This window comes from Nuphar pumila, chromosome 10 (genome assembly GCF_984573655.1).
Source record: "Nuphar pumila chromosome 10, dmNupPumi1.hap1.1, whole genome shotgun sequence".
NCBI classification, from domain to species: Eukaryota; Viridiplantae; Streptophyta; class Magnoliopsida; order Nymphaeales; family Nymphaeaceae; genus Nuphar; species Nuphar pumila.
In genome coordinates this window covers 101534827-101605894 of record NC_143258.1, presented here as the reverse complement: position 1 = coordinate 101605894, position 71068 = coordinate 101534827, and the positions used below count along the sequence as shown (strand labels likewise).

General features: G+C 39.4%; 5 protein-coding genes and 2 pseudogenes across 6 annotated transcripts; 4 read left to right on the top strand and 3 right to left on the bottom strand.

Annotated features, from left to right (window-relative positions):
* Positions 1-17505: 17505 nt before the first annotated feature.
* LOC149827639 (antitermination NusB domain-containing protein) lies at positions 17506-22459 on the bottom strand. Its single transcript, XM_090018195.1, has 7 exons — positions 22139-22459; positions 21974-22050; positions 19599-19733; positions 19106-19160; positions 18724-18811; positions 18288-18386; positions 17506-18103 (listed from the first exon to the last, which is right to left on the bottom strand). Exons 1-7 carry the CDS (start codon positions 22450-22452, stop codon positions 17981-17983), a joined length of 891 nt encoding a protein of 296 aa, XP_089874321.1. The 5' UTR covers positions 22453-22459; the 3' UTR covers positions 17506-17980.
* Positions 22460-23132: 673 nt separating this feature from the next.
* On the top strand, positions 23133-29344 carry LOC149827638 (PHD finger protein ING2-like). The gene is made up of 7 exons (XM_090018196.1): positions 23133-23225; positions 23397-23468; positions 23592-23779; positions 26002-26065; positions 28185-28435; positions 28524-28562; positions 28877-29344. The coding sequence occupies exons 1-7, from the start codon at positions 23180-23182 to the stop codon at positions 28979-28981; spliced, it is 765 nt and encodes a 254-aa protein (XP_089874322.1). The 5' UTR covers positions 23133-23179; the 3' UTR covers positions 28982-29344.
* Positions 29345-34689: 5345 nt separating this feature from the next.
* On the top strand, positions 34690-37127 carry LOC149827637 (protein SINE1 pseudogene; annotated as a pseudogene).
* A 1559-nt stretch (positions 37128-38686) lies between these two features.
* PNSB2 (NDH-dependent cyclic electron flow 1) lies at positions 38687-41517 on the bottom strand. The gene is made up of 3 exons (XM_090019537.1): positions 41104-41517; positions 39501-39959; positions 38687-39003 (listed from the first exon to the last, which is right to left on the bottom strand). Exons 1-3 carry the CDS (start codon positions 41473-41475, stop codon positions 38809-38811), a joined length of 1026 nt encoding a protein of 341 aa, XP_089875663.1. The 5' UTR covers positions 41476-41517; the 3' UTR covers positions 38687-38808.
* Positions 41518-43858: 2341 nt separating this feature from the next.
* LOC149827635 (large ribosomal subunit protein eL43z-like) lies at positions 43859-47277 on the top strand. The gene is made up of 5 exons (XM_090019536.1): positions 43859-43957; positions 45981-46020; positions 46417-46505; positions 46642-46724; positions 46993-47277. Exons 1-5 carry the CDS (start codon positions 43955-43957, stop codon positions 47054-47056), a joined length of 279 nt encoding a protein of 92 aa, XP_089875662.1. The 5' UTR covers positions 43859-43954; the 3' UTR covers positions 47057-47277.
* A 2298-nt stretch (positions 47278-49575) lies between these two features.
* LOC149827634 (glucan endo-1,3-beta-glucosidase 8-like) lies at positions 49576-58077 on the bottom strand (annotated as a pseudogene).
* On the top strand, positions 57922-69246 carry LOC149827633 (protein EMSY-LIKE 3-like). 2 transcript variants are annotated; one of them, XM_090019535.1, is made up of 8 exons: positions 57922-58128; positions 60641-60846; positions 61023-61132; positions 61221-61470; positions 61725-61952; positions 66538-66606; positions 66723-66780; positions 68490-69246. In XM_090019535.1, the coding sequence occupies exons 1-8, from the start codon at positions 58101-58103 to the stop codon at positions 68495-68497; spliced, it is 957 nt and encodes a 318-aa protein (XP_089875661.1). In that variant the 5' UTR covers positions 57922-58100; the 3' UTR covers positions 68498-69246. The 2 variants fall into 2 exon arrangements, with proteins under 2 accessions (XP_089875661.1, XP_089875660.1); XM_090019534.1 differs by lacking the exon at positions 66538-66606 and having other exon boundaries at positions 68741-69246.
* The last annotated feature ends 1822 nt before the right edge of the window (positions 69247-71068 follow it).

Here is a 71068-nt window from a genome sequence, read left to right as displayed (position 1 = left end):
GGTCTGGCCCGGATCCAGATAACCCCAGGTCCGACCCGGATCCAGCCTGTACCGGATCCGACCCGGATCTGACTTGTACCGGGTCCGACCCGGATCCGGATAATCCTGGGTCTGACCTGGATCCAGTTTGTAGTCGGGTCTGACCCGGATCTAGGAGGGTCCAGGCACTATTTGGCCTGAACTAGATCAGGGACTGACTCAGCCTCTTTCCAACACCGGTTCGAAGCCATTTTTGGCCGGTTCCTTCCAGTTTCTCACCGGTTTCGAGATGCTAAGACCCTGTTTTCTTAAATATAAGAAAATATAGGGATTTTGGCATGCGGTTATAGGGTTTTTATGAACTTTTGTTCATACTTAACCCGGTTCATACTGTTCAGAACCGGTTCAGATCCTTGAATGACCGATTCAGTGTTGTTTTAGACTGGTTCAGAGTGTTTTAAGACCGGTTCGTGATACATATGACAAGTTTATTCAGTTTTTGAACCATTTTGAGGGTCATACGTCTAGTCCATTCGGTTTACAGACCATTTTAAGATATTATTTTACATATTGACATTAATGATAGTTAGATAACTTAGTGTATTCATGTCACCAAAGTGACTGAATGCACGTACGTATGTTGTCAAAATGTTTTACTATCATATGGTTTTAGTCAATATTGTTGTTGTACTTATATTCATAAAACAATAAACGACCCAAAGGTAGTTTTATCGTGTTTAGAATTTAAGTAGGGTAGAATAAGGTAAATGTGTCGAGATACATCATACATGAGTATCCAAAGGTATCTTGTGTTGATGGTCTAACTTCACAAGAACCTTAGTTTTACCGAATATGGTCGGTAGGCGAAGTGGTTTCGCGTGTCAGAGTTCTTACCAAAGTAGGACTCTGATGACCCCCTTCACTCGCCTGGAAAGAATCATATCAAGGGCCTTTTATTATTTTGCTTTTTCCACTAAAGTTTTAGTCTCGTATGAATGCTTCCTGATACGTGTCTTTTGTCATGCAGTTTCTAGTTCTGTGATTTTAGATGGCTCTAGATCTATACCTTTTCTAGATGGATCTAATTTTAGTGATTGGAAAGAAACTGTTTTATTTGCATTAGGGTATATGGATCTAGATCTGACCCTAAGGATAGATGAACCCGCTGCCCTCACTGATCAGAGCACTGTTGATCAAAAGATTGCTTTTGAGAAGTGGGAGCGCCCGAACAGGCTTAGCTTGTTGCTTTTGCAATCTAAAGTAGCTAAGAACATTCGAAGTGCTATCCCACAATGCAGAACAGTGAGGGAATTCATGAATGCCATTGAGGCACGGTTTGTGAGTTCAAACAAGGCCAGAGCCAATACCCTGATGTCAAAACTCATATCTATGAAATATATTGGAGGGGGAAACATTCGCCAGCATATTTTGGAGATGAGAAACATAGTGTCTCAGCTGAATGACATGAAGCTCACCATCTCTTATTCTTTCCTAGTGCATTTAGTCCTAACATCCTTACCCTTGGAATACGGACATTTCAAAATCTCGTACAACACACATAATGATGAATGGACATTTAATGAACTCATGTCCAAGTGTATTGAAGAAGAAGAGAGGATGAAAGGTGAGGTGCAGAGTGCACATATGGCTTCTCATACGTCTAAGGTAGGACCAAGGAATAATGCATTTAAGAGAAATGCTAGGAAGAAACCAACTGGGGATAAGTCATCCCAAGACAAGCAATCCAACTCTACTCCCATAAAGTGCTTCTTTTGCAAGAAGAAGGGACACATAAAGGCAGATTGCATAAAGTACAAGAAGTGGTTGGAAAAGAGAGGTAATTTGTCATTTATTTCTCACGAATGTAATTTTTTACAAATTCTTGAAAATAGCTGGTGGATTGATTTTGGTGCTACTGTTCATATTTTCAACTGTCTATAGTTGTTCCTGAGCAGAAGGGAACCAACAATGCATGAGAAAAGCATCTATTCGGGAAACAAGATGCGTTCACATGTGAAGGGTGTTGGAACCTGCAAGATTACTCTGGATACAGGCGTAGTTTTAAATCTTCATGATGTCTTTTATATTCCATCGTATAGTAGAAACTTAATTTCAATTTCAAAGTTGGATAAATTTGAATATTGTTTTAAGTTTGAAAATTCTAAATTATTCATATTAAGAAATTCAATTGAAATTGGTTCTGCATCAGTTTATGATGGTTTATATAGATTGAATGTGAAGATCCAAACTCAGGAGTCTTTGACTTCTGAATATGCATTAGTTGGAAATAAACGTAGCATGACGAATGATAAATCTTACATGCTTTGGCATCGAAGGTTGGGTCATATCTCTGAAAAGAGAATAAAGAGACTGGTAAATGAAGGGATCTTGCAATTTCTAGATTTTACTGACAATGACTCATGTGTTGATTGCATAAAGGTTAAGCATACAAACACATATAAAGAGGGTGTCAAACGCAGTAGTGCGATATTAGAAATAGTCCATACGGATGTATGTGGACCGTTTTCTCCCTGTTACACAGGCCAAAAATATTTCGTCACCTTTATTGATAACTATTCTCGGTATATGTATCTCTACTTGATTTTCGAAAAATCTGATATTTTTCAGATGTTTAAGGAATTTAAGAAAGAAGTAGAGAAACAAACAGATAAGGTTATTAAAATTGTCAGGTCTGATAGAGGTGGCGAATATTATGGTAGGTTTACTGAAATGGGGCAAAGAGAAGGACCATTAGCGCGATTTCTTAAAGAGGAAGGCATTGTGCCTCAATATACCATGCCTGGTAGTGCCTATCAGAATGGTGTAGCTGAAAGAAGAAATCGTACGCTTAAAGAAATGGTCAGGGCTATGTTGAATTATTCAACACTTCCCATAAAGTTGTGGGGTGAAGCCTTAAGGACTGTTGTGCATATTTTGAATAAGGTTCCTACGAAATCTGTGCCTAAAACTCCTTACGAGCTGTGGACAGGTAGAAAACCATCACTATCTTATATGCACATATGGGGATGTCCTGTAGAGGCTAAACTATATAACCCCCACATTAAAGCCTTTGATCCAAGAACAACCAGTGGATATTTCATTGGTTATCCAGAAAGATCAAAAGAGTACAGGTTTTATTGCCCATCTCACTCACCACAGATTGTTGAAACGAATAAGGCTAAATTCCTAGAAGATGGTTCAGTAGGATTAAGTGCACTTCAAAGCATTGGTTTTGAGGAAATACAGGATTCAGTTTCATCACCTATTAAGGAAAACATCGAAAGATACCACATTGTTATTCCTAATGATGGTGTGGTTGATCATTCGATTGTTAATGCACAAATCCAAAGTGAACCTATTATGGACAATACGGAAGAGCATAAACAGGATGATCAAGTTCAATCTGAGCCTGAGGAACGACCTGTTTGGAGACCCACAAGGATTAGGAGATCTGCCATACATCCTGATTATGTGGTGTACCTTCAGGAGCCTGGTGATTTCATAGATATGGATGATGACCCGTTGACTTTCATGAAAGTTGTTGAAAGCAAACAATCTTCGCACTGGATTGAAGCCATGAAAGAATAGTTAGACTCTGTGGCTAAAAATCAAGTGTGGGATCTTGTCACGTTACCTAAAGGAGTAAAGCCCGTAGGGTGTAAATGGGTCTTTAAGACCAAGAAGGACTCCAAAGGTAACATAGAGAGACATAAAGCAAGATTGGTTGCTAAAAAATTCACCCAAATGGAGGGCATTGACTATAATGAGACATTTTCTCCTGTCTCAACTAAGGAGTCAATGAGGATTATTCTGGCCCTCGTAGCTCATTATGACTTAGAGCTACATCAAATGGATGTGAAAACAGCGTTCCTCAACGGGGATCTGAATGAAGAGGTATACATGGAACAACCTCTTGGTTTCTCTGAAAATGATTGTTTGGTTTGCAAGCTTAACAAATCAATATATGGACTTAAACAAGCCTCCCGACAGTGGTATATTAAATTTTCCCAAGTCATTGTGACTTTCGGGTTTACAGAAAACATTATTGATCAATGTATATACCTTAAGGAAAGTGAAAGTAAGTTCATTATATTGATGTTGTATGTGGATGACATCTTACTTGCAACCAACGATATAAAGTTACTTTCAGAGACAAAACAGTTTCTTGCATCATATTTTGATATGAAAGATATGGGTGAGGCTGCTTATGTTCTTGGCATTGAGATTCGTCGAGACAGAGCAAAAGATGTTCTAGGCCTCTCTCAAAGATCCTATATAGAAAAGGTGTTAAAGCGATATGGGATGGAGAATTGTTCTCCTACTTCTACACCCATATCAAAAGGTGACAAGCTGAGCCTAAAGGATTGTCCACAGAACGATATTGACAAAGCACATATGAGTGTTTATCCATATGCATCAGTTGTTGGCAGCTTGCAGTATGCGCAGACATGTTCCCGACCAGATATTTCTTTTGCAGTAGGGGTACTTGGCAGATTTCAGTCTAACCCAGGTTTACCCCATTGGAAGGCTGCCAAGAAAGTCTTGTGGTACTTGCAAGGGACAAAAGACTATATGTTAACGTATCATAAAGTTGACCACCTCAAGGTCATTGGCTACTCAGATGCGGATTTAAGAGGATGCCTTGATAGTAGAAAGTCTACTACTGGGTACGTCTTCTTACTTGCTGGGGGAGCAATCTCTTGGAGGAGTGGAAAGCAGACGACCATTGTTGCCCACACCATGGAGGCAGAATTCATTGCATTATACGAGACTACTTCGCAGGCTATATGGTTAAAGAACTTCATATCACAGTTAAAGGTGGTTGATTCCATTGGGAAGCCACTGAAGGTCTACTGTGATAATGAAGCTGCGATGTCCTTTTTGAACAACAACAAAAGTACTACGTCATGCAAGCATATGGAATTGAAGTATTTTGTTGTTAAAGAAAGGATGGAGAATCATTTAGTGCATATAGTCAATATTGGTACAAAAAAAAGATGATTGTTGATCCTCTTACTAAAGGGCTAGCACCGGGATTATATTCCGAACATGTAATGAAGATGGGATTGTTAAACTCTTTTTTGACATATGCATATAAATAAAGTGATCACTTTCAGTTTTTGATTCTCATTATGGTTGTTATCAATCACCTAAGGATTAGAGATTCAACTAAGGACCTTTAGAATAGATTATAAAGGTCAATCTATTCATCAAGTTATTTCCATAAGGTTTTCTGGTTAAAAAGATTTATCATCGGATCAAGTGGGAGAATGTTGGATTAACCACCACGATTAACATGGTGGTTATCCACAATGTGGATACATCCTCGATAAGGGATGATCCTGCCAATAAATCAGCATAAGATGAAGGGGAACGGTTACGCAAACTGTTCTCACCTTATGCATATAAGAACAGGATATCATGAGCGACCCTGTGTGAAGGAAATTTTAAGGTCTACTCATCGACTGCATCTGGTAGCCTGGGCTCGTGGAGGGCAGCAGTCCGGCTGAGCAGAGAAACTACCAGCGACCATCTCCGGCAAGCACAACAGCTCCATCAATGGCGGCATCAGGTACGCTCCCTGCTCTGCTTTTCTGTTTTTATGCAGGGCCACCAACACACAGGGGAGCCAATTGAGGCCTCGCCGGAAAACCCCCAGCCGGACCCAACACCATTTTCTATTTGGATCTCTATGGAGGGTTTAGGGACAAACTTAAGTGGGACCTCAATACGAATTCTTGCGAAGTACATTGCCAAGCATATTTTATTAGTTAAAACGAACTCTTTACCAGCTGAGCATGAGCCGAACCATGAGTAGCATCTTATTTCTCAACTCTACGTGCAAAGGTGGACCTCTGTGTGCTACCTTTTACCTTGTATAGCTGAAAAGAACAGAATTAGGGTTTTCTTTTTTACCCTATAAATATTCATTATGGAGATTGTTATGGGCCATTTGAAGAATGCTTGTTTACTTAACATTTTTCTTGATTTTTCTGAAATTCAGTGCTATTTTTCATTGTTTCTTGCTTTGTTTGCTTCGTTAAATGTGAGTAGACGCAGTTTAGCAATCTTCTTATATCTTTGAGATTGAGGGTACATTAAAGTGGTATCAAAGCCACACTTCAGTTGTATTTGCGATGTCTCACAGTTCAAGGAATGAGTGGAGAGAAGCCATGGAAACATGCATGGATCATGTGGAGACAGACATACTCTATATAAAACATGAGACATAATGGTGGGATGGAGCAACGCATGATGCAAAGCATGGTAGAGCTTTTAAACTTATCTCAACAGATCACAACTCTCGAATATTGGTACGTCACAACCCCTAAACGATTCTAATATATAAAATGGGTTGTTTGTGGATGCGTGTGGGATGGTGATGCAAACTGATGGGGACAGAATCGACGAGCACAAAGATAGGAGAGCGCGTTGTTGAGTCAGGCAAGTCCAACTCAGTCCAAGTGTGTGAACGGGCACCCATACCATGCCCACCATGGGTTTTCCCCAGCCGCAGACTTTCATTGGCAGCCCGCAGCCGAGCCATCACAGGTGAAGTCCCACCGGTGATTGTGCGCCAGGGAGGACCCCTGGTGGCTAAGGGAGTCGACAGCAGTCTTCCCACCATTGTCGGTCCCCTCTTCCCTTGGGTTTACCCCTTTTGGGGTTGTTCTCAGGTGGTAGCATAACCACCGCCGGCCAGGTCAGGTCCGACGACCCTCCACCGGTGCAGATCAGTCTGTGGAGTGGCCCGTCGGGGTGCCCATGCTGTAATCAGGGATCAGGCTTTCGCCCCCATACCCTAACTCAGGTGGGGTTCCACTAGAGCCGTCGTGTGTGGCAACGACTGGTTCACACGTGAACCAGTTCTGCCCCATACCGGCTCAATAGACTGATACAGTGCTTTAAAACTGGTTTTATGGGGTTTTGGACTCAGTTCAGCTCGTTACTGGAATCCAGAACCCGGTTATTGAAACCAATTCTACCTCAAGACCTCATATGACTGGCTCAGATTGATCCATTTTTTTATCCCAAACCCATAGGGTCGGATCCAAAATTCATATTTTAACATGTTTCCCATGACCTAAACCCAAGTTAGACCTTATTGAGCCCAGACGGAGCCCCGGTTTGCATTTGGACATGGTTCGACACTGTCGTGAGTTTCAGAACCCAGTTTGTGGGGTCTTGGTTTAGGTCAGCCCCAAATGCAGTCAAACTTAACCCGTATTGACCTGTTTTTCATCCCAAACCTGAATTTGACCCAAGTTCCAAACTCAAATAAAAACCTTAGTTTTTTTACCCAATTTTAACCCTCTCAAACTAGACTTAGAGTCCATACCCCTACCACCTTTAGATCCTCAAGACCTATGCCAAATAAATTCATATAAGCAAAGAGGCTACATCATTTCTACAGTTTTCAACAGTTGTGCATTATTGGATGGAGCCCAAGCGAAATCCAAATTCGAGGACGGGTCATCTCTAACTTGGAAAGAATGATGCAAGAATAGGCTCACATGAAATTTCGGTTCCAAAGATCTATTTAGAAAAATACGATTATGGTTTTCTTTTCTTAACTATAAATGGAATTTAAGGTAGATGGATGATTAAACCTTTATAATTTTTTTAAAAACTTTTGCATTGATTTATTTTATATTTTTATTATTTTTCTGTTTGCTTTTATTCCCACACGTAAGAATAGAATAGCTTAGATTTTTCCCTACATTCTCAGGATCGAGAGTGCGCGACAGCCCTAAAAAAAGTATTACAGGATGGCGTATTTTTTTTAAGTTTTTTATACATATAAAAATGTATATTTGCAAGTTGCATGTCATAACGTGTCACATGGCATGTCTGCGTGGCTTATTCTATGCCCTAGAAGAAGAAAAAAGTATTACAGGTGTATGTTTTTTAAGTTTTTGATATATAAAAAAGTATATATTTGTTAGTTGCATGTCATAACGAGTCACGTGGCATGTTCGCGTGTCTTGTCGTATGCCCTAGAAAAGAAACTTGTCCCTGTCCACCGATTATGCAAGTACCGTAACAATCTGGTGAGTCACCTTGTCAATGTGATTGTCCCCGCATTTGACTCCAACCTGATCATCAGAAACTTATAGGCAAAAATATATATTAATTGCTTTCACAAGATGAATATCGTCATTGCTTTTGTCATTATAGGCATCTATCTCAGAAATCCACAAATTCGTTATCTAATGCTTATCACTTGTATCATCATTCAGCTTTTTAAATATAGTTTATTGTGCTGCCTCCCGGAATATGCCCAATTGGCCAGGGCGTTGTCTTGCTCAGCCTGAGAACGACGGTGGTACTGGTGGCGGTCGTAGTTAGAGAGTACGGGTAGAGGGTGATAGCCGTTGTAGTGGAAGTATTGATGGTGAAGAGATTATGATGTTGGAGTTGGAGATTAATATAGGGGGGGTTGCTGCGGCAAAAAAAGGCTTCATTGTATCATTTTTCATAGTTCTCTCTCTTTCTCATTTTTTTTCATGTTTTCTATTTCATTTCTCTCATGCTACACAAATAAGTAAAAAAAAAAAATCATTTATAAAAGTTATCATATCTGCAAAATTTTCTTTAGTGAAGATCAACACTTTAATCGCAAAGTGCATTTATTCCAGGTAGAAGACCAGAAAATTATTTTGCCATCTCAAAGTGCATTTATTCCGAGCAGAAGACTCCACGATGCAGGTATCATGGCATAATTTTCTTGACTGGTGCGGATAAATGAAAAGCATGGATAGAGGTGATGTTGTCAGCTACATTAATCATGGTTTGTATTAATGGTGAAAAGAGGAACTTCTTTAGTCCGAGGCCAGGGCTGTGGCAAGGTGATCTTTTATCTTCTCTTTTATTTATTGTAGCTATGGAGCTACTCTTGGTAATGATCACTAGTATCGAGAGAGAAGGCAAGTTCATTGGTTGCAAGGTATCGAATTCGGTCTCAGTCACTCACTCTTTGTTTGCATATGATTTATTGTTTTTTTTTTTTTTTGAGAAACTTTGGAGGCAAACTTGTGGATTTTATGGGTTATTCTAAAATGCTTTGCTGAGATTTCATGTCTTCGCATAAAAATGAGGGGAAATCTCAAGTTATGGTAATTAATGAACCATTCGGTCAATACCAAGGTTTAGCTTCTACCATCTTTAACTGTGAAGTGGGATGCCTACCAAAGAAATACTTGGGACTATCATTACACTTTGGGGGTCTCTCGAGGATCTCATTAGACTGTGGTGGATGACCGTATTTGTAGAAAAATCCAATCATGTGCTTCACATTTTCTCTCAAAGACGGGTAGGATAAACCTTGTTCGTCACAATATATCTTGCTTTGTAATTCACTTCAAATTTTTAAATTCTAAAAAGGATAGAGAAGAGAATTAATTCTTTGTTTCAAAAGTTCATTTGGAATGGGTCGATGGAAGGAAGATCTAAAGTAGTTGTTAATAGGGATACTATATCTCAATCACTGCATCTAGGTGCTTGGGAATTCATAATTTAAGGAGGTTCAATGATGCTCTTTTGGCTAAATGGTTGTGGCGAATATGTCATGGAGAAGATGATATATATTAGCCGTGTATTCTTGGATAAATATGGTTTGGAGGGGTAGCCTTGGCGTTGTCCTATAAACCAAAGATGGTTTCGAAGATCCAATATTTGGAAGGGATTCATCTCGGTATTGGGCTCTTTTAACAAGGCAATTAGAGTGAAAGTGAGAAATAGACATAAAAACCTTGTTTTGGCAAGAGGTTTGGCTGAGGGATCGTAAGCTTAGATATTCATATCCTTTTGATTATGAAGGTGATAAGCCAAATATGGCAAATTGTGACTTTTGGTCTTTCTCTACTGAACAATGAGATTGTGTTGCGTAGAGAACCGTCGAAATCTGCTTTTCAATAAAGGCTTGCTCTTATGACCTCCTTAACGAGTACTTCTCTTTTGCACTGTGAGGATATGGTTTACTGGTTTCTCTCTAATAATGAGACCTTTACCACTTCATCAATGTACATCTATCTTGGGCGCCCTTCAATGTCTTGGCTACTAAATCATACTTTATCGAAGGCTAAGCTCTCACTTCAAGATCTCTAGTAGGTTGGTTAGTGCTTTATGATGCGGTTAATATGGACATCAAACTTAAGAGAAGAGGCTTTCTGTAACGCCCCAAAATCTTAACAAAATTTTTTTATTAATTTTTTTTTCTTCTAAACTTTAAACAACGGAGAACACTATTTATCATGCAAGAGTTTAAGCAACTTTGGAGTGGGTTACAGGTGTAAATCCACATAAGATTAGAGTATCCATTTACAAAAAACCCAAAACTATTTATATTACATACAAAAATTCTTTTCACAAAATGACAGATGCAAAACTTAACAAATGCTTAGGATCAAAATATACTAAATCCTAAGTCAAGCCCTCGATCCTTCAAAAGTGTTGGTTTTTGTCATTGTCAGTGCATCCCGTCATCCACTGTCCAACATGTTAATCACTTGTATTCCTTTTAAAGGGTCAAACTCATGAAAGCCTGGTATGTATGTACCACTCTACAAGAATTATAACATTAAAATATCTTGGGAGCATACAATTATTTGAAAGCAATAAAACATGTCATATAATTCATGCAATAAATAATGTTTATATCATGATCATTAAAACATATCTTGAGTAATGAATCTATAAGAGTAAAGAGAACTTTTTTTCACTTATTAGTATTCACCCGGGCACGTGGGGGAAAATTCGACGCCGTAGTCCAGAGTATTTTGGGAGTGTATTATTCAATGAATGCATTTTTACCCGAATGATTGACTGAAGCCGATCCAAAGTAAGCGGTCAATGGCCAAGAGAAATCCCTGCTAAGGCGTATAGAAAATGTAGGATGCATCCAAGACTATCTCCAGTAGCTGGGGATCTATCACATAAGACACAATTTGATAGCCACGGTCTCCTAACCTACGAGTGACTGGAGACCAAGGAGCGCCAATGCTCTCAAAAAGTAACAATTGAGGTCACTCGAGGTTGTACCCCTTACCCTCTCCAAGGTAAGTAAAACAATGAATGGGTTATCACGTTTTTATTTAAGTTAAAGCTTATTCAACGATTCATTGATGCCTACCATAGGCGTTCCAAGGCTCATTAGCCCAAGTATCCATTTGAGGTACGAACAAGTCACAAGTTTCTATAACTCATTCATTATGCTCGGGTGTCAAAACCAAATGAGCATCTTGCCTATGAAGGTGGTCTCAACATTTGTTATTGTTTTATGAACAATAGCGCATTGTGCCTTCAACTGGGTTCTCAACCACCCCTTGCTCCTTTGGAGTGCACATCTTATAGTACCAAAAACACATATTTCAATACAGAATACATAGTAGGTTCCTTGAACCATTGGCTCTAATTTGAGCCACATACATTTCATGCATATTATTCATTTGTTCATTAAGTAACATCATTCATCATTGACTGCATGTAAATCCGTAAGTAAGCACATGCTGGTACATTTCCCAAGTATTGTTATGTTTGCAAGTATTTTATATAAAAACCTCATGTATAAGTATGTGTGTAAATTATCATATAGGAAACTAGCATTGAACCTAACATGCATGCGAGTTGTTAAACATAAAAGTATCATAATAAAATGCACAAAAGTAGGCATATATGCTTATTTAAAGTATGAAGATTACTCGTAAGCATATTTTAATATTAAAATCCTACATAGAGAGGTGTAAGAATTCCCTAGCTTGAAATCCGTGTAGTTTATGAGCAAAACCTCCTGAAATTATGCCTGGGTATTGTATTTTCAAGATGTGCTCGTTGGTTTGAACATGGTAAGGATGATTTGTGACTCGAACCTAGTGCCACATATACAGATGGTAGTGAGCTTAGATGATCGTGGCCTTGGTACTCATGCGATATGGGGTTCTGATGGTAGAGGAGGCGACAAGGTTTCGTTGGTTAAAATTTAAAGAAGGGAAGAATGGCGGCAGAGGCTCGCAAAGTGTTTTGCTCAGCAGACCCGAGTCAATATATATATATATAGGAAACTTGCTATAAAGAAACATTAAGAACAGAAAAACATTCACAAGTAAATGTTTAAAAAGAAAACAAATTATTATAAATATAGGTATAAGAATATGAAAGTGTTAATCTGAACAAAGAATAGTATTATGGGATAGGTGATCCCACATTATTTTCAACTGTTGTCAATATTTAGCTGCACAAGCTAGCACCGCAGAGGATAATTGATTCATGTTGATATGTAAAAGCATTGTGTATTAGCATTAGGGTCAGGCATCTAGTGACAGACTTCACAAGAGATGAGTCAAGCCGAGTGCGAGACTAGGTTGTTTCAAGCTTTGCTAAAAAAAGAAACCATCATTCCAACTTGCGTTGAGCTTGAGCTTACAATAAAGTTATAAGAGGCAGGTATATACAGACCAAATGAGCAAGACGATACATAGTGTTAATCAGCAAAAAGCTGAGACTTGTGAAACCACGGCTCAATAAGTGAGAAAAGAACATCTAGAATTCATGCCAACAGATGCCTAACGTGCTTACTGGAGGGTTGAATATATATGGCATGTACTTAGCATACCCTTCAAGCCCTAACTTCTTGATTGTAATTGTAAAAACACAATGCCCATTGTTGAAAATAAACATGATACGATACTAAAACCGAGTCTCATGAAAATAGCAGCCAAGCAGCCACCTCCCCTCCAAGCAATGGGTCTAACAAGGAAATACCCTACAACCACCTAATGGAATGACAAGGAAAAATCCTGAATTCCTATCACCCATTTTCCCAAAACATATATCAAAGTGACACAAGCGTTAACCAAACCCACAAACAAGAATCAAAGTTCAGTATGACCATTTATTCCATCCATATTGGTTGGAACAAACCGATTGAACAAAAGGTTTCGGCCAGGTCCAGTTATAACCTATTTGTAGTGGGAAATCAAAATTTCAAAAAAAATCACATAAACAAGCAGGCTAGATAATCCATAGAAAACCCCCTTTGAAGGGGAAAAGGGAAAACAAGTAATGGCCTCACCTTTTTCCCACAATTTGTAGATTAGTAGTCGGGAAATAAAATAGAGCAGTTGTGGCTGTTGTGGTTGCCAAACAAACACAGGGACACCGATGTGTTTGTTCGTGGTTGTCGATGGGACAAAAAGAAGAAGACGGAGGCGGGCAAGCCGACACCACCAGCAGCGGGTGGTGGTGGTGTTCAAACAAGGACTCACCACCAGAGGTGTTCCAACAAGGACTCACCACCAGAGGAGTGAGGGTAAGAGGGTTGCGAGTGAGTTCTTTGTAAACATGAGAGAGAGAGATCAGATGGGAAGAGGGGAAACGTGAGGTCTTTATAAAAACAAAACTTAGGGGTGATGGGTCTAAATAGGCAAATGAAAGAGGGAGGGTAGTTTGCAAGATAGGGTGGTGTAGGGTGGCGATGTGAAGTAGTAGGGGTGCAGCTGAGGGTGATGGGAGATGGGATGGTGATGGGCTGGGTTGGGTTTGGATTCAATTGGATCCAAACCCAACTCATTATAAGTTATGGGATTTAGATTTGGTGAGACCCATTTGGGTCTCATCAAATCCAACCTATTATTTTATACATACATACATATATATATATATATATATATATATATATATATATATATATATATATATGTATATTATATAATATATATTATATGATCCAATTGGGTCCCGAACGAGCCCAAATCATTTTTACCTTATTAAGATCCATTTGGGTTTCAAATGGATCCAAATTCTTATTTAGCTTAGTAGGATCCATTTGGGTCTCAAATAGATCCAAACTATTTTTACTTTGGTGAGATCCATTTGGGTCTCCAAATGAATATGAAATCATGTTTACCTTTAAGAGATCCATTTGGGTCTTCAATGGATCCAAATCTTTAAAAAGACCCATTTGGGTCTTAAATGGATTTGAAACTCTCCCATATCCGGTTTAAACCCCAACACGGGTCTAACCTTACCCGAACCCATTTGGGTTGACCTGAATCATTCAAAAATCTAAACCTGGTTACGCAAGAATCAGTGATCCAATGTGCTTATTCAAATGATTCTAGGTGCGTTTGTGAGGGTTGATCATCTTGGATCTCGGCTAAGGTCCGGATCCCAATACCTCATCTCAAACCTCGTAAATCTCAAATTAAATTTGTTAATTAACAATAACTAACTGTAAAGAAGAGTAACTTGTTAATTATTTGAAATTCACCAGTATGAACAAGAATTTAAACATGTAAAATTCTCTACATCTCATTACAATATTAGATAAAATTTCCAGATATTATACTTTCACCTTGCTAACCGCTGCCCGTTATGCTATTGTGAAGAAGAATCAACAAAGCACCTTTTTTGGACTTGCCGGTTCTATCATACTTTGTTGTTGTGGGCACTGGTGGTGGTTGTAGTTAGAGAGTATGGGCAGAGGGTGATAACCATTATAAGGGAAGTATTGAGGGTGAAGATTATGGTTCCGTGTAGTTGGAGATGAAGATAGGGGGTTGCTGAAGCAAAAAGAGGCTTCGTTGTATCATTTTTCATAGTTCTCTCTCTTTCTCATTTTTTTTCACATTTTCTATTCCATTTTTCTCATGCTACATAAAAAATTTAAAAAAAAATCAATTATAAAAGTTATCATGTCAAAATTTTCATAGGCAAAATTTCCTTTTTCTATGAGAATTTTTCTTGCTTTCAAATGTGTGGGCCAACACCAAAAGGACTGCTAGTAAAAATACCATAAAAAGTAGTATGAGGCTGATTTTTCTATTTATTTTGGGACTTTTGTTAGATAATCCCAAAAAAAAAATGCCTCACTCTCCAAGTTCATTAGTGTAAAGCCCCAAGTTGCCCTCTCATTGAAGGGTACACCTAGCTTCCGCATCACAGCAAAGGACGTGTATCAGTGGGTTTTGAACTCATGACATCTTTTCAACTTGATGACGTTCATCCAAGTGGACCTTATGTTCATTGGCTGCAATGCCATATTGTAAAACCACCCCCGACAAAATTGTTGGAGGAAGGAATTAAAAAAAATAGGGATATGGGAGACCGTTTCTCATTTGGAGAAACCGCCTCCTTTGTAACTTGCTAGGGGAATGAGGATAAACCTCACCCCAACCGATCGACGAAAGGGGGTGAGGTTTATCCTCACCCACCATGAGGGCTATAAAAAGCCCTCACGGTGCACCTCCTCTACGTTCGATCGATAGAGGGAGAGGGGCATGAAGAAAAAAATGATTTGCAGAGAGAGGAGACTTACCAGACGGTCGATGACGCAGGTAAGGAACTTGTCCTCTCTTCTTCCTCTTTTTTTTTCGATCGAACAGAGGCTAAGGCCGCATATATCCTTGGAATTGAGATCTGTCATGATAGAACTAAGGGTGTCCTTGACCTCTCTCACAATGATTAGATAATGTTTGCACATCAGAGTATGCAAATGTCTAGACATTCATGCAGTTTAATGTCTAGACATTCATGCAATTTATTAACCTTATGATTAGATTATTTTTGCACATCAGAGTATGCGAACATCTGGACATTTACATAGTTGATTAACCTTATGATTAGATGATGCTCGCACATCAAAGTATACGAACGTCTGGACATTTGTGTAGTTGATTAACCTTCTGATTAGATAGTGTTCGCACATCAGAGTATGCAAACGTCTGGAGATTCACGCAGTTGATTAACCTTATGAGTAGATGATTTTTGCATATCAGAGTATGCGAATGTCTGGACATTCACGTAGTTGATTAACCTTATAATTAGATGATGTTCGCATATCAGAGTATACGAACGTCTGGACATTTGTGTAGTTGATTAACCTTCTGTTTAGATGGTGTGTGCACATCAAAGTATGCAAACATCTAAACATTTATGCAGTTGATTAATCTTATGCTTAGATGATGTTCGCACATCAGAGTATGTAAACGTCTGAACATTCATGTAGTTGATTAACCTTAGTCGTGTAGTTGATTAACCTTGTGATTAGATGATGTTCATACATTAGAGTATACATATGTCTGGACATTCACGCATTTGATTAACCTTTTGATTAGATTGTGTTCTCACATCAGCATGAGAACGTTTGGACATTAGCACAGTTAATTAACCTTATGATTAGATGATGTTCGCATATCCAAGTATGTGAACGTCTGGACATTCGAATAATTGATTAACCTTATGATTAGATCATATTTGCACATCAGAGTATGCAAACGTCTAGGCATTCACGCAATTGATTAACTTTATGACTAGATGATGTTCACTGACCATGACTTCACTGACCATTTCAAGATACCCTATGAAAGGGTTGTCAATGAGTTGAGTCTGTCTTGGGACCCATCTCAACCTCGAGCCTGATATCTGGTATGGGCATAAAAAGTGTCATCTAAAAATGTTATTATAATCATCATAAACCTGTCCCGAGTAACATGTGAGCCTGTTTGAGCTATGATTTTTGTTGGATATCTAACCAGACCTAGCTGACCCACGTGATTTCTTATATATTCTGATGTAAAAATGTATATTCCAAATAACTCTTAAATTATATGCATCAGTTTTGGATCCCATCTTCTCGACCTGACATGATGTTGCACAAACTAATCGAACCATAAACATGATCAACACTCGAAATGACTTGTTCAATGAAAAAAAAGCCCTAAATATTCTTTTTTCACTAGGCCAAGGGAAAAACTCCACCATCACTGGTAGTAGGGGTGGCAAAATCTGACCCGACCCACCAACCCGCTTCTTAGCCGGGTTAGGGTTTGGCTTAAACGGGTTCATGTCGTAAATAGGTCGACCCACCTAACCCGTTTATTAAACAGGTCGTGTTCGTGTTAGGGGTATGCCAACCCGTTTGACCCGTTTAATAAACGGGTTAGGCAGGCGGGTCAACCCGCAACCCGTTTACACAAACCAGTCAACCCGTTTGACAAACAGGTTCATGTCATAAAAGTATAATATGTATTATTTTTTTTGTGTTTCTAATTGTGTTATTTGGGTTAGACAGGTTATTCGGGTTACACGGGATGGTTATCGTGTCTATGTTATCGAGTCGACCCGTTTAATAAACAGGTCACCGTGTCGTGTAATCGTGTCTTGTCAACCCGTTTATTAAACGGGTTAGCTGTGTCGTGTCGGGTTACCCATTTAATAAATGGGTCGTGTTCATGTTTGCCGCATCCGACCCGTTTAATAAACAGGTCATGTTCGTGTTGAGGTATTCTGACCCGCCAACCCGACCCACCGACCCTATTGCCACCCCTAACTGGTAAGGCCTTCAATTGGCAAAATCCTTTAGGTCAGCCTACCTTTGACCTTGCAGCAAGGATGCCCTCTTGGGTTTCAAACTTGTGATGCCCGTCAACTTGGTGATGTTTTCACAAGTCGACCGTACCAAATGAGCGAAGCCCTTGTGGGCTACTTACGTATAATCTTCGTCATGTATTAAAATATAACAAATTTAACTGGAAAAAGAAAACAACAGAAATAAGACATTGAATCATTGTATATAACACCATTAGTTTCAAGTAGCTCCTTTTTGTTTTCCCTTCGTGGCACAAAACATTACATACAATTCTCATTTCGCATTTTTATATTAGACCAAGATGCTGACTTGTTTACTACAGGCATCTAATTGACTGCATGATTTACATTATGCATACCATTTTGGTGCTTGACCACAAACATCGATCAATGATTCCACTTTGGCAGCATATTCATTCACTGCAGTCATTGCCTTGGAAATTCTCATTTTAAAGCCTCTAATGGCCACTTGCCAGATAAGAAATCAAATATGCTAAGTTAACCTTGATGTGCATACGGACGCTATACATGCTAATAAGAGAAACAAGAAAAAAAACAAGGCAATGCCAAAAACTAACATAATCCCGCTCAAAATCGGTGACAATTTGAGAATTACTCCAGCAGCAGCCTCAACAGATCAGGAGTTCAGGTTTTGAACAGAAGGCTGTGGCCCGTTGTGCTCCTTGACAAAAGTCCGAAGGCATCCGTTTATGACACGGGGAGCAGAGCCATCACAGAATCGCTTGGCCAGATCGATGGACTGAACCACAAATGCAGGTGTCATAAGAAACTGAGAATATCAAACCAAACTTTCTCTGAGCAAAAATTCAGTGTGTGCACGTGTTTGTATGGAATTAGTAAATGGAATTCACTGATTCTTGGCTATCCTTTCAGATGCACATTAATGATATTTCACAACGCCTAAGAAAACCATGGATGTTTACCTCATTGATAACAATTTGGTAACGTGTCCCTAATGTTGCTATTTCTGCCATTGCTAAGTGTAATATGCAGAGCTCCAATATTCTTCCACCAGGCTCATTCTACACCACAGAAACATCAGAAGACATAAATAAAGCCTACTTAAGTAAATGAACGCAATTAGAACATCTAAGGCACAATCATCATCTGACTAACTGAGTGGAACCAGTCCGCTATCTATCCCCAGCTAGACCTGGCACAGAAACATGAGACTTAAAATAAAAGCTAGTTGACTACTTAGGTAGATGCAAATAACTTGAATGGCCCCATAACTTGAGCATAAGACATTAACTGGCTTTAGCCACTATACATAGTTACACCCATGTCAAGCAAAAAGCCGTCAACAATCTTCAAAGACTTCCACAAAACAATGGTCAGAGAGAGAGAGAGAGAGAGGACCTTCCAGCTGGCAGGAGTAATTTTATCCATAATTTGAACATGATGATCCCATCTTTCTAAAACTGTTTCCAAGAGTCTTTTTGCAAACCTGCCAAGCATTTAGAAAAGAATGTCGCTATCCTCTCAAATTGAATATCAGATTGCAAATTAAATATGTAAGTGGAACTAATCCAAGAAAAAGCAATCAGAAAAAAGCAACTTGTCATATAAGAGCCACAAAATTCCATGACCTAATGCCAAAACACGTCTGGTTTTTATCATTTTTGAGTTAGCCAAACTATGATAGTGTGCAAGGAGAGCTCATGTATGCAGAACGGTAGACCAGAACATACTCAAATCCTCTTCAACTGATGATGGCCAAAGTATCTAAAAAGGGGCATACCTCAAAACATATCTGCTGTACACCAACTTTGGCGGAGCTGAAAGGACTTTTTCTTCTGAAGCATTCAAAATTTACAAGAGACTGTTACTTGGAAAGTAGCAAAATTATAAATATATAAATATCTATAGCAGCATTCAACTGATCGAAAAATGACCAAAACCACTTTAAAAGCAATGTCAATTGAGACAGAGAGAGAGAAGGTATCCATGGCTCCTACAAGTTCACTAAGTCCTTTTGCTCATAAGAATTTTTAGATAACATGGTGGTGCATTATACTGAATAACACCAGAGAGGATATTTTAGCACAGCTAAAAAATCTCTGAAAAATATTGAAAACTATCTTATTACAATTTTGTAGATTTCACTGAATGCCCTTGGTCCCTTCAAATAAAAATGCTCCTATCTTAAAATTGTTTACAACAAAAGAAAAGTAGGAAACTTGTCAATCTAAATGAAGAAAACTCTAGGCATAGAAAATAAAGATGCAATCTACCATTTAAACTCTCCTTTTGGTTCTTGAGTAATAACTCCTGCTCTTCTTCTTCAGTTTGGGCCACAACAGGTTCCCCACTAAAACTCATATGGTCATACTCAAGCAGGCAACCTTGATCGAACACGAACATGGGATCTGAGATGGCAAGACAAAGTTTATTGATAAAACTGAACAATGATACCAAGCTTCTCATGCAAAAAAGACAACTCTTAAGATGTGTACAACAGAGCTAATGAGACAAATCATAAACAAAAAATCAGTTTCTAATCAACAAATATTAAAGCACCAAAAGTTAAACCATTGTAAATGTGATTTAACTAAAAAAGTATGTGCCACACTTTAAAGCACATGATCTGCACAATACACGTGAGTATAAGACCTTTCAGGACTTTGTAACTGGGTCAGCATATTTCCTTGAATATGAACATTTTTATCGATAAGCAATACGAACATTACATTAAGAAAACTTCTGAATTAAAGACATTCTTTAGGAGAACAGAGATGAACTTCAGTAGCAAATAAAGAAGATTTGGTTTCACAAATTATTAAATGAGCCATATAAGAAAAAGTTGAAAGAAGATGCTCTTAGGAAAGGAAAGCACATTGTTAGCTGTGTGTTCCTTTCCTCCTCCACATGCACGAAATGATGCATAACTAGCATACAAGAGCCATCCTTTACTTATCTGTGGCCCATATGTGAAATTGCAGCTCTTTCTTTTCTTCTTGCCTCAAATAACAACAAAGCATGTGATAAGTGACTGGGTTTCACATACCCCAACCTACATACATCACCAAACAGCATCATTAACAGTGGCCACCATATTACATATGAATTCTTGTAAAAGTGACAGTGTTTTGTCTCTGCCTGTGTAATTTGGTGGCCCACAACTTCTCACATATGGATGTTTCCATTAACTTTATGAATTTCAATCTTTGTTTTTTTCTTGTCTTGGCTAAATGCAACCTCCAATGGTTCCTTTGCTCTTTTGTCCATGGAAAAAAGCATGTTATTTTGGCAGAAAAGTACCCAATATGAGTTTGTCCTCCTAATGCATCTTGATTGATAAAAAACTATAATTAATAAGAGATGCTAAGGTTCATCAAATTTGCCTCAAGATATCATTTATAGAGCATCATACTTCATTAGCAAGGATGTCAACTACAGCGTCCATTCTGCAGGGTACTGAGAAATGTATTATTGAGAAAAAAGGTCTTTCATACCTTCATAATATGATGAGTGAACTTTCCTGAATAGGAACACAGTCATGGTGAAGGGCATTGCCAAGTTGGTTTCCATGGAGATTCTGCTAGAGACAATTTTCACAAGCATCTTCAACTTTGTGAAGCAATTCAGAGAATCCAAATGTGGATGTAGAATTGGAACCCAAATGGTGGTTTAGCCGCTCCAATCATGTTTAGGTTCTAGTATTAACAAACTAACCCATCTTGTTTGGAAAGGATATGGACATAGAATTATCCACAACAATCAAATTCAGCAGATCAATTCAAGAGAGCTTGTTTTCCTTTCTTCAAGCAAATTTTACTAGTAGTTGTGTCAAATAAGGCTTGCAAATTTAATGTAACTTTGTTAACCAGTTATACTGACAACTAAAACTAGCATTGAATTGGCTTTGTAATGAGAATCAGACATATATCACCACCACGGCGGTTGCCCGGGTGGCCAGTGGGGTGGTTGTGAAGGTGATGAGATGAAGGCACCGGATCAAACCCCACTGGCGCACGGGTGTGTCCGTCGGAGGTGGGCCACGTAAGGCAGGGTGGTCTTGGGGCCCCTCCCAGGGTTTTCATCGCTTCGGCGAGGGTTTCTCGTCATAAAAAAAAATCTACTTCACATATCTCCAAAGCAACAAAATCTTGATATTTACTAAACCCATTCAAAATACCATAGTTAAGATTTATTATGTATGTCATTTGGCATCAGTCCCTGTGGGAATAGATACGATGGAAACAATTTTTTCAGACACTCCTAATTTTAATGGAGATGTACACACTCTTAAACACTTGAACAACAGTTCTTTTAAGCTCATGATCAAGACAATTTTGACTCTCATACTATAAAGTAACTGTTTCCAAATCAATAAACATGCAAAAATCTAAAATCTGATAACTGATGTTTTGGAAGGTTGAAATAGACAGTCAGAATATGAATCACTGAATCTCTATCATACCAAGTTTATGCACAAAAGATAAACAAGAAAAAAGTTGTTAACGTCCAACACATAGTACTTATGACCCTTTCTATGGAAAAACACATAGAATGATAACTCAGCCAACACCCACAAACTTATTCAACAAAGAATAACCAACCATCAAACGTTGTTAGAACTCCCACACAACAAAATCAAATCCTGTACCTCTTTTCGCATTCACCCTCTTCTCAAACAGACGAACGGGATCCGACCCTTCCAAACAAGAAGCATAAAGAACCAACCTGCAATAAAACCATCAAAACATCAACACTCACTACTCAAAAAAACATCCAATAACAAAATTGAAACTAAAAAGATATTGTCAATTACAGAGAGAATTCCCGGGCGGCTCTCGGGCTCGAGAATCGACCGAATTTGTCCAAATTTCGGGATCTTCCCTTCTGATCGTTCTCGGTAGCAGATTCTTCCAAGGCTTGTTTTTCGACCATGAGGGTCGGAGCAGAAGAGGCAGAGATTGCAGATGGGTGGTGCGTTTTTAGGCCATGAGTTGAGAGAGAGTTGATGGAGAGATTGCTCTGATTCGTGTGTAAGAAGATGGGGTGTGAGAATTTGGAAGAAGGGATGGTGAAGGGTAGGTGGAGAAGGGCGGAGGTGCGGCGGGAAATGGAGAGACCCAACTCCATTTTTTTGCACTCTGACTTTGAGGATAACGCCCAAGAGAGGTATTTGTAGGTAGAGTAAATTGCAAATCCTCGCAGATTTATCTACATATTTACAAAAGGCGATCAATCTTTTCATTATTTCATGTAACTGCTTTGTTTTTTCATTTTTCTTCCAAACACATTATGATCACCCCGGCGGCCCGGCCCGTTTCCTTTCACCGTCACACGTCCGGTTTGGATCCGGGACATCCAAATTTTGCAAATTCCTCTTCCTGAATTCGACCCATTTGCAATACTAATGAGTAGGAAGGATCCAGGGGTCTCAAAGATTGTTGGAATCGGTTCTACAAGTGTGTTAGATCCATGCACGTTTACATTCAGTTATACCTAGATCCAGACTATATAAAAATGCAAGGAATCAGCTAACTAAATGAATACAGATCTGGCAGGTGTCTTAAAGATTGTTGTAACCGGTTCTACCTAGACAGTAATCAGATCCAGACCCGTTTACATCATCCCGCTCCTGAAATCTGAACTCCACATCCCCACCTAACTATTATCGGGATCTTTTCGTGATTTAGATCCTAATCCCTTTTAGAGTCCCCCATGAAGTTCCCGAACGTCGGCGCAGAACCAAACGGGCTCTCTCTCTCTAGCGAGGCGCGTCCAAGTTCACGAACTACAACGTAAAAACCTCGAGTCGGTCACAGAGAACCCGAAATTTCGAAAACCCAGAGGAGCGGGGGAAATGGCCATCGCGAGAACGGGCGTCTTCGTCGACGACTACCTCGAATGTAAAAAAAAAAAAACTAACCCTAATTTCTCGCCCTTTATGGTCTCCTTCTGATCTCGTAACGATCTTGTTTTCGCCCTAAGATTCAAATTTCCCTCTTTCCAAATAGGAAATCCTCGATTTTTCTCGTTTCCGTTTGGAATTTTAGGTTTTCCCGTTCTTCGTGTTGCAGATTCGAGCACGTTGCCTGCAGAGCTCCAGAGACTTCTCAACACCATGAGAGAGTTGGACGAACGATCGCAGGGTACCAAAAAACCCTAAATTTACTAAAAAAATAAAGAAATTCGATCCGTTCCAGTGTTTTTATTTTGCTGTGGTTTTACTGCGATTTTTTAGTTTTTTTTTCTTAATTTTCTGTATTTTTCAGCTATGATTAATCAGACTAGGGAGCAGACCAAGTACTGCCTCGGCTTCCCTTCTCAGAATTCAAAGAAAGGGAACCTGGAAGACGACGAATTCCTCGAGAAGATGAAGAAGGAGATCGAAACGAACCAAGAGAACGCACTAAGCCTCTGCACGGAGAAGGTTCTGCTTGCGAAGCAGGCGTTCGATCTCGTAATTCCGGTTCCCTTTAAATTGTGTTTCTTAATGTCAATTTTCATTCTTGTCATCGTGTTTGTAGTAATGTAGTTTGTTTAAAAGTTGATTCTTACATGTTCGTGCTTCTTTTAGTAACTGAAATTGTATTATGCCTCATCTTAATTGGGATGAGTGTAATTCACTTTTCCTTTTTTTTTCCTTTCTAGTTTATAGAATTTGTTGGATTTAGATATATTTAGAGATGAAATTCACGAGTGGATTGGAGAAAGATTGGGGAAGATGTTTGAGTGAATGTAGATAGTGCTATAGATGCTGTTGGAAGCAATGTTACAAACACAACACCATGCATTAAAATCTACCTTGGCATGTTATCAAGTCATGTTATCAATTTGAACGTGATTCATCATCATTGGCATTACATTTTTGTTTCATTAGACCTTCAGTTGAATACTCACTTTTGTTTTCCGCAGATTTGTAATGAGTTAGGAGAGGAGGAAATGCTCATTTAGTGAATCATATGAAAAGTTTTGATCACAATGAAGGAATTTATCACTGGGAAAGGATAAGTGAGTTTTGATAACTGCAGAAATTAGAAGGATTTGAGTTACACTTGGCTACAACATCCCATTGATAGGTTGGAACATTTAGGATTGGTTAAATTTTTAGCTTTTGGCCTCCTATGTGCTACACAGAGGTTGATATTTGTGCATGAGAGCATTGTCATAACCTTATTTGTCGTGGAGTACAATTTCTTATTTGATCATCTTACGATTTTCTATCAGTAAATTGGTGATTCTCTTCATGCTATTCCTGACGAGTGGTCATACGGGAAATAACAGCAAATAAGTGGGTGCATTAAAAACGATACTACAGTTTGTAGCTAGGAAAACATGGTTTTGATATGAACATGATTATTGAGACTTGTAATTTAATAAGGTTGTCAAAAATGAGCCCCATTTATCTGTGGCGTTTTGATGGATCATAGTTGATCATGCTTGGGGAGAAAACCAAGCCTACCTCTGATTGGAGCTTGGTCCAATTCTGAGCCTCATTTAATCTGCATTTTAATTATACAAAACCTGTTAATAAACTTTGTTCTCTAGATTGAGTTTGAACATGGTACTGTTGGGCCAGGCCAAGGCTTGTCTCAATCATGTCTAGGCCTAAAATTTTGCGCAGACCACCTTATGCTGAGTTGTTATGTTAGCCTATTAGGCTTCTCAATGAATGTCCATTCCTACGTGGACAAAAGCAGGCTATTCTTTTGACACAAGTAATTTATCTATGATTGTTAGAGCTGCATAGCAGCTGAGCCTACTCAAGCCTGGGCATTTCAAGCTCGGCAGAAAGTAGGGATGTCAATGGGTCAGATGTAACCCGATATCCAACTAAGATCTGAATCCAATTAAGTGTAAATATCGGGTTTTAGACTAGTCGGATCTGGATTCTGTTTTTATCTTTTCCCATCCGAATCCGAATCCGAATCCGATTAGGTCGGATTCAGTAATGCTTAGATCTGACCCATTGACATCCCTAGCCGAAAGCTTAGAAACACAGGTTTGAGCTCAGCTTGCACTCAAGTTGAACTTGGGCTTAAGTGCTGAAGTGCAGCGAGCTTTCAAAAGCTCAAGCTTGGCTCATGCAAGCTTGACAAGGTTTGATCTCGATTCAGCTAAGCCCAAGCGTGGCTGAAGTATTACAAGAACTTTTTTTGGTATGTAAAGAGAGGGGGCAGGGGGCTCGAACCTGTGGAAGGATCCTTATTCTCTTTTCTCACTGGGCAAGGGAAGCTCAGAGAATAAAATGACAAAGCCCTTCTGGTTGGATGGCCACCATGCATTTGGATAAAGTACATGGAATTTACCATGTTTTGCAAGTTTAACCTGTTTGTCAAGTTGTTGGAAGCTCATTTTTGGGGGTAAAATGTAAATGAGGTAAGATTAGGCATCATGTAAGTTTATGTAGAACGTGCAACCAAGCACCCTCTAGCTTTGTGGAACTCTAGTCTTCTTCCCTTATATATGTCATCTGGCGAGAGAGTGATTTCATTTGTCTGTTGCAAGCAACAAACTGCAGAACTAAGCAACACAATTTATGGGTGTATTAGGTTCATTAATAGATTCTCATTGCAGAAAATACTTGGTATTTCACAAGGCTGCAGCATGATGGTACTGATCATCCATTGGTTTATTGCCTTTCTGCAACCCTTGATGTTTCTGGAATTGATTTTGTTGCAGATAGATAGCCAAATGAAGCGCCTTGAGGAAGATCTAAATCACTTTGCAGAAGATCTAAAGCAAGGTATGATCTCCTTGATTGCTTTGTGCATTATTGTTTAGTTCAACTTATATAATTATCTAAGTCATGTATGTGTCTCGAAAGTCAAGTAATTCATTTCATCAGCAATTCTGTTTAAAGCACGATAGTGTCTCAACCATCATAGAGCAAATGAGCTATCCTCTTTTGTTGTATATTTACCTACAATTACATTATGCTTTACCAATCTATAAGGGAAGGCTAAGTGGATGGAAAACTTATGAAATAGGGAGAGTAATTTTCACAAAATGCTAACCAATGTTTCTATTTCAGTTCAAGGTGTCTCAGCTGAAATCATTTGCCAAACAGTGAAACTGAGTGGGGCTGACACAAAATCTGCAACTTGGATTAAACTTGTTAGAACACATAGTTCAAATGTGTCTTCCAACATGAACATAAGATTGTCTGTCAACATGATTATTGATTTGGCTAAATGTCCATGGAAAACTGGAACTTTTCAGGATACCTAACTTTTAGTTGTCACTGCCATTTGGGATCTTGTCTCCAAGAAATATCTCATTTGGCAATCCCTAGGTAGCATCAACCGGTCATCGTTCATATTCAATCCACATCACACATCTCACTTGAGAACTGTGAGACATATGAGAATCGGATCCATGAGTAGCATGGGAAATCACAGCGCACAATGCAGTGGCGTGTAGGTAGTACATAGGCCTCGTATTTTTCTCGCAAGGTCCATTTATTTCAAGCAAGAGGAAAAAGAAGCTATTTTCATTTGAAAATCACCTCTCTTCCCATGAATCAAAACAAGACGAGTTGCTCAGTTTGTGTTTGGCTTGTAAAGAGCTTGATTAAACTTATAAAATGGGCTCAGCAAACCGAACACTAACAATAGGCGTTTGGCTTGGCTGGGATTGTATATGCATGTTAAATAGTAATAAATATATTTTACATCATACAATGCAGTGTAGAGTAAAAGGTTAAAGTGTTTGGCTTGTGAGAAATAGATTTAGAGATAATATCTTACTCTTTCAGCTCAGTGACAATGTATGTTTTTTAAATAAGTCAACTCAAGCACAGATTAAATTCTATAACTTCTCTCTATAAAACAAACGTATGTAAACAGGCTGGATCCACATGGTGGCAACTTGCTAAGTAGTTTGCTTGTAGTTGTAAATCCTGAAGCTCTGCCTGCTGTTCTGGCATGATATCATTTATTGTCAATGAGGTGAAATGCTATTCCTGTCGACCATCAACAGGTTTATCATTTGAGTGAGGGCTAACCGGATGTGGCTCCAGAATGACATTTTTGGTCCAAAGCATAACTAGCTCTAAATAGATATATCCTAATATCATGCTTCCATTATAGAATAGGATTAGTCAATTCCAAATAACAGAACAGCATTTAGTATGTATGGTTAACTATATTTGTGTGCTCAGGTAGGTACCTTTGTGATCACTGTCCAGTTTCGAGCTTCATGATTCCTGAAGGAATGCACCCTTTTGTTATGGTTTTGGTTTGGTCTGATTTATTCAAGTATATGTTTGCATATTATACATAAATAGTTGTTAACATCCACTCGCACATTATCAGGTATGCTGAGGCTTTCATTGTTTCCTCGAGCAATTACTGCAATGCCTTTGTGTTGGATTTTTTTTTTGGGGGAGGGGCGGGGGCAGTATCTCCAAGATATTTATATTTACTTACAGAAATACAAAATAACTTTATCATTTTGTACTTTTTGAAGCTAAAAGATTGCAAAAAGATTCATAACCCTGTGTGTGTGTGTGGAACGCTAAGGTCCTTTGAGGCAATGATCTAAATTGCAGTTGCAAGCCCCTTCTGGAAAATAGATCTTTACTTTCTTGTGTATCCAATTCCATGTTATCCGGAGATGCAGTCATATACTGTGAATCCTATCTGTTTGAGCAACATGGCTGACAGTACATGCAACTGGGTATTGAGATCTGAATGATACAAAGTGACAGCTTCCAATTAAATCATATGCATAAAATGTATGTCATCATCATTAAACCTGTAGCATGTGACAAATTAATGTTGAGAGGACAATGAACTACATGGTTCATCTCACTTTTTGTTAGCCTAAGTACATTTTTGCTTCCACATTGTTGACATCTATAGAGGGGAAAATACCTCATGACGAGCCTACAATCCTTCCTCCTGTGGTTGCTAAGGATGAGAAAAGGAAGTCGTATTTTGGCACGCCTCAAGCCAAGAGACTTGACTTCAGGGAGAGGGAATGGGACCGAGAGCGTGATCGAGACTTTGAGCTCATGCCACCTCCTGGTAGCCACAAGAGAAGTGTTCCTGCCCCTGTTGATGTTGACCAACCTATTGATCCAAATGAACCAACATATTGTATTTGTCATCAGGTTGTATTTCCAGTCCTAAAGTTTTAAACAGTGTCATGATTTGATCTTAGTGTGGTAATTATCGATTTAATTTACTGTTATTGTTCAGGTATCATTTGGTGACATGATCGCTTGTGATAATGAAAATGTAAGTCATATCCTATCACTTTTGCTACTAAATGATGGTATATTTTGCTGCGATTTGTGTTGCAATGGTATTATTTGTTGTTAAAACTGGAAATATCATTAAATACTTGGTGCATTTTGATCCATTTGGAGCTTTTTAAAGTATTTTGGAGGCTCAGGAGCCTCCAGGTTTATAAGAGGCTAGAGCTGGATCAAGAAACCAGAGCTGCAGAGTCAGGTTGTTAGGGGCCTGATGCACTTGTTGCAAGATCTGCATGTCCTTTGTGCTTTCATGATTTTATTTTAGATTCAGACTGATGGTTCTTTGTTTGACAGTGTGAAGGAGGGGAGTGGTTCCATTATGCATGTGTTGGCCTAACACCAGAGACACGGTTTAAAGGGAAGTGGTATTGTCCCACATGCAAACCGCTATACTCCTGACTTCATAAAATTATGAGGCATCTCTGCCTGATTTATGAGAGTATTTTGTGGAGAGTGGTTGGCTCTGGTCGTGCGAGTACAGTTTTCCTGCTGCTTCTCTTGGGATATTGTAGATTATTTCCAATCATTTCATTTATTGAGTTCTAGATGCAGTTGCTTTGGTGATATTACTGCACCCATCCTGGAAGCAAGCGGGAATTTTCAATCCAATTTAGAACGTGGATTAATCAGGTTGTGTCTTCCTGTAAATTATTAGTAACTATTTTCTCTTTCTTGTACTGCCTGAAGGACGGACAGCTGGAGTTCTACATTTTCTTTGAATGGAGAATACTTGCATCTTAAGTTTAGATGTCTTGATCTCAAGTTCATCCTTTCTTTGTGGCTTCTTGATTTTCTTAAACTTCTTGCTGTTGATTTGTTTTGCTCTGTGGCACATGCAGTGGTTGTGCTGGCCTAAAAGGAAACAGTTCAACAACTGCCTGGCTTCCCTCAAGATTTCAGCAGAGTGAAGTCCCATATTCTTAAGGAGCCTCTTTCACACGGGTGCTGAAAATGAGCACCTGTGCGGGGAAGCATGGGTGGGCCCCCCTGATTTGTAACGAGAATTGTTTTCATACCCTCCCCGCCCCGCCCCCCCCCCCCCCCCCCCCCCCCCCCTAGGGGCAAGCTCTTCGGATGATAGCTCGTTCCTGCAAATGAGCATGTAACAAGCGCCTCCTTAAAGGGTCGGTTTGTTTCATTCCCATGAAAGAGAAGACACTTTGGTGGGAAAGGGCGTGGGTTTCTAAAAACTCCTGCTAACTCAGCTTTCTCTTTCGTGTGAGAGAAGGTATGCAGGGATTTTCACATGAAAAGAGGAAGGTGGTGGAAAAAACTGGAGCCCACTTATGCCAGCATGGCACTTTCTATGCTTGTTTCATGCTGGAGCCCACTTATGCCAGCATGGCACTTTCTATGCTTGTTTCATGCTGGAGCCCACTTGAAAGTTTGTTTCTCCCATGGTGGAAAAGAGTGGGGAAGAGACGCCGGGATTCAGAACTTTCTAATGAAAACTGCATGAAACAAATGGGCTCTAAATCCACTTTTATCGGAACATGATTAGGTTGAAGGACTTGTAACTGGTAATGGCTCATAAGTGTCCTCCCAACATCACCTCTATCATCTTTCAAATGCTTAAACTGTTATTCAACAGGAAATTTTAGAGATAGCTTGGGACTAATTGTTATATATATGCACATGCCAAGAAGAACGTCTTCACTAAATTGGTCAAAGGTCGAAACTGTTCCAAGTTGACTTAGGCTTAATCTGAGCCACAATCAACACAACTGGATCTAGCAATATTACGTGGAACCAGGCAGTCCCACACTATCCAAAAGAGCATCTTGACACTGAGTCAACTATAGGGCTATTTCAAGCAATTATATGAATTTGTCGAGTGTAGCTTTGCATGATCCGATATAAAGCTTTTGACCAAGTTGCTCGAGTCAAAGAATGTCTTTTGATCAGCAGCTATTGTTTGGTTCATAAGACCTGATCCAGCTGAACCTATTGATTTGAGTCATGGCCACAGTCAACCTAGTCCGAGTCTGGTTCGACGAGTTCAATTTGTTGAGTACAATGATTGGATTCATTAACTATTTTGTTTAATTGACTTGACGGAATCGAAGACCAATTCCCTCAGAGTGCGAGCCAACTCAATTCAGTGTAAATCTACTGAAATCCAAGTGTACCCAAGTTTACTGTTTTGTGTTTTTGAAAGGCGAATTGGGGTTAGGCAGACCCCTACCATGTTCATTAAATTATAAACAGTTTACATTGTGATCTATACATCTTCCCTATCGGGGAACCAATTTTGGGGTGAACCTTCCATGACTGGTGGATCCCCCTTCGCTAGTTTAGCAAGGTTCTGAGCAATGTAATTAGAGTAATATTTAGCTATTTGTACAGTAAAACTATGAAATCTAATAAAAATGTTTAACCTCCAGAGGAAAATGATTGGCGTTAGACCTCCCTTCTAGTAGAGTCTTGGTTCTAATAACGATATCAGCCCTGCCAGATTCAAGAATGATTTTATATCTAGGCTCAAGCCATTCAGAATAACAGGCCAACCACACCATTCCTTGCTCACATCTTGATCAAGAAACTACCTGTCAAAATAAAATGGCCCCAATGATTCCTGACTGTGAACCCAAAATGTCAACTGATGTGGGAAATCCCATGACAACAGACTTGGATCCACCCTTCCTCTGGGAACCTGCACCATCGCCCTGCCACATCCTCCACTAAATTGTGTAGCACTTGCCTTATCCATATTTGGTTCATCACATGTTCTCTTTGATCTCTAGAACGAATGGAGTCCGAAATTGATTTGACTGAAAATTGGTCTTTAGGTAACCACTTAATATGGTCAGGCAAGCCAAGTGCTAGCCTGACAGCTTCAGGGACTCAAAGAATCGAGTCCACATATCAGCATTGAGCCATTCTTTGTTGATTTGATCTTTTATCATAATGTGTCTCAAACCATTATACATAGTCTGTACGGTATTCTAAGGTAACAAGGGATTAATGGGCCTTGAAGGCACCAAAGATCGTACAAGAATTCGATTTAGAACCCTCCCCCGAGTTTCCACTGCACACGTTCTTGTATGCTTGATGCACCTTTCTTGACACTCTTCCATTCATAGGAGCAACAATTTGAAAATTGTGAGACTCAAATTGATTTAATTTCGAGGTACTTTTTAGTCACCCATGGAGATTGGTGTGGTTAGCTACATTCTAGGCTAGTTTGGCTAAACCAGCCCGATTCATCTATTCCACCCCATGAATGAAGACCTCCTTCATCATGAGGTTTGCACACTTTGTCTCAGCCTAATAAGTGAGTGTGCCCTCGCAAAGGAACCCAAGTTTACTCTAAACATGAACCAACTCATTCCACCTTTTGATTTTATTGAAAGCCGTTAGTCCTTTTAGTTGATCAAGCATAATAAATGGGATTTATTTAGAGCACAAACCTCATCATGCGACATATGATGGGATCCATATTATAATGATCATAGCAATCCAACGAATGGTTAGGATTAGCTCACATTGTCACCCGGTTGGACGTGTCATGGGATATGATTCTTTCATTAATTTACAGCACAGATCCCATCATGAGACATATGATGGGATTCATCTTACTAAAAGACCTAAGCAAGTTTAGGAAAGAAAAATGCAAGAAGACAAGGCACACACCAAACGCTATTATTTAACGCGGTGAGATCCACCTATGTCCACGAAGAAGTCTCAAACACTACATCCAATGTGTGTAGGGGAACCTTTATTTATAATCAATGTACAAGGTATGAGGGACGTCCCTTCATATAGGGATAAGCCTCATCAATAGGATGTTTACATGGGATTGAGCTTGTACAAGACATGGCCTATTTGAGAGCTATGTGACAGGGATTAGGCTAATGAGGTGCCGCACCAGTGTCGATGGGATGCGACGTGGGTGTGCGTGCAGGTGCGACACCTCACACCTACTGTGGTCAACCCAACCCTGGGTGCGGTCAACCCACTCAGGGTCATTTATATAAAAAAAATGACATTGAAGGAGGCTCACATGAAGAAGAAGAAGAAGAAGAAGAAGAAGAGAGAGAGGCGAGAGGGAGCTCACCTGAAAGGGGGGTGGAGGATGCATCGCTGGCACAGGAAGGACTGGCGTCGGGTGACTCGCCGGACGTAGGGTTTGGCGGTGTTAGGTGGCCAGAAAATGAACGGGAGAGAGGGAGCCTGCAGTGGGGGGAGAAGGCCAGCGAGGAGAGAGAGTGAGCAGCATGGGAGGGGGAAGCAGATCAGGTCATGCTGAATATGAGCATTTTTGCTCTTGGACATCCAATTTGCAGTTTAAAAAGCTAAAAAATTAACAAACCATGTGGCATTCATCCAAAATGCAAACAGACAGCCACGATGTGTGCATGAGCAAAAACGCTCATGTTCAGCATTACTTGATCTGCTTCCGCATGGGGGAGGGTTTCTCCCTGCCTGCTTTAAATAAGCACGGGTTTGGATTCGGGTCAAATCCAAATCCGATCGAGTCTGGGTTTTTTTTTGCCGCACCCCGCACCCATGTTTTTTTAGAGTGCCACATCCCCGCACCCATGTGACATAGTTTGAGAGTTATTAGATGAGGAGTCTTGTGATTAGGATAACATTGAATCTGATCAGGAAAGTCCTTGGGAGCTGCACCTTAACAGGAGAGTTCACAACTTGTGGACCCTTCTTCTCTTGATCATGTTGCAGGTCACTAGAACTGGGACTCTTCTCAACCCATGGTACAGGTTGGACTTGATATTGCACCATCGATCTTGATCTTGATCTTGATATACATCTTTAACATCCCCCCCCCCCCCCCCCCCCGAACTCAACAAGCTAAAAACAAAAAAAGTTGAGTTTGAAACCAAGCAGGAAAAAACGATCTTCAAGAAGTGGCTTGGTAAGAATATCAGCAACCTGATCAGAAAAGGAAATATGACATACCACAAGTAGCTTTTAATAGATCCTATCACGAACAAAGTGCACATTAATTTTCATATGATTACTCCGTTGGTAAAAAAATAGGGGATTGAGCTTGTACAAGACAGGAACTCTTTGAGCATTATTTCTTGAGGAGTCTTGTGAGAACGAGGCTTTCACAACCTGTGGACTCTTCTTCTCTTGATCATGTTGTAGGTCACTAAAACTTTCAACTCATGGAACGTGTTGAACTTGATCTTGCACCAGGATTCGATCTTGATCTAAGACTTCTTGATCCACATCTTTAATACCTAAGTCAATCATACCAGTCCAACCAATGGCTAAAATTAGTCCACGATGTCGGCCCCAATGTGAATTAATCCTTGCTGTCCAGATGCCCCTGTTGGACAGGTCAGATCTGCATAAGATCATACCGCATCATATGTTGTGGGACAGGATATGTGATCAAAGCTTTAATGGAAGCCATTATGAAAAGCAAAAAAGAAAATATAACTAAAACGAAATTAGAAGTGATCAAAGTTTTAATGGAAGCCATTATGAAAAGTAAAAAAGAAAATATCACTAAAACGAAAATAGAAGTTTGTTACTTGCACATTTTAAAGAGCAACAAGTACGGCAACATAAAGTAATTGCCAACTTTCAAAATTCTCTGAGATTCAAATTCGTCTCGTGGGTTGTGAATAGGGTCAAAGAAAGTTAGGGAAGTTATAAAGTCATGACCCTACAGCATATTTGAAATTTGAATCTCTCTCTCTCTCTCTCTCTCTCTCTCTCTCCTTTTCCCACTTCACTAATCAGTAATCACTACCCTTTATTCATGGGAGTCATCACGCCAGGTTAGTAGTCCCCTCTTCTCTTCTCCTTGCAAAACCGTGGTTCTGAATTTATTTCATCTTCTTCAACCAAATCCCATCATACCCATTTGTTTTTCTGGATATTTTAGCGAGTCTCTCTAAAAGTTCCCTTGAACACAGTCTAAAACCAAAACGCAAAAGCCCAATTTGATCTTTATGAGGAACCATTCAGAAGTTCTGCCTTTTATAGTTTTTCTTCCCTTCTTTTTCCTCTTCTTCTGAAGTTCTTCTGGTTCTGTAATTTTTCATTGAAATGGAACATGTAGAGATGTAAGATAGCCACCGCTGCTCATTTGCTTTTGTTGGTTGCTTTGTAGTTCTGTTTCAGCTTCTTCAATGGGTAGAAGCGTTAGTCCCCTGCTGAAGCAGGAGCTTGCAAACCTCAAAAAGGACTCGAACACCCGCAGATCTGCCATGAAAGCTCTCAGATCCTACGTCCGGGAGCTCGATTCCAAGTCCATCCCTCAATTCCTAGCCCAAGTCTCCGAATCGAAAGAACCCAATTCTTCATCATATGAGCACACCATCTCTCTCTATGAAGTTCTCGCACGCGTTCATGGCAAGAACATCGTCCCCCAGATCCGGAACATCATGTCGACAATCATCTCCACCTTGACTTCCAGTGCTGGCTCTTTCCCACTGCACCAAGCTTGTGCAAGAGTTGTACCTGCCATTGCCAGGTATGGAATAGATCCATTGTCTCCTGACAATGAGAAGTCATCTATCATCGATTCGCTTGCTCGGCCGCTCTCGGAAGTTCTAATGGGACATCCGGAGTGCTTAGCTTCTGGTGCTGCCCTTTGCTTGAAAGCTCTTGTTGAATCCGATAATTGGCGCTTCGCTTCTGATCAGACTGTGAACATGGTGTGCTTGCACTTGTCCGGAGCTCTCGAAGAGAACCTGACACAGACACATTCGCATATGGGTCTCGTTATGTCTCTTGCAAAGTCTAGCTCATTGATCCTCGAGGGATATGCTCGGTCACTGATAAGATCAGCAGTTGAGATATGCAGAGTTGGTGAGACTGATGTATCTGCACAGAAGCGTTTGAATGCAATCCAGATTATCAACTCCATTCTAAAGCATGTAGATTCAAGCAGCATTTGTTCAGAATTGGAACAAATTCTTGTCTTCCTGGAGAAATGTCGCTCCGACAGGTTGATGTTCGTGAGGAGTGCTGCTTCTGAGGCTCTTCTGAATGCAAGAACCATTGCTGCAGAGAAGAAATTGAAATTCAATGGGTTCTCAATGGGGAACGGGAATTTGAGTTCTAAAATAAATGATTATAGCTTGAGTCCATGCAGTGCAATGGGGAACGGGAATTTGAGTTCTAAAATAAATGATATTAGCTTGAGTCCATACAGTGCAGAGTCTACAATCAGCTGCATCCACTCTCCTAGATCCGCTACACCTGAATCTCACGTCATTGCTTCTTTTGCAGCATCACCCATTTCACCTGCCCAGTCATTCTGCAACTTTGGAAGGCCTACAAATCGTAGGCTTTGGATGGATGGGCATAGTGCTGTTGATGTTTCTTTGAAAGATGGCTTTTGTTCTTCAAGCCTGATAGATACCCAGATGGATTCTGTTAGTAATTGCTCAAAAGGAGACCTCAAACACTTGGTTGATGGGGAGGTGACTTACACAGGAGCTGAACTTTCTGAAGAGTTCACTGGATTTGGATCAAATTCTGAAATTTTGGAGGCAGAAAATGGCACCCCAAAGGTAACATGATCTAAATCATTAAATTTATGATTTCAGATGTACTTGGTCCTGAATTTTTCTTTATTAAACTGTTGGTGAAAAAGAAGCTTCAACCCATTTTCACAAATTGGAAATATAGTTCAAGCATCGAGTGATATGATTCAACCTTTGACCTCTACATGGTACCTAGATATTTTGTTTTTCTAGTAAAAAGCTGTTGTAGTGATAATCTTGTTGTCATCTACAGTAAGCTACAAACGAATCATGTCCAAGCAACATGGTTCTGGTGTTAAATATTGCCATATCTTGATGCATAGCATTCAATGTTGCTTAGACAAGATTCGTTTGTAGCTTACTGTAGATGACATCAAGATTTTCACAGGAATTTTATTTTCGTTTTATTCTATAATGTTCAGTCCTTTTTATTTGCAAGAGTTTGATTCTCTGGTGTTAAAGATTTACTTTCTCGAATTGCATAGAATTCAAGGTGCTTGCTTCTTTTCCTCTTATTTTTGTTTCAGAAGTCGCATCTAACAATTCCTATAGATGACATCAAGATTTTCACAAGCCCCCGGAAGCTCATCCGCTCTCTTCAGAGCCATGATGCCGAGACTAATCTTTTGAATAAAGAATATAGCAATCATAGTGACCAGGCCTCTAATGGGGCAGAATTTAGCCCATTAAAAGAATTTAATGGGGATGGCTTTGCTCGTGATTTAAATTGCAAACTTCAAGAATGGAAGTCTTCAGATGCCACAAGCAGGATAAATTGTCAGAATGATGTTAGGGATGTCAAGCTAGGAACCAACAGGATGTTCCAGCCACCTTGCACTCATAAATCAGAGTCTGTATCATCAACTGATGGGGATCCCATGGAGGCTGATTGTGTGTTATCCCGTGAAATGATTGAAGGAAAAAACGCATCTCATGCTGCAATTAAGAAGAGGATGAGCTCCGTGAAGCTTGTTCTTAGTTTATCTCTTGTCATGTTCTTGGTTTTTGCTGCTGTTATGTTCCCCACAAATTGGACAGATGACAAAGATGTGCACAACAATTTTGTTCCAACATGATGTGCATGTGACCTATTGTGGCCATGACTGCATGATGAATTGCAGTCGTATTTTGCACCCATTCAATTTTATTCAAGTGCAACAATCACATTTGAAAATGGATATGAAAACATTGTTGTGCAGAAAAGATAATCTTTCTTTCTCTCTCTGTTTTCTTATGTTTCTTTTGGTTACAGTCTGATTTTGTTATATCTTGATGCTTATGAGCCTGGATCATGTTGAATTTGACTGCCTCTCTGAACATCTTGAGGACCAAAGCCACCGGACTCAAAGCAGCTAACAGGTACACATTCATATCTCTCATGCCATTTGTGTTCTGCACTGTGGCTAAATACATGGAACTCATCAAATCTAGTCCACCACAACATCCACTGAATTCCTTCTCCCTTGTTGCATGCTTGCTTGTACTTTTAAATGTGATTCCAAATCATGTTATTTGAATCACAGGGTTGATCCTGTGATTTTGAATCTCATGAGATGCAAATGATCCCTGATGTGATACATTTACTTACTGCACCATTTTCTCATGTTTGCTTGCATGTGAGAAAATGAGGTTTTTTAATTGTTTTCTGACATTTGGGAGCGTGATTCTCAGTTGAGGCCAAGCGAATATTACCTAAGTTTCAGAAGGGATAGGGAAAAAGGAGAAAGCAAATAAAACTCTTTTTTTTAAACAGAACGAGAAAATAATAACAATCTCTTCATAGATGTTGAACCAAACAACATTATAGGTATTTCCATGTTTATGAAAAAGGAAAATTCACTTAAAAAACTTTTAAACACAAAATGTGAGACAAAGGAATGATCATACTTTTGCAGTTTTGCATAGCAGAGGTCGTATTAAAATGCCATGGGGGCTATTGCTCAGTGAACAGCAAACTGCTCCGGCTGTCAAGGGTGCAATGTGGGTTTTGAGTCTTGAGTGTGGCCACTTCTTGCAATAAGCAGAATGCCTGCCAATCCCCAGCACCCCAGAATATGGATCCTAATCTAAAACAGTGTGATCTCATGTTGCTAATGAACATGGAAATCTCTCTAGAATGATCTCTTTCTCAATGCTTGTGGATTTCCTTGAAGCACATGCACAAATTTTGCTCATGCATTCTGTCATATGCACATGATCGACTTCTTCTAGACACCATCTGATTTCTTTTCTGGTTCATCATCACCATGGCCCTTTCAGGAAGTTACAACCTGAAAAGAATTTCATGGATTTTCAGAGCCACTACAGTTTCTTTCTTTTGAAGGATAGTATATTCATTTTGCAGAAACTCTATGCAATGATAGTTTAGATAAACTAGAATTAATCCAATTGAAACTAATATAACAGCAGGAGCATGGAATGCACATATACCAATGAAATCCAGTCCAACATATATGAGCAAAATATTTTTATCTGACAAATGCCCTTATACATGACATTACTCATGCATACATATGATTCATAATTATTTGCTTGGTCCTCTGGGGCCTGCGAGTGACTACATGGTATTGAAACAAAGACCCCTTTAGCAGGGCTTGAACTCCACACGATTCAATTTCTAACATAAAGGAACTAGCCCACATAATCTCAATTTTATGACAAAAAAATTGTCTTAACTATGAGAAAAAAAAGTGCAACTTAGTAACAAATATACATTTCCAATGTGGAGGGAATTCCATTTGCTTTTACAGATTTTTGTTACAAATTGTCGTGCTCTAGAACTTGAGCACCTCTCCACTCTTCACCAGGCTTTAGTACCACAGGAACCAACATAGAAGCAGGGCCAGTGCAAATAAAGTAATCCTTTCCATATCTTTCTGAAAAGGAACCAGGGCTACTCAAATAAATGTCATCATATCCCATTCTTATAATTCTAAAACCAAGTCCATTCCCCTGCACATCACAACCAAAATCCATATTGAATGCCTTCATAAAAAATGTGCTTTTCAAATTGAGAAAGTAGAGCAAAACCCCAATATCCACATTTTCAATGTGTGCATGGGTGCATACACACGTGTGGGTAAGTCTTGCCTCTAGATTTTGGTCTATAGGTACAAAACAGATAAGTAGAATAGGCAAACATTTTAGGCATACCATTCACTAAAAGATAGGAACGTTGGGCATCCTTAACCATGTAAGAGAATTCCATCCAATTTTAAATCTAGACTACAGAAAGCACAGTCAAAATGCACATTGTGGAAAAAGGAAAAAAATAATATTTAAATGTTTTAATTTCAGGAATATTTCACTTCTTGTTTAGTAGAAGGGGATAAAAACTCATGAAATTTCCAAAAAAATCACAAGCAGCTGATAATTGTGAGCATAGCACCAGGGGAGATGGATAAAATATGAAATTTGAATTTTAAAAGTTCCCTCTAAAATGGTATTACCTGATCTATAGTTTCGTATTTAGATGGAGGGGTGTTGTAAATTCTCTTCAATCTTTCAACAGGAGGTGCTGAGTATACTCTACTGAATCTGTCTCTCATCATAACAAACTTATTATCTTCAACTTTCCATGTATCTTGGCTATTGCCATTGCCATTTGAGTCAAAGAATGAGAATGGACTCCAACTGGGGGAGTCTGGTTTCATTGCTTCAGCCGGTGACAAAATACTAAATCTTGACGACAGTGGCGGGTGTGTGCAATATGAGCATCCTACAAGCCCTGTAATTGCAGAGCCTTTTCGACTCTTGAATTTGAGATGGCTAAGAATACCACTGGTTAACTCAGCAGCTCTAGACCCTTTGTTCTTTACAATGACAGCAGTTGCCATGCTCGCAGCAAAGAGGGAGACGATATAAGTTATGTCAAGTGCTCCAGCTCCATTAGTACATGTGAGTTCAACCTAAACAAATACACATAACATCAGTGGTAGAATTTTTGTTTAATGATCAAGCAAATATAAGAATAAACACATTCATATTCCACAGCTTAATTTGATTAAAAAAAAGCAGGATTTCACTGAGTTATAACCAGAGTGAACAGTTCACTTAAGATTATATTAATTAACTAAAGTTTGCATCATATATTGTCTCAGATTGATCTGGAAATTCATGCATGGATCGTATAACATTGGTGTGAGATGAAAACCATTACGTTTTCTCCTCCAAACGAGAAAGGAAAGAAGAAACCCAACTGCAACTCATAACTTATGTTAGTTCTGGGCATAGTCGCAAAACTCGTTATCGGGAAAATATTTTTTTTCGACAGAGAAAGCTGGAGTTAGGCAGACCCCTAGCAGTTATACAAGGTGACGTGCACTAACTGCTCCTGCCAGCCTGGCGGAGCCCCCGTTAGTATTATCGGGAAAATATTGGTGAGGACAAATCTCAGATATTTCGACAAACGTACTCTTTTCTAAAAAAAAATATCGGCGAATAAAATAAATTTGCAGCGTTATATTGTGATAGAAAACATGACAGTTCCAAAACAGGCGATATTTTGAAAATATTGCATTTTCCAGTATAATATCATCCTTTGAAAAAACCGTGATATTTTCAAAATATTGGTGATATTTGTGACTGCGTTTTGGGGCAGAAAATTCTATTTGGTGGTGCCATTAAATGCACATCAGCAAACACAAAGGCTCTAGCTTACAAAATGAATTGCCTAACTAGTTCTGCACTGCTTTTATTTCCTTTTCTCTTCTTTTCACTTGCATAAATTATAGTACATCCACATATATATCTTTCTTTCAAAAAAAGAATTATAGTACATCCACAGATTCAGAAAACTTTGAACACGATCCCTTAGTACATCCACAGATTCAGAAAACTTTGAACACGAGCCCTTTTTGTTACTTAAAAACAATGCGTAAACATAAACAACAAGAAACCAAGAAAAAAGAAAGAGGTGCCCACATCGTGAATTCACCACAGAAATCAAAACAAACAGATTTAAACAATCTGTAACCACAAACAAAAGAGAAAAACAAGAGAAACAAAAGGGACCCACATCGTGAATTCACCACCAATAACAGAAAACCGTACCTGAACAGCATCAATGGAGTCTGAATCAACATGCTTGACGTCCCACCGCGACGCAGACCACACCGAGCCGTCCCGACTCGACCGAGAAAGATCGTTAAGAATCAGGCCGATTCCGCCCTTTGGGTCGGTGGATCTACCATCTACCGTGTGAACAAGCTCTTCGAAGCCATCATCTTTCCAGTAGACCTTGGGCTTGTAGGAGGTGACGAGGCCGTCGGTGAGCCTGAGCTGCAGGGAGCTGCCGTTCCTGACTGCCAGCTCTACGGTCGGAATCCCGTTTGGTTGGGTGAAATTTACGCCTTTCCGGCCGAACTTCTGGTCGAGGAGCTGGGGAGGGGATGAGGAGAGGAGGGGTGAGCTCGAAGCAGCCATGGTTGTCCACCACACACACTGGGACTGCTGCTATCTATCCTCTTTGCTAGGACCGTTTTTCTTGTCTCTTTACAGTTAGTGCTGTCAACGGTTCGGGACAGGGTCGACCCGGACCCGCCTATATAATTAATGCTCTGGTTCGGGTTTTGCCTGGTCATGAAAATGAAATCCCAAACCCAGACCCGGATAATTTTAAAACTTTTTTTTATTAAAAATACATATAAAATACTCGGGTAGAGTACCCAGCAAAAAATGGATCTGGTTTTGGGCTCATACCCAGAAATTCAGGTTTGGTTTGGGTACCTAATACAAATCCGACCCATTGACAGCCCTAGTTACAATATGTGAAATCAGTGTCAGTGGATGCTTTGTTGTTCTTGTGTGGGCCTGCTGCCATCTATCCTCTACGGATAGGGTTTGTTTCAGATGCCCGATCCAACCTGAACCCGGATAGTTATGAGAACACAATTTTAGACCCGAGAGGTTGACTTGAACCCGACCTGAGTAAGATGTGGGTGAGGTTTGGGCTATGAATGTTTTTTTGCTAAAATATGCTTTTTATAAAACAAGAATTTAAATAGCCTCTAAATTAGGTGGATTGGGGCTCACTAGAGTTTTGCTTATGCGGTAGGGGTGATTTGTGAAAGTCTCCACGTTGATGAGAAGTTACAAGTTTCGAAACCTTCAAGGAGCATTATTTAAAGGCAAGGTCGCCCAGTAGGCTCGAGGCATCTCACTTAAGCCAATGAACCTAATAAGCGCTGTGAGCCGGACATTTACCAACGGACCGGTCTCTAACAAATATCACGAGATTTATAAAAAAATCTTGCCGATATATCATGAGAAATTGCCTGAAGGTTTAAGACGGCAATTTCTCATGAGATTTTCAAACCGTTACGAATATCATGATATTTATATTTTTAAAAGATATTTATTGTGAAAACCTTCAAGATTTTTATTTCTAATTGTGTTTTATTTATATTTATTTATAAAAAAATCTTGCCGATATATCATGAGAAATTGCCTGAAGGTTTAAGACGGCAATTTCTCATGAGATTTTCAAACCGTTACGAATATCATGATATTTATATTTTTAAAAGATATTTATTGTGAAAACCTTCAAGATTTTTATTTCTAATTGTGTTTTATTTATATTTATTTATAAAATTCATTTTTTATATTTTTATATTTATTTTTTATTCTCAAGGTTTTGCCGAAAAAACATGAGATTTATGAAAATTTTCAAAATCTCTCAAGTTTTTGGTCGGACGAGATTTTACCGTTTTAACTTTTGTCACTATGATTACGGCAGGTTTATTGCACCTTATTGACCGGCAAGTCCGATACTTGACCAGCTGACATCTTCAGTTGAGGGTGTCAATGGGTCGGGTTTGGCCTGGATCCAACCAGTACCAAACTTTTTTTGAGGGGATAGGCAAGACCGTCACGTGCCCTAACTGCTCCTGCCATACAAGTGAAGGCCCCGTACGGTATAACCTTATAGGGGTCAGGTTTTGGTAATAAAAAAGAGGTCCGATTAGAATTTGGATCAGACCTAAAGGGTCCGATTATGAACTTTACTAAAAATAAACTTCTATGCCTCGCCTAATTTGGACGGGGGACGAAGGGCATGAAACAAGGATGGAGGTGGGGATGAAGGTTAAAATCTATCCCAGTGCGGGAATGGAGGCGGAGATGGACTTAAGCTTTTCCCTGCCCCGCTCCGTCTCCGTCCCAATCCCCACCTAGCCCCACCCCAACCCGCCCCGCCCCGTCCCATCCCATCCCATCCTATCCTCAATCCTTTAAAGGATGATGGCCCCGCCTCACCCCCGTTTGGACCGGGGATGGAGAACATGAAATGGGGATGGAGGCGGGGGGTGGAGGTTAAAAACCATCCCCGCCGGGGATGGAGTCGGGGATGAAGGTTCAGATTTTGAAACGGGGTGGGGTAGAGATCTTGTCCCCCGCCCCCGCCCCGGTCCACTGCCATCCCTATTCATGGCCCGGCAAAACCTAAACCGGAACCTGAACCTGAACCTGAACCCTGCAAATTTTTATTTGGCCAGATTTAAATATACCCTAGTGGGTCGGGTACCTGAGCCGTTGACACTAACTCAGATATCAGGTACGAATCCGGTGACCTGACCCAACAACAATAGCTCAAACACTGCCCCAAACCCGAACTAGTGACATCCCCTACTTATGTGAAGACAAAAAGGGTCTGAGTCCGACCCGTTGGTTGCCCCCCCACAATTCACTCACCCTTCACCGAACCCAACTGGATCCGACCCGTTGATAGCCAGCTCTGCAACTCCTTCCCTCCGCGCTCTCCATGTTTAGATCTAAACCGTCCATTTTACGAGATTAGGGTTTCCAACGCACTATAAGTAGGAGAGCAAGAGGGCTTTGAGCTCTCTAGCTCTGGCCATCGCGATCGCAGAAGACAGAAAAGAGCCCTTCCGAATTCCGACCGAAAATGGTGCGTCCCTCTCTTCCCTTCTTAGTGGAAAAAACCCTAGTCGGGGAATTAAGGGTTTATCTTGGATATTCCTAGTTCTCCTCCTATTTTTTCTCGGTTTTTGATGTCTTTTTGTTCGTCTTTTTCATTTCTCTTTCGTTTTTTCTATGCGAGATGAACTAGATTTGATGAATTTTATCGGCTGATCCGCAGAGATATGTTACCTTGATGCAATGAAAAATCTAGATTTGTCTCGAACTTAGGGCTTGAGAAATTTCTTTTACCTCATATCCCTTTTCTAATGTTATACGTTTGTACCCTTTTGTTGTTTTTATATGTTTATTACTTCTAGGATGGTTTAGGGTTGTGATTTCTCCGGTTGTTTAGAAAACGACTGCATCTATGGATTGATTGTTTAATCCCTTCTAGGAAGGAACATATATTTGCTGTTTTTTTGTGAAGAATGAAGTTATTTTTGAGCGTTTTGATAAAACGGTTTCTACTGAACAAAGAGAGCCATAGTGAATAAATTATGTTTAGAAACACTTCAAGCATGCAGTAATATATATTTAGAGCAAATGCCCGGATGGAAAGTATGGGTGTGACTTTTTTCCTGTTTTTGGGCCAAAGATTTGTTTAGTAGAGTCTTGGAAGTTTCTCTTTGGTTGATGCAGCTTCTAAAGGGATTCTTGGCAACGATTTCTAAATCCAAACACTATCATCTCCAGTATATGGCTAGGCCGAGTCTGGCCCCTCTGCAAGGACTGTAGGTCTTTTGTTCAAGCGTCTATGGCTTTATAGAAGTTCCTACTGTTGTAATGGTTAGTGGCTTATAATTAGATGGCTTAGTGATGCTAATTTTCTTGGAACATGATGGGTTTATTGTTTAAATCTTGGCAATTTCCATTGAAAACGATTTAGTGTTAAGATAAATTGCAATTTGATGCTAATGTTTTTTGGAGTAAATTAGGAATTAGTCCGGTTATCACCTTCAAACCTTGGGAAAGTAGAATTAGTCGCGGAATTGATTCATTTGTTTGGTTTTCTTTGTTGTAGCATGCTATTATCTGCTATGTTATGACAGTATTCTTACTTTGCTTCATGCTTGTTGTGCTATTTTTTATGTATTACAACTGACTAATACAATGAGTTATTTGACAGCGGGGATGGATGTAGATTGAATAGCAGAAGACTCGGCTCTTCCATTACTCTTATGTTTTGATAGGAAATTCTATTGCACGGGGTAGTGAAAAGTGACCGGGTCCTGTTTGATTGTTTTGATTAGCTGTTCCCTTCACCCAAGGTTCATTCCACAGAAATATTAGGAATGACAAAACTTATCTTGGTTCTGTGAAGTATTAGGGGTGCAAAAAATACCTATGTTTGTGCACAGTTCTGTGAAGTCATGCTTGTGGCATTGGACCTTCAGGGCATCACTAATATGGCGGTGATGTCTTTTTATGATGAAATGAGGTTTCTTCTCTGGACATGTAATATAGTTGGGGTATGTTGGTCATTAATAGGGAATTTTCCTATCCCAATTTGGCTATACTATACAAAGGTTACAGTCTGAGCGGTTGAATTATGTTTTGGTGTCCTGTAGAGTTTTTTTCTGTAGAATAGCTGAAGGCTCTTGGATGGAATGACTCCACAACTTAACTTATTTCAAGTGACCTAGGTTGTCTTGAATCTTTATTGAAGGATTGTACTTGTTCCTTTTTTTATTGTTTGCTATTACCATTTTTGTTTTGTTTGTATTCATAATATCCAGTTAACAAAGATTGCTTGTTTTCATTGCTATATAGACCCAAATTACTTTTAAACTATTTCTTGCATATCTAAACTTGATTAACTTAACTCTCTCAATGTCACATAGACACCATGCCCAACTGACCAAGTCAAGCTCAACCAATCTAAGATTGACTGCTGGGTTTGCTGACCATGAATGTTGCTCTTTGCTGTTGGAATTGCAAGCCATTTTGTTGATCCAAATATTTTTACCTGAGCTTGTTCAGTTACTTTATTTATAATCACTATTTTGCAGACAAAGCGTACTAAGAAGGCTGGGATCGTTGGCAAATATGGTAAGATGCAAAGTTCTAAGTCTTATTTTTCTTGTGCATGCTTGATTTGATATTAGTTGGTTTGATTATTTCCCTCTTTCTCCTTTCATCTCACATTTTTGGCAAATATGGTAAGATGCAAAGTTCTAAGTCTTATCTTTCTTGTGCATGCTTGATTTGATATTAGTTGGTTTGATCATTTCCCTCTTTCTCCTCTCATCTTCCCCCTTCTGAAATCTTATACCTTCACCCAATGCTAGTCCTTCACAGTTTGTTCAGTCGTCTTTCTTGCGTGTGGGCATTATTTTATGTAGAACGCTATGCCCTACTTAGTCTCTTAGTTTTTTGGTTGGTTTAGTTTTAACTTGTAATTTGAAAATCACTTTATCTGAATTTTTTTCTTGGTGCCCATTTCAGGCACAAGATATGGTGCCAGTCTGCGTAAGCAGATCAAGAAAATGGAAGTGAGTCAGCATGCCAAATACTTGTGTGAATTCTGTGGAAAGGTGAGAACTACGATGGAACTTTTTGTTAATTCATTTTGCTACTATACAGCTTCTCTTTAGTATCGTTTGCTTTTTCACCGTGGAAGAAATCTTGTCACGTTCTGATCTGTGGAACAATTGGTGTGGAATTATGCAGTACGCAGTGAAGAGGAAAGCAGTGGGAATTTGGGGGTGCAAAGACTGTGGCAAGGTGAAGGCTGGCGGTGCCTACACTTTGAAGTAAGTTAATTTTCTATTATTTGTAAATGATCAAACTGTGATTCTATAGACTCATTGTTATATCTTTAGTTTCTTCTGTTTACATTAATGCGAGTAAGAATGGGATGATGGCTTTGCTGCATGTTACATGTCATATATATCATACTAGTTAGTACCTTTTCTTTTCGTGTCTTGCTTTCCTGTAATTGATTATGGTTACTTTAGCATTTTCTGGTTCTTGTTCGCTTGAGTTTTCTTGCTGATGTATTTTAATTGTTATTGTTTGAAGCACTGCGAGTGCTGTGACAGTGAGGAGTGCCATTCGTCGGTTGCGAGAGCAGATAGAGGTGTAGGCTTGGAGCAGTTATGTGCTTGATTGTGCGCACTGTAATCCAGATATTTTGCTGCCCGTGACAGACTGTTTACGAATTCAGCTAGTTTTTTTCTCTCATTTTTGTCTGCGAGATTTTCCAAGACACGGTTTGGCAAACCCCTTGAATTTTGCTGACTGTTTCACCCATTTGTTGAATTTTGTTATAGTTGAAAACATGAAATTCAATGCCTTCTTTGTTTCCCTGCTTTTCTTTTTCCTTCTTTTTGGTCATGGTGCGGGTCTTAGGTTCTTCTGCCTCGTCGATGCATACTGGCTGTATTGGTCATGGGTTTTACCCCGTGTGATCCTGGTTCATTTTGGGTATGGCCCTAAACCATCTTGTTTAATTGATGGGAATATGCTTTGGACAAGGTAAGTTGGGAGGGATTTGGGTTAATAGGGGAGCGTTTCATGTTGAATAAATCTGGGGAGAGACCACCGAGGTGGTATCCCATGTGGTAAAAGCGGGGTCCTGGATCGAATCCCTCTGCCACATGGGGCGGCTGTTGTTCTGGTAGGGGTCCGCCTAACCCATGCTTGCCTTTAAAAAAAAACTTGGGATTGATATATCACTCGTTTGCCCCATGCACCTTGCCTGTTCGTCTTATTTATCAGATTAAGTTAGTTCGTCCAAGACCGGTTAAATCAATTTGCATCATAGTTTGATTCAAATGTCTGACGGGTTATTTTGGTCTAGCCGCTTATCTGCAAGACAAGGATTGTTTGGTATTCCATTCCTCACAATGTGTTAACGTCGTCTTAGTTTATGTAATATATATTCGGACAAATTATCATGTTTACCTGGATTGGGAGGTGCGCAGTCTGCTTGGTGCTGTAGGGGTCCTTCTTTCACGATGCTTCCTGTTTCCTTTTTTGAATTTATAACCTGGAGTAACTGCTCCTGCCTCCAAGACCAGAGACGTGGTCGGTCTCTGCGGTGTAAAACTTGGAGGCTAGGATCCTCTCCCCCAGGGCTTTATGCTGGGCTTCGGCTTATGTGGAGGATAATGATGCCCCCACATGACTGGAACTTCAGCTGCCCTTCTGGCCGGACAGCTAGGCCAACCCCCTTTGGGACTGCTTTGGATTTCCCAGAATGAATTGTAGGGATACAAAAAATATCCTGTCTTGCTCTCTCTAAGGCTATGTTTGGGATCCTTGAATCTAAGGTTGTGTTGTGGTTTCCTCTATTCTCTCTTACTCTGTTTGTGATTCATTGGGAATGGTGTTGGCAGCCCCAACACCACATTTCAATACTTTGACCAGTGGATGTTTTTGGCCACTCCATCTCAGTCTCAGCATCACATTGGCAAAACAATATTTTGGCGATACTGAAACCTTGTATCCATCCCATAGCAATTTTCCCAAACAGACTAAAAGATTGCGCCAAGTACAAGGTATTGATGTAAATGGCTTAATGTTTAAAAAAAATGTTTCATTCATTATGAAAGAGTTGAAAGGAATTAATCCACGACTTCAAACTAAAAAAACAAGCTCGTGAGGTCCAGGTGAAACACAACTCTGTTTGGAAGGCCGGTAGTGGGATGAAAATGCTATTTTCATGTATTGTCAAAATATGCGTGGTTTCTGTTGCGCACCCAAGGACTTGTTCAATGAATTCAGTCAGCAAGGCGGTTTTTCCCCATTTTCCAAAAAAAAAAAGAAGGGTGTTGCCAATATGTGGCTTTGGGTCAAAAGCATCTTGTGAATGATGTTGAGATGTGGTGTTGGGGTTTGCCAATTCATTTTTTAACAGTGGCTGTTGGGGGCACTCAGGGATGCAAATGGTTCAGATTCAGAACAGCTAAATACATATGAATTCGGATATTGGATCCAAACAGCCAAAAATTGCAAAACCTTCATCTTGGATCCAACCCATTTGCATCTTTAGCGGCGCCATTGCTTCCAACCAACAAAGTATATTGGGGGAATCTCAACGTACTGCTCCCAAATGGGTTAAAGTTTCCATACAAATCGTAAAGTATGTAAGCAAAAGTGGTTAAATTTGATGGATAGTATTGGACTTATGCCCCCCAAGAGGATATAGTACGGTCCCCAGCCAGACTATATGAGGATTGGGTCTGGACGAAAGGGCGGCCAACCGTCATAGCATAATGATCAAGAACTGGTTTAGATCAAGGTTTTGTGGACGGACCTGGAAGTTGGTTCCTGCACTGAGGTAAAACAAAAACCAAGTGCTAGAATAGGGTAACAACCAGGGGCGTAGCTAGGATTCATGTGAAGGGGGGGCAAACATGGGTGTGGCAAAAAAAAAATTATTTGTGCGATAGTCGGGGGTTCGGGGGCAGCGCCCCCGAAAAATTTTTTTTTAGATAAAATAAAAAATGGCTACAATTATTAATAAAAATCTATTTCATATGGACAAATCAAACTATTTGCGGCAGTCAGGGCTGGGCTAGAACTGGGATTTAAAAAAAAAAAAAAAATTAAACTGTTTCGGGAGGTAGGACTGGGCTACAGCCCAGTCCTGCCCCCCCCCTAGCTACGCCCCTGGTAACAACCATAAACATTTCAGAAACCATGTTGCAACTTTACCACTAAACAACTGGAGTCGGCTTTTATTAAGAAGAAAAATTGGAAAAAGAAGGAACAAATAGCCAGATATTGCATTCATAAACTGAAGACATGTACAAAATATAAATACCTATAAAACTAAATGCGGTCATACCAACTGGGAGCTCCGCTTGTTTGGTAGGAGCTGTTAGTGCACGTCACCATGTGTTGGGACGTTGCAAGTTCAAAACCCAATGGTACGTTGTGTAACTGGTGGGGATCTGCCTAACCCCAGCCTGCCTTTCAAAAAAAAAATTAAATGCAGTCATGGTCCACGGACTTGGCTTAAAAGTCACTATGATCATACAATAGAACCAGTATAACAAATTATAACAAATAAATTAGAAATAGTACCATTGCAGTAGCCATGGATAGAGATGGCATGGTCATCCAAGCAAAGGAAAGCTGTAACTGAATCAGAAAATTGCACCCATGCAACGAATCATTCAGCGTGGTCTGGGTTGCAAGACCTTGAAAGTCACAGCTGCCATCCTGCTGAGACCGAGTCTGATAATACATGTTGAATGAATATGAAGCTCTTGCTTTCACATCCAAACCGCCACAAGGTGAGCCGTAGTCGAGCGCAGTGCAGTCAGAGAATGTACAAGCATACTCGGTATTGGCACTTAACGCAGTGAGATTAGCATCCTCCTTAAGAACACACCATTGCGAAGGCCAGATACATCACGTTCTTCGCCGCTACGAGTGATTTGGTTGGGTCCTTCCCCGCGAAGTCCGTTGCGAACTTTGGTTTGCCATCATAAGTAAACATTCCCCAGTGACGCTCGAAGTTCCCGGGTGCCAAACTCTTTGCATTCTCATCAATCAAAGCAAACAAATAAACTTCAAGGTATCCTGGTCTTAAAGGGGTGCCCACATTGCTGGCCAACTTCTTAAACAGACCATCATAAAACTTTTTGGCATTTTTATCTCCATCAGTAGGCCAGCCAACTTCTCCAACAATTATGGGCAAATTGGGCGCACCAGCATCCTTGAGAGCCGAGACCAATGTGTCAAAATTGGCATCAAAGACATTATTGTATGTGATCCCACTGGAGGAATCAGTGACTGGGCTGGTGGTGCCATCAAAGAAGGCATAACTAATGGGGAAATCATAATTACCATACAAACTTAGGAATGGGTAGATGTTGACAGTGAATGGTGCACCAGTACTGTTCAGGAACTGAACGATTTGTACCTGTTGATAGTCAGCTTGTATCAGAATTCAAGCAATACATAACAGGAAGAAGGAGACCATAGTGTGAAGATGACAATTCAATTGAGAACACTTCCTTTATCAACTCAACCAAGCTGCCAAGCTCAGAGTGCAAAGCAGGGGAAGTGAGCTTAAATAGCTGAGAAGCTCATCATGAGAGGTCAGTTCTCTAGCGACCAGTGTCACAAATCTCATTCTTTGGAAAACCTCGGCAAGGGAAAATCTCACGATATTTTGAGAAATCTAGGTTTTCTCAGAAAAACATTGGGTATATTACATGACTATATAAAATATATATAATATAAAAACATTGCAATCATTTTTATCCTGTTAATATCACAATGAAAAACATGATATTTTTTTATTTTCAAAATATTGGTGATATTTGTGACAAACCTAACAATCCCAAGATGTGCTTGCGTGTGCATATATATAAAAAGGTCCAACCAAAGGAAGATCCAAAATTTACAACCAATGACAATAGGACAGCTTTTCCTCTTCAATACTTGAGCATCTCATCTATCCACTTTATATATATATTTTTTATAATTTATTTAGTAAGAAATATGTTTTACAAAGACTTTATGACATATAGGTATGTTCTTTGAAATGTGAAAATGGGACCACTCAATGCATTTAAAACTTTACAATACAAAGATTGTAGGCCACTGATTGTTAGTGACTTAAAAAAATGCATCTAATCATCGAAAATTCATAATCCAAAACATGTCGCTAACTAAATGAATGATAAAAATCCAATATGGGAAGTCCGAACAATGAAAAATCCAATCGTTAGAAAAAAAAACACCATTGATTATCATCGATTGTAGATTTTGAACCTTCTTTTGATTGAAATGTCTCATTCTCTCTCTCTCTCTCGTTCTTTCAACTATTCCAGAATTTTTCATGTCTCTGTTTGTGATGCCTGTGGGAGTAGAGAAGCAGCTGACGCGCTTGCTGGCAGACTTTCTTTGGTCTGGGTGTAAACTCACAGGTAAGCGTCACTTGATTGGTTGGCGTTCGGTGGTTCTACCTCGGCGTATGGGTGGTTTAGGCATCCCGGTGCCCAGACTGCGAAGCATTGTTCTTGTCGTCAAGCAATGTTGGTTGGCCCACCAACCGGATAACCCTTGTGCTAGTTTTCTTCTTGCTAAATATGGGGATCCAACTCTTATTCCGGTTCGTCTGGGAACCCGAGGTTTGGCGCTCTCGCACTTGCGTAAATCGTGGTTGAGGGCTTTAGCCTGCTTTAGAGACCATTTTGAGGTCTCCGGAAATTTTGGTCAGTGATTGCAGTGGGCGTTGGCTCCAAGCGGAGAGTTTCTCACCAAAAAAGTCTATAGATCGTTGCTACCGCCAGGGGCTGATTGGTTGCCCGAGGATGTGCTTTGGGCGAAGGGTCCTTCCCCCCGTTCGCGAGTCCTGGCTTGGTTAATTTTGCACGATAGGATCCAGACCCATAGTAATTTAAAGAAGTGGGGCATTCAACTACCGAGTTGGTGCGTGCTTTGTCAAGCTGCAGAAGAATCTACGTTTCACTTGTTCTGGTCTTGCCCAATATTTATGGAAATCTTTAGTAGAACCTGGAGGCATCCGGAAGTATTTGTTAAGGAGGAGTCATTTGCGCTAGATCTGATATTGGGGCCGGTTTGTATTAGGCGCAGCAAGAGGTGGAGGTTCATCTGGCGGACGTGGTTGCTTACCTCTTGGTGGTTTGTTTGGATGGCGCGTAACGATGCTCATTTTCGTCATATTCGAGTTAACATTCAAAACCTGGTGCATAAAATTTTGGTAGATGTTTATGCGATCTTGCGTATGCATCTTAGTGATCTTCCACTCCCTCCTGCTGATGCTACCTATCCTTTGTCACAATCTGGGCACGCGGCTATGGCGTGAGCCCATTTTATCTGTCTAATGTTCTTTTCTCTTGTGCTTTCTTTATTTGTTTTGGCTTTTGTTCTTGTTCAGTTCATGGGTTCAACATTTTGTTGATCTTCATGAGTGGTAATGTTGAATTACTTTCGGCTCTCTCTCTCTCTCTCTCTCTCTCTCTCTCTCTCTCTCGAGAGAGAGAGAGAGAGAGAGAGAGAGAGAGAGAGAGAGAGAGAGAGAGCACAAACTTGAAGCAATTGATTTATTGGTATTACCATTTCATTGGTAATGTCTGAACGAAATTTTCCTGCAGATGGGACGCTAGAGTCATAGACATCAGCGTTTAGGGGCACAGTTCGCTTTGATCTTGTCTCCAAATCCTGCATCATTTAAGGCGTTTTGGAAGTTTTTAAGGGAAGGAAAAGTGACACTCTGGAAAGTGACATTGTATGAAATGGTTCATTGCCCACTGCTACGTACCTGCGAAAAAACACAATGGTGTAACAGATGCAACTTTAGATCAGCCAATGCATTAAAGTTTTCTCCTAGGCAACATAGTCACGCAATTTGAGATGTTATATAACGGAATTAGTGATTTTAAAAATCGTTTGGATGGCAAACTTGGTTTTGGGTGTCAAAATAAGTTTTATTTCCAAAACCTGGTTAAGGCTGTGTTTGAATCTTGTTATCCGACGAATCTCAGATCAGATATGCTAAAATAAACTAAAGATCCATGGATTTGAGTGGGATTTAATTGAAAATGAGGAGTTCAAATCCTCAAATCTAAAATGCCCTGTTTGAGATGGTGTCAGATCAAGGCATGGGCTTAACACCTTGATTTGATTGTTTGTGGCTCTCTTCACTGATAGGCAGCACTCAAAAACCAATTCGGTTCCAATCATCCCTATCATCATACTCCTTCTTGGGATCTCATTGATGCAAGTTATTTTGATCAATTGGACTCTGTACATGGTTCACTTGCTGAAAACCAGCATTTGATGGATGGAATCTGATTTGTGTGCAGGACTTTTGGCGATTCAAACATCATGTTGAATCTGGATAGTATTTCAACCTAATAATGATATATATTTTGTATGGGTCCGGGTTTGACACGGTTAAATCTAGATAAGTAGAATGTTGGATGTGTAATATGGATTCATTTGTATTTGAAATGTATGATTTTGGATATGAATTTGGGTTATGGTCAAATCCTGTATGATCTATGGTTTTATTTAAACTTGTCTAGAGATCTATTTATAATATGGATCATGACAGTTCGAGTCGGTTTTGGACATGGACTCGTACAAATATATTTTGTTGAGTGAATCCGGTAATGAATCTGAACTTATATGTTCACAAACTTGTAGTTTGATTAAAGCCTTAAGATTGACTTTCATATTTGGCATATTCAAATGGTAATGGGATTATTCCTATTGGATATGATTTCTGGTGAATATCCAAATTGGATTTGGATATGGGTTTTATGCTTTATTTTATGAAGAAAAATCAACCTGGTATGTAAATATCCTCATGATGGTGATATATCATAAAGGAAACGTCCAACTAGTGTACGTAAAACCTCATGATGTTAAGGCTTAATGCAAATATTGCTTAAATGCAATGCATTGGAAAAGTGAGAGCTAAATTATTATTTTACCCATGCATGTGAAGATATTTATTTGTATATAATGATAAATAATCATTATAAATAATGCTCCTTATGATATGCTTATATGAATGCATGAAATGATATTTTTCATGTTTTAAAGCTTTTGCATGAAATGCAACATGGTCAGTTATATATATGACTATTTCGATATAATGTTCTAAAATGATCATGTGGTGATCAACACTTGATAGTATAAACTATGAGAAAAGTTTGAAAAGTGAGAATATTTGTTATATTTGGCAAATCATAAATTTATGAATTAATAGATCTTATAATACTCCACTGATATACATGTAGACATGATGTCCTATATTATGGTCATGGAAAAGTCTCACAATAACCCCATGATTACCTGAGACCCACATTATGAAGCAGTTACATTTTTTCTATAGAACTGTGGATTGTATGACTCTGGATGATGAATACTTAAAATAAACTGTTATACAATAAAGGTTATGATAAAATTTATGACATGATGAAAAAATAACCTATTTTGTGAACAACCTCATGATAAGGATATATCATGAAAAAGAAATCTAACCAATATATGTAAAATCTCATGATGTCATATAATTATGAGTGCAATACATAATGCATCGATCATGATATAATATAGGTGTTCGACCCGTATGGTCAAGTGGGAGATGTTGGATCCATAAATTGAATCCTATATAGGATTCAGTTCTCCTGTGACCATAGAGTCTCACGCATAAACTAGGTAGGTCTCTTTTTTAGGGCTTAATCAGTAGGTTATGGAGAGTTACAACTCCACATTTTGTGGTCAATTACAGAACGTGAAGAGCCCATAACTTGGGGTTTGTTATGTTGAAAAGGTAGCGACTACTTAAAGGGGGGCTATAAGAGCCGAAAATCTGTGCACAAGTCCGTGTAAGAAAATTGATGTGCGTTATCTCCCTTGATGTAGGTCATTTATCGAAAACCCCTTTCATCCTCTTCGTTGTTCTTCTTCCTCTGCACACACTACGGTCTTAGTTTCTACAAGCTAATCGATGGAATCTGGACTCCTCTAATTCTCAACCTAGAATTCGAGTTTTGTTTCTCCGTATATGCACAACATATATATATATATATATATATATATATATATATATATATATATATATATATATATATATATATATAGAGAGAGAGAGAGAGAGAGAGAGAGAGAGAGAGAGAGAGAGAGAGAGGGGGGGGGGATTTGCTTAGGGTATCAGGGGAGATGGATTTGGGAAAGGAGAGAGCTGGGCTGAGTTGTCGACCATCAAACCCCTTGTGTCAGATACTGATTCCCACCTTGATCCTATCAGGTTGGGCACTACCTATATTTCACGCAGGTCAAGTAGGGCACTACCCACCCTAAACCCAGAAAACCCTGACCCATACTCCCTTAGGGGTTTTCTGGGTTTAGGGTGGGCATGTGCCCACCCTCCCAATAACGTGGCTCTGTCCTGAGTTAAAGTAGGGCTGAAAAATAAATGAAGTTGCTCGTGGCTCAACTCAAGTTTAGCTTAAAGCCTTGAGCTAATAAAAGGTGTCTTTTTATTTTTTCGAAAGGCAAATTGGGGCTGGGATGCTGGGCAGATTGCTACCAGTTATTCAACCACCTATATGCGTGTGGGTTTTGAACTTGCAATCTCTCTTGACATGCTGACTACTCTTACCAAACCAAGGGAGCCCCTAATGGTACTCATAAAAAAGACTCAGCACGCCGAATATGAACAATAACGGCGCATTTGATTCTGCGAGACACGGTCCTGTGGGACTCTCACCGCGTGGGGCCCACACATGCAGGATGCACAATACTGTGTCCTGTGTGGACGTCTCACTCTGTTCTGCCCTCCCTCTTGGAACAGGGAAGGACAAGACAATGTGGACACTTTTGAAAAAAATAAAAACTAAATAACAGAAACCTCCTCATCCAGGGCTGCTTGTGGACGGGACATTGTGTCGTTGTCCTCCCTTGTCTGCGAATCAAATACCTGTGCGTTTGAATCTCAGACAGCGCGTCCTGGCCTATATTGTATGCGGACATTTCAGGACTCCCTGTCAATGCACCATTATTATTATTTTTAAATTGTTCGTTCTTGTCCATCCGCTATTGTTTTGTAGGAGAGGTGGGGGCACAGAACAACAGTGGACGCTGTCCATCCACACATTCCTCATTTGCATGGGTGCGCAAACGGATGTAAGGCTCGCTCTTTTCCCTTTCTCCCGCATCGTCCTCCTGCCTCCCAGTGAGAGAGAGGACCATTTCCTCAACCACCTTTATCTGCTTCCCAGTGATGATGCAAATACAGGGTAGAGCTTCAGATGATGGGTAGCCCGTAATATATATATAATTTAAGCTCGTAGATGGGATCTTTATGCTTTATTTAGTAAAAAACATGTATTAGTTTAAATAATTTACATGTTTAAATGCGTTTTTAACTCTAAAAAAAATCAACCGTTCATATATACACCAGAAACTTGATTAACCAAAAATCAAGAATTTCTGTTAAATATATTTATACAAAACATAGTTTTTAGTGTAAGTAACGATAAACTTGGATTAGACAAAAAAAAAAAAAACACATGCAACTGTGCAAGTACCTTTTTGAAACGCCCATCCCATCATTTGAAATAGGATGGGTTCCATTATACATTCAATACTAGCACTCCAGCTAACCATCTAGCCCTTGACTATATGGTTATGATTGAATGTACGATGAAACCCATCATATTTTAAATGATGGGAATGATATTGAAAACTCCACATTTCTCCCAAATGGGCATTGTACCATGTTTTCACATTTTTGGGTTCAAACTTCGATTTGGGCTGTCGTTTTATGTTGGATCTGCTCCAAGATACGGATCAAAATTAATTAATAATGTGCACCTTCCATGGGTACATTTGCGAACGCTCCATTAGAATAATGGAGTTGTTTTGGGTCCAGATTCAGATCTACCTGACTGAAGTTATTTGGGGTTTGGACATGCTCCCTACTATTTTCGGATTCGGATCGAACATGATTTGGCCCATATCCCACTCCAAATTCTTAGCATTTCAAGTTAGAAATGAACCTACTGTAATTTTCTAGGGTTTTGACCTTTGAGTGAGTTCCAAAGAAGACAGGGCTAGCCGTATATATCTTGAAAATCTAGGGGTATTTTCGTCTATTAGTCGTACAAAAAGAGATCCCGGGAAATTAAGCAAACCAATTACCACAATCTTTTCCCGCTTTAATCCCAAACCGTGTTTTGAACACAAACTAGAAAATATCCCTAAAGTTTTCATCTTACCCAGTAGCAAAAATCAAGAAGTTTATCTAAATAACTGATGAACCCTCATTCTTGATAAAAAATGACGCAATAAATGTGGATCTCATCTCCAGAAGTTATGACCTTTTTCGTCAATTTGCCGAAATCGCAGGCAGATATTTCCGTCATTTACAAAGAGGAGAAGGATTTTTTTGGGTAAAAGTTTTCCCGGGAAAGCGGATATTCCCTTAACTGCTTTTCCCGAGGCCTCCGATTTTTCCGACTCGTTTTCCATTTTTGCCACCCCGAAACCGACGCGGTCTCCGTCGGTCTCTCGCCGGAAAACTCTCGCCATCTCTCTGAGATTTCCGGCCAACGGCAGCCGCTCTCCGGCGGTTCGCCTCCGCTCTTCCGCCGCCCCTCCGCCCATGGTCGTACGGCTCCACGTCGCCGATGGAATATGGGAAACTCGATAGCAGCGGTCTCTCTCTCTCTCTCTCTCACACACACACACACACACTATTTTGATACTTTTCGCTTCTAATGCGTAGATTTTTTTCGTTTTGGTTGATATTTTTTGGCGGTTACATCGTGAGGAATTTGATGTATTTTTCGTCTTTTTATTTTTTTTCTAAAAAATTTTGGTGTCTTTTGGGGGAGAATGGGATTATTTGAGGGGTTTCCATTCATTTGGGATTTTTTGTGTTTTTTTAGGGTTTCAGAAGTGGATGCGTCATATTTCGCTCTCTAGGGTTAGGGTTTCAGATGGAACTTGTGTTGTGGATTAGGGTTCTGTTTTGGCCTTTGAAGGTTCAATCTGGACGTTTCTTCTAGAGATTCGGCTTCATATTTGTCCGCGAATAGGGATAACGCCGAGTTGCTTCTCTTCTTAGGGTTTAGGGTTGATTTCGGATGACGTTTCGTGTGATTTTGTTGATTCTTGGCTTCTTCCTACCGTTTAGGATTTTGTATTTGGTTTTGAAGAAGGAAGCCTGCTTGTGGTTAGAGGCGACAATCTTTCTCCGTTTATGTTGGTTTTTTATTTTCGATCTTGTTTGTTGTGGTCTAGGGCATGGGTGAACTTCTGATTTTCTTTGCTCTTTCTTCTAGGATTCTGGATTTGTATATTTTTAGGGTTCGATTTTTAGAAAAGATGATGTATTAAATTTGAGTTGGGATCCGTGTTGCTGAGTAGGGTTTAGTTTGAAAGGTTTGTCCAGAAGAGGGATTAGATTCTCTATTTGGGGTTTGAGCTTAGTTTTGGATTGTTGAGTGATGCAGATTAGGGTTTGGGCGAACTTCTATGAAGATTTCTTTTGGTTTGAATTTTTGTGTGAGAGAGGGAAAACTGTGGTTTATGTGCACTATGGTAGGGCTTTAGGGAGTTTGGATTCCTCTCGTTTTATGATGGATTGCGTGAGAAGCTTTGGAGGTTTTCTAATTTGATAGATGATCTAAGGGGAAATTGGAACCAAGTGCATCATGAACAATGTAATTTTGTGGAATGATAAGATTGCAGTTGTAGATTGTGGACTAGCAGTAAGATCAGCAATGAATTTGAATTTTCTTTGTATGGAATCTGCTATCATTTATTTGATATTGGGGAAATGTTAAAACTTTCTTTTAGTATTTCTTTGATATTAATGGACAGCATTTGGGAAAAAATGGTGCGCTTTTCCTTTAACTCTGCTTCACTTGTTTGAACTTCAATTGGTAGTATATTGTTTGGTTGGAATGTGCATTTTGATGTATTTCTTAGTGGGACATTTCATTTATTTGCATTTTCAATATGCATTTTGTTGCATTTGTTACTAGGCTAAAACCATTGGTTGGTATTAATATGTATGGGCTTCGTTGCAAATCAACACGTGACTTGTTATTTTGTTGGGGGGTGGGGGGTGGGTGGGTTGGCAAGAGGGGTTTTGGAGTTTTTTATAATGTGTTTTGAGGGCAGGGACCATCACAGAGATCTGGCTATCTTCACTTGGTTATTGTCTCTAGACAAGGTGGATGTCACTAAAACCTGAATTTGAAGGGGTTCATAATCTTTGTGCAGTATGTGCTTTATAGCAAAACTTCCGGGCACCTCTTTTGGTACTATAGCTTTTTCCACCAACTCTTTAAGCTGGGATGATCAGGGTTCCAGTTGGGTGTTGAGGACGAGTCTTGCATCAGTGTTCTTATGCTAGGTCCAGTTTTGTGAGACCTAACAAGAGATGCCGCTTGGTGACTAATGTCCTATCATGTGGCCCAATTCTGATTTCAATTTGACTATTGAACTTTACCTCTGTCGATTCTTCTAACTCTTGGTTTCCCTTGGTGACTCCTTGTCACCCTGATTCTTAAGAAAAGTTTATTTTAGTCTGAAAAAGAGGAGGGTGGAAAAGGTGGGGAGGGGGGGAGCTGTTTCTTGTGTGCAGAGTGTGGTTCTATATATGAATTTGATTTGTGATAATGTAGCTAGAGTTCTTCATGTTTAGTCAAAGCTTGATTGTGGCAGCTCACATACTATTAGAAATTTAGAACGGTTCTTTTATTCTTTGGGATTATTTTCTTGAGTCCTCCAGACTGTTTTTTTCACTTGTATGTAAAATTTTAAGTGCATTGCTTCAATTTCATGAGTGTGCTTATTCATGGATTGTTTGATGCTAATTGGTCCAGAGGCCTCAATTATGATCTGTCATGAGCCATGACAGAACTGCTTTTATGGCTTTTTGCGTTGCATGATTGCATCCATGAAAAACCTTGATTTGTCAAATATATGAAAAACCTTGATTGTGGGTTTATGTGATTGTAGTTTTTTTCTAACTGCATAGTACATTCAACTTAGTGTTTTCATTGTTTTTCTTGTATTGTTTCATGGACCGACTAATGAAATTTTGTTTTCTCTGCTATTGTATAATGTGTTCTGACGAGAAAGAAAAATTCTAGAAAATTACTGATGACGGGAATCATTTAAACATTAAAAGTCATCTGACTTGTATTTTGAACAGGAACAGATGATGATCTCCCTGTGCAAAAGATCAACAGGTTTAATAGAGGAGTGCTGCGGTTGACTGATAGTATGAGAGTTCGAACAACATCAGTACCTCAGGGAGGTGTCTCACCTGATATGGAACGACAAATCCATAGCTTAGAGATGGAGGCATATAATGCTGTTTTAAAAGCTTTTATTGCTCAATCAGATGATCTTACTTGGGTATGTGTCTTAGCACATTTGTGCTTTCTAAAATATTCTGTGGCTGTCATAACAGTTGGTGCGTTTTGGTTTTGGGCTGTTTAGTTTGTGCAATTATAATGCTTATCCTTTTTTTTAATTTCTTTCAGCCCACATTCTTCAATACAAAAATTATATGTCAATATTCTTCTTTTCAGGGCAAAGAGAAACTTATATCTCAACTGAGAAAGGAGCTTAGGGTTTCAGACGTTGAGCATATAGAAAGCTTAGCAATAGTTGATTCGGATGACTTGGTCAGGCACATAAGGTTTGTGATTATTGGCATTAGTATCTGTCTCTGTATGTATTTGTGCATTCTTGTTTTTGATATTTTTTCCCAAAATTATTGAAAGCAGGGAATGGAGGAAAGGAGCTACAGGCTCGCAAGAACTGTTATCTAATGCCGTTCATGCTCCTGGTATGGTCCCTGGTTCAACACTTGTAAGCTCTCACAAGAAGCTGAAAACAGCTCATCTTACAGCATCACCATCTCCAAACTATTTACCTCGTGTGCAATCCTCATCAGCACTTCCATCGGGCCATCTTACAACATCATCTCCAAACTATATATCTCGTGTGCAGGCTTCATCTGCAGCAATGCATTCAGTAAGAATGGTTCTTTACCTTATGATTCGCCATCAGTTTGCCTTATTGATGAAGATAATTTTCACTATTAAAACTTCATTGGTTCTGTCTATCTTTTTAGTTTGCCTTAGTCTTGAACATGGCTAGGATGTCATTAGCCCAATTGTATCAATATCTGTGTAGGTGGTGCTCTTGTAATTCCCATGATATATGCTTTAAATCCTTATATTTCTGAGTTGTGCATCTTTTGTTTTATGGTTTGCTTGTTATATCAGGCACATTTTATAGACAATCAATGGAGTGAAGGTACACCCATAAATCAAGGAAATGTTGGACAGGCTGTGAAATCAACGGGGCATAGCAGGCAGATGCCTGTTGCAGGTAAAGGAAGGGGATCACTTAAAGTACACCCTGGCAAGAGTTATGCCCCTTTACTGGGTGATGGTGTCAAGAAAGGATCAGACAAGATTGAGATTCGTGAGACGCATATGATCATTCATGAGGTGAGGTGATGGTGTAGCCATCTGGTCCAAATTTTTGGTTATTCATTTGATTCAAAAACTTTTTAATTATACATGAGCATTATTGTCATGAATTGCCTGATAATGTTCTCGTGATTATTGATCTGAATGCATAAGTTCATATGGCAAAATCTTGTTCTTAAAAATAAGTGCCTCTCTTATTTATAATTCTTGATATGATTCTGTAACATAAGCATTTGTTCTGTAACATAAGCAACATAAGCATTCATTATATGCCACATAACATGGTTTACTTCTTCCCATAGTTACCAGAACAAGAAGTGGGTGTGAGCCGCTTCCAAAGCGAGTTTCCTGCAAAGTGAGATTCCGAGCTTTTTAGAAGCTTATGGTAGCTATGCTTCTACCAGGCCTCTGTACCAATGCGATACACAATTACCCAAACCGGTAGTCAGTACTTATGCCTATGTCACAAAGGCACTAGTGGATATGGATACATGATTCATGGATGAGGCACAGATTTGAGAAAATTTTGAAAATTAGGACACAAGGACATGGATATATATATATATATTTAAACCAAAAAATAAATTAATTATATATACTCTTATAGCAATTTATTATATATACATCATTTTCCGAATCTTATTTTCAATGGGTGCAACACCTACCTTCTTACGTATTTCCTCATTCCGAATCTTATCTTTTAGTGTCTTTCCACACATCCATCGAAGCATACGCATCTCGGTTACACTCATTTTGTGAAAATGATGTCTCTTGGCAGCCCAACATGGTACGGAATGTTGGGCTGCCAAGAGACATCATTTTCAAAAAATGAGTGTAACTGAGATGCGTATGCTTCGATGGATGTGTGGAAAGACACTAAAAGATAAGATTCGGAACGAGGAAATACGTAAGAAGGTAGGCGTTGCACCCATTGAAAATAAGATGAGTGAGAATCGTTTACGATGGTTTGGGCATATTCGACGAAGGCCTAATGATGCCCCGGTTCGAAGGATGGAGAAATGGGAAAATATATTAGCTAAAAAAGGTCGGGGTAGGCCTAAGAAGACTTGGATGGAGATGATAAGAAAGGATATGAAGGCTTTGAACCTCACCAAGGACATGACATTGGATAGAAATAATTGAAGGAGAAGGATTCATGTGGAGGACCCAAAATGATTTTCTTTTTGGTTCATATCGCCGACCCCAATTGTTTGGGATGAAGGCGTTGTTGTTGTATACTCTTATAACAATTTATGCATTTATTTGAAACTAAGTGGCCCACCAGGTTGATAATAATTTTGGGATGAAGATTATAATATAAATGCAGATTTATACCTTGGGCTGGTCCAACTAATTTATGGGTTATATGGTCTAATGATGGGTCTTGAGCAGAGTTACCAGTCGAGGAAGCGGGAGCGGGAAGCGATACGGGAAGCGGGAGCGGGAAGCGAGGCACTTTAAAAAATTTAGGAAGCGGGGAAGCGTGGGACCACTTAGAAGAAAATTCCGAACCGTCTCGGAAACGACCTAGGAAGCGAACCGGAAGCGACCTAGGAAGCGAACCGGAAGCGAAAAAAATGAAAAAAATGGGGAAGCGAGGGGGAAGCGTGGGGGAAACGTGGGGGAAGCGTGGGGGAAGCGCGCTTCCCATTTATGGGAAGCGCGTTTCCCATAAAAGGGGGACGTGCTTCCCATAAAAGGGAAGCGCGCTTCCCAAAAAAGGGGGACGCTTCCCCTCACGCTTCGGAAGCGCGACGTTTCGCGCTTCGGGGAAGCGCGCTTCCCCTTTTGCCTAGGCGCTTCCGGTAACTCTGGTCTTGAGTTCCAACTATACATGGTTAATAAGAAGAATGGGACTGAAAATGGGTCCCACATGCATTAGTATTAAAGTCGTTTTTAGTGTGCAGCACAAACTTTGTGGGTGAAGCAGGTTTAATGTAAGGCACCAATGTAATTCATTCTTTTGTTTTTGAAACACAAGAAAAATAGTCCCATGAGACAAGAGTAAAGTGCCTCTCTCTTTCTATAAAATGAGGGTCTCCCAAGCACTTTTTGTGTGTGCAGTCCTTTTGGAAGGCATGTGACGGGCTTCTCAAAAAGGGAAGCTGGTAAAAGACTAGTTTGGTACATTGCACATCAGAAGTGTACTGTTAACTATATAATTTTCCAGTCATTATTTGTTAATGAACTAGTCTATATGCCTTTGACATGCTTTTGACTTATAGTTTGTAATTGACAGTCTATAACTTCATAAATAGTGCATTTTGTAAACTGTAGGGTAATTGTGCATTTTACATGTCTATTCTTGTTATGATTTTATTATATATGTATGTAGATATGTAGTATGTACTCACATACCCACCTTTTTAGAAATTTCTGTGTCATCCCCTTCGTAACCCATAGTGTAACAAGTACCTGTATTGGTACCTATATGGCATAGGTTATATAGAGAAGATAACTTCAACCTCACTTTATGAATATAAGGCTTCTGGAATCTTATTCAATGATTTCAGCCAAAAAAGAAGGCTGGGAAAATGTTAGCTTACACAATGATGATATGAAGATATTCAACAGTGTTAAAGTTCAAGATGCTGAAGTTAATTCATAAAATTGGCATTATGATTGCAACCTTCTCAAAGTTGAATGACGTTGGTATGGAACAATTTTTCATTAATGATAAATTGCAAAATTGCAAGTGATGGATTGCTCCAACAAAAACACGATAGAAAATGGGCAAAAAACATATGTATTTACCCTTTCTTGAAATGGGAAGAAACCCAAACTGATGTCTGTACTAAATCGACTGTTAAGCGTCCGGTATAATCCAGCCCTCTATTCGGTGTGCAATGTACCAAGCATGTAACAAGCACACAGAGTTTGCCAGCAGATATCTAGCACACTGAGAGTTAGCCAGCAGATATCTAGGATTTCATGAGTTGTTTAGGTGAAGACATACAGGTTCTAATGAGATATCTGGATGGACGAGTCACACTACCGTAAGGTTCATAATTGAGGGTCTTATCAAAATGGAAAAAAGAAAAAAAAAAGATGAAGGGCTAGAAGGTAAGAAGAGTGCCTTGAGCGAAGGTACCCAATTGGAGTGCAATCTCTATCTATTTCTCTTACCAGTTACCACAATAGGATGAAATGCTGCAATTGAATTGTCCAACTTTGCTCTAAGATTCTTCCATCATAGACCATCAGAGCTAAATGATCTCCTTCGCTGTTATCAGATAAAGTTGTGAAGATTGCTTTGGGACAACGAGAGATTCTTGTTTTGGTATTTTTACCAAATAGAGCATTTTCAGGAATTGCATGTCATCTATGTCACATGGGTACGAGTGCGGGCATGAGTACTGAGGGTACGACACAGCAATTTAAAAAAATGTGGGTACGGGGACTCAGCTATATATATATATATATATACTGAAAATATAAAGTTATAAACTGAAAATATAAACAACAACAACTGAAAATATAATTATAAATTATAAATGGCATAAAATGGCATGTCCAAGTGTCGACTTGTGTCAACACGGGGACACACGTGTCAACACGGGTATGAAGGGAAAATTGGAGTGTCCGTGTGACATAGCATGTCATACTTTGTTAAAATATTGGTTTCTTGGTCCTCTGGCCTAGATCAACTAACTTGTTCATGCCCTAGGATTATTGTCAACTACGCTCCTTTGTTAAGAGCCTTACAAAATCTTAGCTTGCGAATCCATTTGCATGAGATAAGGTTGACTTCTCTTTTAGTGCATATAATATGGAAAACAGGTCAGAGTTCATCACACTGTCAATCTAATGGTGGATTTAAGTTTTTCAGGTATGGAAGGGTGGTGAATTTGGGGAGAAGATGCTTCTTGTGAGTACCAAAGGATTGCATGCTCCAGGTCAGGTATAGTGATCTGGCTTGGAAAAGAAAGGTGTGTGGAGAAGTCAGTTGATAGAGATTCAGAAACATGAGTGAATAAAAATAAATTGGAGAATGTAGAGTATAATATTAGAACCTAAGGTAGATATTCTTCTTTTATATTTTCTTTATGTTTTCAATAGCACGAGACAGCTCAAGATGGCAGCATAAAACCGCACATTAAATATTTAATTATGTCATTGAAATATTTAATTATCTCTTTACTGTGTTGGAGTTCATTACTTCACGTAGAATACAGGTGACAGTCTATTGGTTCTTACATTTTTTTCATGTCATATTTTTTACTGTTTGCTGCTTGTGCACTTGCATAATGTTTATTCAAATTGGATTGCTTTATTTCAAGGATCTGGCACAGTCCCTTGCTGTCTATGAGACCAATAAATGGACTTTACCTTCCTATCTTTAGCTTGTGTAATTTAGTCTTCCTTTATATAATTGTGAAATTGAAGTTATTTTGGTTAAATGCCTTTATTCTAATGGATGATACTTTTGTTTTTTCTTTTCTTTTACTTTTTCCATTTCCTGTCAACCTTGGATATTGTCTGTGTTGTCTGTCACTCTGTCCAGCCACAGAGTCATAGTTGTCCTGTTGGACAAAATGAAGCAGTTTCTATACTTCAGTTTTTGTTTCAATTTTATTTTAATGGGTTGAATTATGTTGGATAGGTTGAAAGGGTATGTGGTGTAGAGAATCCTAATCCTGCTTTGGTGGAGAAGGCCAAATTGATTCTCAGAGTAACGTTCCTTTCCTAATCCACTTGTCACCTTTTCCAGGCATTAGATGATGTTTTTACTTAGTTTGAAGATCAGCTTTTAGCAGAAATATTTGAGGAGCTTCATTTATTGTGCAGGAGCATGAGAAATCCCTCCTTGAAGCTATTGCAAAACTTGATAATATGGCAGATTTAGGTGAGTTAGGCTTTTGTCTTTGAGTATTTACTTATATGCTGCCATTTGTCAATATTGAATGTGGATCCTCTTGAAGGTAAATCCTCATGGCAGTGTTAGCAGTACAAGACTTGGTTCATGTCTGGCCTAATATCACTTTGTGATTTGGCACAGGCTTGGATGACTTGGTCTCAAATCTATTCTGTCTAAAAGTCTGTACAACAATCAATATGGACTTGGACAAAAATGTTTTCTATGCCTTTGGATACACTGGGTTGAAGGTCAAGATAAATGCATTCAAATGTGTTCTTTTTCCCTTCTTCCTTTATATAATTTTTGTATTTTTACCTATTGTTTTCTTGGATATATTCGGCGAAGGCCTAATGATGCTCCAGTTAGAAGGATGGAGAAATGGGAAAATATATTAGTTAAAAGAGGTCGGGGTAGGCCTAAGAAGACTTGGATGGAGATGATAGGAAAGGATATGAATGCTTTGAACCTCACCGAGAACATGGCATTGGATAAAAATGATTGGAGGAGAAGGATTCATGTGGAAGACCCAGAATGATTTTCTTTTTTGGTTCATATCGCCGACCCCAATTGTTTTGGGATGAAGGCATAGTTGTTGTTGTTGTTGTTTCCTTTATGCGTGTGCACAGACCCAATCACCCTGCTTTATATCTTGATTCATCATCTATCAGGAATATTACTGATAAATTGAATTTATTATGATATTTTGTTACATATTGACGAAACTTAAACAAACAGAAAATGCACATTATCATGATATCCTGATCTGTGTTTGAACCATGATTAGAGTGCCAGAGATATGAGTTTGGGTTAGATATCTAACCAACTTGAATCTGTTTAGTTGTAACTGGTAAATCTGATTTCGGTTACTAAATCTGAATCGGACTTGAAACCTGGTTAACTGCAAATGTGTATCCAATTACGTTAATTAGCTATTTCAGATCCAGATCCAGTAAAAGCTTTTCTTATCCATGTCCCTATCTTAGTTCAGATTCAGTGAATGCCTACATCTGACATGGACCTGATCTGTTCACATCCATCATCTATTCCATAAATATTGTTGAAATAGGGTTTGGCGCACTAATTTTTTTAGCATTTTAGCCCAAACGGTGGATAAGCAAAAACCAATGTAACATCTAATTCATCGTTTTCTTTAATTTATCATGATGTCCCAATTTTACCATGAAACCAGTCCCAATTTTACCATGAAACCATTACTTAATTTTCTTCTTTGCAAGTAATCTTTTATTTTCACTTTTTTGGGGTATTTTTAGACAAACATGTTAAAGATATCCTGAGATATATTCATTTTTTCCTGAGAATATCTCAAGATATATTTCTCACACTGCTCTAGTATATGTTGATTCCCAGGGTTTCATTGCCTTTATTAATGAGTGTGGATGATCTTGAATTAGGTAGGGCATATGTAATTGAGATCCTGACTTCAAAGATATTTATTTAACAAAAGTAGGGTCTTCATTGCATGTATCTTGAACTGATTCTGACCCATCCAGGTCCCATATATTTGATATGGTCCATATGGATCCCTGTGGGTTGTGGCTGTATCTTGTTAGAAAACATGTTCGCTGGGATCTGTGCCCTGGTTAAATTCCGCATGAGACGTGTAGTCTAGTGATTCAGTTGGGTCTGCATGATTTTAGGCCATCAAAGCAAATAAACTAAATTTTGGGTTTTTGCAGGACCATGATTTGAATGCCATGACATGAAATGAAGGTGGAAATGGGGCTATCTACTGAATCCAGATCTGAACACCTGATACAACTCTGTTTCTATCAGATCATATTAGGATTGTATCTGGATTTGATCTTTTTTGCAATCCAACTATTTGGATTTCCTTCTCTTTGCCCCTTTTTTAATAGTTTGTTTTGGATTCCTTTGTCAATCATGGCGAGGCTGTCTGGCTTATAAACTTCAAGTCTATATTGTTCAGATGTTTATCTTGATCAACCTTCCAAACATTTTCTGACGAGGCCGGGTGTAAGTTTTGGTATGCATATGGGACAAAACATGGTTTTACTCAAGGAAAACACTTGACGGGCTACATAAGTGAAAGTTTCAGGATCAGCCTGATAGAATGCCAACAAGATCTGCTGTGGGCATTGGCATTATGACAATGAAGGATGAGGCTGTCGATTTGTACGTGTAAAAGCTGATTTAAAGTTTCATCGCATGGATGCAAGTGCTTGAAGCTTGAAGTAAGCTAGTAAAACTTCCATAGAGCAGAAAGCTTTTAAACATTGTGTAGATTCAACATTAACCAATGATAGGGTTATAAAGGTTACTCTATTTGGGTCCCCTTCTTGGGGTATGCCAATTTGTCGATGATGTTTATTCTGTCCCTATCATCTGTGCTACTGATTTCCTTTTGGAAAAGATGGCGATGGATACTTTGTGTATTTTGTGGTATAATGTGCATACATCGTTGATTATGACAAACATAATGGTGCAGAGAGTTCACATATTGGATCCATGCTACTGCTGCTGCTGCTGTGTGTGTGTGTGTGTGTGTGTGTGGATTCGTGATGCAGTATGTTGGATAATCCTTTGCAGGAAGAAAGATTTCTACATGTAATTTTGGATGGTTTGGAGGATATCTTGCTTGGTCCCAACTTGTTCCATTGGACTGGGAATTCTATGGTGCTGAAATCTGGTCGGCAATGTGGTTAATTAACGTGCCTCATTTAGATACATTTGTTCAAGAAATTGAGGCCAAGTGTTATTGTTATTTGGAAAGGAAGATGTCTTCATTAGAAAGTGATCTTTGATGTATGGGTGCAAACAACCATCAAGTTATTACTTTTATTTTGAAAGGATTCAGACGGAGTATATGATGTCAGCAACATGGCAAAGGTAAGGCCTTGCAGCTGCCGTGTGTAAATGTATTCCTGTTTATTTTCCTTCAAAATCTACTATTGATGCCCCAAAATTCCCTTTTGTTTTTGTTTTTGTCAGTGTCAGCGTCATGTTCTCAGTTACCCTTTACCATTACATTTGCTGTGTAGCTGCTCGACCTGTGTGTTCATGTTCTAGTTGGATGTTGCTTTCAAAGGAGGTGCAATTTTCTTTGTGATTGGTCTCAATCGTTTCTCATCTTTATGAAAGTAAAACCTGGTTTTACCTGACAATGAGTTGCTCTCTCTGTCTCTCAATGATTGGTCTTAATCGTTTCTCATCTTTTATGAAGTAAAACCTGGTTTTACCTGGCAATGAGTTGCTCTCTCTCTCTCTCTCTCTCTCTCTCTCTCTCTCTCTCTCTCTCTCTCTCTCTCTCTCTCATCTTTACGTGGTGTATCAGGAAGCCAATTAGGTGGCTTGTCCTTTCAGTCGATTCAAACCAATTCTTGCATCTGAAGCAAGGATGGCATGGAGCTTATCAGCAGATCCAGCAGTGACGTTCATTCACTTGTGTATGCGTTTATGTATGTGGGTGTGGGTGCGGGTACATGGGTGTGTGTTGTATGTGCGTGCGTGCCTGTGCAAGTCTGTTTGTACAGGAGATCTGTTCGAATTATTAAGCTTAATCAAATTGGTTGTAGCCAAGTTGCAACTCAACTTGGAACGAGGCAGACTCGGGTGCTGATTTGCTTGAGTTATGGCCTTGTGGGACTCGTTGATCCATCGAGCTAATGAACATGCTTCGAATACTCCATCTCATTCAATGATCATATAACACGAGTTTCCTTGCTGAATAAATTGGGTTACATGAAGCGCAAGCGTAGTTCAGACTTCAGAATGATAACTGTCAAACCATCATATCTAGATGGCCTATGGACCATTCTTGTGAACAAGTAGGACCGAATGGTTAGGCTGGGTTGACCAAGTCATGGCTTGCTTTTTATGACTGGCAATTTCCATAAATGGTCAAGCTGTGTTCAAGGGCACGTTTGCAAGTAAGAAAATTTCTCATAGAAAAAGGAAATTTTGCCTATGAGGAGTTTTGATATGATAACTCTTCTAAATGATTTTTTTTTCTTGTGTTGCATGAGAAAAATGGAGTGAAAAAACATGAAAAAATGTGAGAGGGGGTCGATCAACCTCAGAGAGAGAGAGACCTGAAAATGGTGGTGGGTGCTTCTTGCGGCAGCCCATGGAATGAGATGTGTTACGGTGAATGGTTGCCATAATGCAAAAAGAATTTTTGATAGAAAAAAATTCCTCCCACCCTTAGGTGGAAGAATTTGGGTGGAGAATTTTTTTCTATAAAAAATCAGGCTTTTTAGAAAAACTTTCTTTTCAAAAAATTTCTCTCATGAAGAAG

Excerpts from the sequence above, each read along its gene's own strand:
- LOC149827639 (XM_090018195.1), bottom strand. The coding sequence starts at position 22,452 with ATGGAGTTGGGTCTCTCCATTTCCCGCCGCACCTCCGCCCTTCTCCAC. Across the intron at positions 19,734-21,973 it reads GAGGGTGAATGCGAAAAGAG|ATCCCATGTTCGTGTTCGAT; the intron begins GTACAGGATTTG and ends TTGCCATCTCAG. Across the intron at positions 19,161-19,598 it reads CCAAAAGGAGAGTTTAAATG|AAGAAAAAGTCCTTTCAGCT; the intron begins GTAGATTGCATC and ends TGAATGCTTCAG.
- LOC149827638 (XM_090018196.1), top strand. The coding sequence starts at position 23,180 with ATGGCCATCGCGAGAACGGGCGTCTTCGTCGACGACTACCTCGAAT. Across the intron at positions 23,469-23,591 it reads GTTGGACGAACGATCGCAGG|CTATGATTAATCAGACTAGG; the intron begins GTACCAAAAAAC and ends TGTATTTTTCAG. Across the intron at positions 28,563-28,876 it reads TCGCTTGTGATAATGAAAAT|TGTGAAGGAGGGGAGTGGTT; the intron begins GTAAGTCATATC and ends TTTGTTTGACAG.
- PNSB2 (XM_090019537.1), bottom strand. The coding sequence starts at position 41,475 with ATGGCTGCTTCGAGCTCACCCCTCCTCTCCTCATCCCCTCCCCAGCTC. Across the intron at positions 39,960-41,103 it reads ACTCCATTGATGCTGTTCAG|GTTGAACTCACATGTACTAA; the intron begins GTACGGTTTTCT and ends GTATTTGTTTAG. Across the intron at positions 39,004-39,500 it reads AATACGAAACTATAGATCAG|GGGAATGGACTTGGTTTTAG; the intron begins GTAATACCATTT and ends TGTGATGTGCAG.
- LOC149827635 (XM_090019536.1), top strand. Across the intron at positions 46,506-46,641 it reads TGTGTGAATTCTGTGGAAAG|TACGCAGTGAAGAGGAAAGC; the intron begins GTGAGAACTACG and ends GGAATTATGCAG. Across the intron at positions 46,725-46,992 it reads GGCGGTGCCTACACTTTGAA|CACTGCGAGTGCTGTGACAG; the intron begins GTAAGTTAATTT and ends TATTGTTTGAAG.
- LOC149827633 (XM_090019534.1), top strand. The coding sequence starts at position 58,101 with ATGGAATATGGGAAACTCGATAGCAGCG. Across the intron at positions 61,471-61,724 it reads CATCTGCAGCAATGCATTCA|GCACATTTTATAGACAATCA; the intron begins GTAAGAATGGTT and ends TTGTTATATCAG. Across the intron at positions 66,781-68,740 it reads TGATAATATGGCAGATTTAG|ATGTTTATCTTGATCAACCT; the intron begins GTGAGTTAGGCT and ends TATATTGTTCAG.